The following is a 72,089-nucleotide window of genomic DNA, read 5'->3' on the forward strand; positions in this document are numbered from 1 at the left end:
AGAATTTGAGGATGAATTATTTGACATCTGGGTAAAGTACATGATAACAATAACACCATTATAGGATTTTATTAATAATGGTTAAAAGTTTCCTTATATAAAATAGTTGAATCTTAACAACTTGCAAGATCAAAGAAGCAATTATAGTGGTTAGGGTTTGTTTTCAAGGCGCAACATTTAAATACGACTTCATCAGATGAAGAAGAGAGAGAACATTTTCGAATACAGTAAGTAAAGTAATCCTTTAGTTGAGCCTTCTTATACATTCTTTATAGTTAGCAATTATCCATTTTCATTTCAAATATGTTTTGAACATCAAAGGCCTATTTCTGACTGCATTTCCTTTTTCTCTTCTAGGTATTTTCATTTACATGGTTCATGAGAGCCCAATCCCAACCCACTTGGATGAATGCATTTTAATTTTATGAATATTATGAACTCTTTTTAAATATTTGTATATTTGAGGTTCCATAGAGAAATCCCATGAGCTCATAACTATTAGGATCTCAAACTTTGAGTTTAAAGCATGATATTTCAAGTGTGTGTCTCCTTTGATCCTTATGAGTTTAAATTGAATAATCATTTTAAGCTCTCTACAAATGAGGTCCATTTTCTTTCATCTAGATCAAACTCATGGTGTGCTTTATTTTTTGTTACCTTGAAACGATTTTTCTTGCAACTTTTACTCTACTCTTTAAAGTCTCATATTGTAAATACTATTGTTGACACCATCTCCATTAAGAAGAGTAGGTTTATTTTCATATATTGCCTTGTATCGGTATATATATTTATTTTTGAGAAAGAGGAGCATCACTTCTTTAAAAACATAGAAGGAGATCTCCCTATTGTGTTATCATCGAGACTTTGAACAATCCTAGTGATTAATGAGAGTACACATATATTTTTTGTTGTGATTAGAAGCCTTTGGCTTGCAAAAAGATACAAAAATCCAAAGAGAATTTCTGAACATACTATCCTTAAGTAGCATAGAGAAACCACATGAGTTAAATTGAAAGAAAACATACCTAAACTAGCTTAATTTTGGAGTAGCTACTAATGGTAAGGGATTTTTATAGGCTTCTCCACGGGGTCATCCAATCCTTCAAATGAATTCTATTCATCATTGCAAAAATGGGGGCTAATTGAAGCTGAAGCTATGAGGAGTTAGGTGTCAAAGAAAAATCTAGAGGAGCCATATGTTTAACGATAAGTGGTAGGCATTGGTCCTAAGATGTGGCTTTGATAGTAGCTTCCAACACATCCAATTGTTGTTTTTGTTGGCAAATAATTTCCATAGTGACATCATACTTTAATTGGATGCTAGCCTCCTATTTACTAGTTGCTTCCTTGTGTTGATGAAAGGAGATTAACGAGGTCATGAGGGCAGCTTCAAGTCTCAAAAGCATGAGATAGAGTTCCAAAATTTCATGAAGGTCCATGGAAACTAAGTTTGTGAACATATATGTTGGATAGAATGAGCAAGGATAGGTAGGATTGGATTTAAGAGACCAGGAGCACATGCCTATCAAGTTAGAAGATGTGATAAGGGTCAACTCAACAATTCCACTAAGATCCCAAGCAAAGAGTGATGCCACAATAAATAGAACCTTAGAGTGAAAGGGAAAGCACGACTGAACATGATTATGAATGAACATTGAGAGAGGAAAGAAATACGAGCTTACTAGACAAAGATCACTAGACCCTTGAGATAGAGAGCCCAAATGCCAATCGGGGATGAGAATGATAAAAAATGAGGGGCATTATGACTTGTCCCAACATTCCATTGTAAATGATCCTCAAGGCATTCATTATCCATTGTGTGGAGAAGATGAGTCATGTAACAAGTAACTGCTTATCTTATCCTCAACATCCTCACAATGTGCGCAAATTACTTGATGTAAGGCTTCATTTATTGTGATGATTCTACCATGCGAGGAGTAGAGGATATGTGTCAATGGTTCTTGTCCATAACCCCAAGAGGTGGAATATATAGCCCCATTTTTTCCATGTGAGACTTAGGAGGTGTAGGAGAGGCACCTATGCGATCAAGGAATGGCTTGATCATACTGATAATTATTGATATAAAGAATCCTCTCTTAGTGTTTAGAAGCCTTATTTCCCTTTTCATCTACAATTACATTAAGTTCTCGGAGTATGTGAAACCACTCCATTACTTCAAACTTTTGACATAGATATTGAATGGTGGCAATGATGACCATGCGACAAATATCTAAGAGAAAATCCTAATACCATATGTTTAATGATCCGAAATCTCCCAACAATTTAATATTCTTAATCTATAAACTAGAAGTTACTCAAATAACATAAAGGCATAAACTTCTACCCTATTCTTTAACAAGATGCTGAAACTCTATACATAAGTTGATTCAATAGGGTTTTTTAAGTCTAAAAATTACCCCTACATTTATTTCTTAATATGATTTTTTTTTAACAAATATATTAACTTATAAAAAAACTATAAAAATATTAATTAATTAAACAAACAAACAAACCAAAATCTCATACATTATTGGTGGTGCCACTATTCCATAAAATGTTTATTGCAATAACATTTTTTTTTTCAAGATATGCCATTATTAGTGGAGATAGAAAAGTAAAATTTATATACTATTTTTTATTTTTCCCCAATAAATGTATTTTATTTTTCTCCCAATGTTATAAATGTATTGTATCGAGACTAGACTATTATAATGTAGTGCATTTAATTTATATTATTTAATAAAATAATTTTAATTTATATTATTTAATAAAATAATTTTAATTAAACCAATAGTTTATACTTAATATTTTTAATTAATTATTTAATAAAATTTTAATTATTATAATATTTAATTATTTTTAAATTATAATTATAATGATTTTCAAAATATATTTTTTATAGTTAAATTTGTTATAATTTCCCCTCGATCGGGGTGACAGAGTGGGTAATCAAACTAATTATGGTTGTCAGAAGCCAGGAGGCGAAAGGACTGTCTACCACAGCCCACACGATTATACCGCAGGGTGTGGTGGAGTCCTGCATGTATGCAGCAACATCAAAAGGGAGAAGTGGTGGTTTGTACATAGGTAAGAGAGGAGGTGGTAAGGACGGCGACGTAAGGTGGATGAGACGACAGGTAGGTAAGGTAGAGTATAAGAGGGAGCGTAGTGAAGAGAGGTTGGCTAGAATGCAAGGTTGCAGGAGAACGAGAGCGGAGGGTCGGCCATACTCGCATTCAGCAAGCAGGCATAGTAACCATGGGTATGTTAATCGTTTTTTTTTTTTTTTTTTTTTTTCTGTAAATCGTGAAGGAAAGTTCAGTATGAGGGGTGGGGGAAGGAACTTGTGCAAGGTAGGGAAGGAAATTCCACGGGGAGAGGTTATGCTGCGCAGAGAGAGCAAAAGCAGTGAGGAAGAGTGGCCTTGTAGCTTCGCATCGATACTGGCCAGGGTTGAGGGTATAGAAGTTAATAGGGAGTGGCGCATTTTTCTCAGGGCTAAAGCTTGCGCGGCTAGTAAGGAGTTTATTCGGGTGGAATGGAGGACTGAGGGTCCAGAGAAGTTCCTCATGCCGAATTTCTAGGTAGATAGGGGGACTTATGGTAGCAGAGAAGAGCAAGCCTGGGAAGGGAAGTTGGGTAGGAAGCTAAGCAAGGAATGGGTGACATGCAGAGGAGGTAGCGCTGAGAGGGGAGGGAGTGGCGATGGCAAGCAAGGTAGGGGGAGGGAGGGGAGTCCTAGCGCGAAGTTCCCTTCATTCTCTCTCACGGGGTTGCACAGGGAATGGGGTAGCCTGAGGGACCTCAACGCAGGAGGAAGGGACAGGGGAGGAGAGATAGAGACTATGGGTCTGAACGAGAGGCAGGTCAGGGTGAGCAGGGAGAAGGTGAAGACCACTCCCGGTTCACTTTAAGGCTGGGGAGAAACAGAGTGTAGGCTGAAAGGTGGCAGTACCGGAGAACAGAAACCCCACGAGGTAATTGGTATTTGGATGGGTAATGGTTGTTTTATCCTGACATTGAATTGTGGTCATTGTGAATAGGTAGTAGACACCAGCGACATGGCGCGTCTAGCCAGAGGAAGAGGTCGTAGAGGACGAGGTAAATCTGGTCCTTGTCCAAAGGACTTGGGAACCTCGGAATAGAAGAAAGACAGGAAACCCATGGACGAGATTGTCAGGGAGGTAGCAAAAGCTTATAAGGAAGGAACGAATGCTGGGATCCGAAATATTATAGAAGAAATGGAGGATAGAATTCTGGAAGAGGACTCCGAGGAAGAAATGGTGGAATGGAAAGACCACATCTCAGATCCTAGGAACACCAAAGGGAGACTATCCCAATTCAAACAGACCCTGCATCTGTACTGGCTCATGAAAAGACTGGTAGGAAAAGCAATGGAACAAGTGTCCATGGGGATGGCTTTGATAGTTAGAGACATGCCAGACTATAAAAAGGACCTGCAAACAATCTAGTTCCAACTCTGCAAGAAAGACATAAGACTGGACCATATACAACGACACATTCCATGTATTATTGAAATGACACAAGCACCTGGAGATTCAGCTGAAGATCCAGCAACAGTGGAGTTAGAACTGGAAGACCTCAAAGAATAGATGAGTTCAATGACCTTAGGATTTAGTTTTTAGCAGTTAGCTTTCTTTTTCATGCATGCTTATGGGATCTAAGACTATAGACTGGTTTTTAAATAGTTATGTATATATTACTTGGGAAGAAAGACTGATAACTTATCGTTTTTGGATGGCTTACAATATGCACAGGTGGCCAACAGACTTGGTTTCCCAATGGGCAAGTTGAGGCCACCTATTAAGTGTATGTGGTTTCAGTTTGCTTTTATATAAATAGAAAACGAGGCTCTACCTTACCTTACACAATTTTTATTTTTTTTGTTATAATTTAATAAAATTATAATATAAATTTTATCATTTTACTAGTAAGGATTTGAATTTAGGTAGAAAAGATATCAACCATTCTACTCAACCATTTAAGATAATCTCAATTAACATGTAAATAATTACATTTAAATTATATTTTAAGTATAATTTTTAAAAGTATTCATTCAACATAATTATGATAATTGATTTAGAATGTAATTTTTTTTTAAAGGAAACATATTAAGGTTTATATTAAAAAATAGGTCTGGGACTTGACCCATAACCGTTACATTTCTTTAGAGTTGCCAATATCCCTTGTAGGTTTGAGATTGAGCACACTGGTTTAATCCAAATTCTCAAACAAGTGCTCCATAATACAAACAATGTATTCCCTTTCCAGGTAAAGATTTTAAAAAATACTCCCAAAATCCAAATACATTTACATTCCATTTCTTATTGCTTGTTGATTTGACTTTGAGTGACTTCTCGTTTTCCTTGGCAAAATGTTTTTGGCCTTGTTCCCAACTTGGATCCAACATGTGTTTTCTCCCAAATCCAAGGAGTCACCCTTTTGTGAGTGATCTTTGTTGCCTGCAACATGTCATTTTTTAAAGGTTCTTCCTCATCTACTTGATCAACCCAAGAAGTTTCTTTTCCAGTCTTGTTTCGAGAGAATTCCAAGGAGGATCCAATATTCACAAGGGTTTGTTGAACATGGGCCTCCTATGTCTGAATCCAGTGGATCCTCTTTGACATGCACTTCTTCTTGACTATCTTTTACTTCCTCCTTATCTTGGATATCTTCTTCCTTGTATACTGTATAATGTTCTCTTTGAACACATTCCCACCATTTGGGCCTCTGGCTACTTTTCTGGACTCGATTATTCTGTATTTTCTTGGGGCAATTTTTGGTTACATGCCTTGTTTCATAACACACTTGACATCAGAATGAAACATTTTCGTAATCAAACTTTTGAACCCATACATAATCTGGAGTTCTTAGGTTTATCTCAGTAGGAAAACCTTTATTAAAATCAATCTCCATGCATATTCAAGCATAAGTGGGGTTAAGAAAATGCTCAGTTTTTGAATTACGACAATGAAATTTCCCTATTGCATTTCCAATAGAAGTTAATGAAGAGAGATTCTAAAGATGCAAGGGAAGGTTTGAGAGCCTTACCTAAACTAGAGCGGAGGAGATTGATGTTGAAACCATATCAAAAGAAGGAGAGTAGGGCTGCATGAAGAGACCAACACTACCCCAGAACCAGGGCCCAGATTCACAAATAATCTTCTTATCCTCAAGATTATCAAAGATTAAAACAAAAAAACCTCTAGCCAGAGGGGTAAATATTCAAATGTTGAGACAACAGAGGTTTCCACGAATCAGAAATCCACTTATGAAGATCAATCACCCAAGCGAAAACCTATATCTGAAAAATATTATGCACTTCTCAAGGCTTCATTCCCCAAGGAAACATTAAAAGCAAGAGCTTCTTGAACTATTGGAAGAACAAATCCAAATTTCAACATGGCATTGTAAGAAACCTTGGCTTGAGCTACGTGAGAAGAAGAACTTGCAGAACTAGGTGCCATTCCATCAAGAGTGGTTGTCTTCTCCATTAAATCACAAGAAATCACCATTATTCTGAGGGTTGTGAGATCCGCACAACAATAGGTCGGGAGGAATTCTGCACAACAAAGGAGGGGGTGACCGGCTAAGGCGAAACCCTTACTGCTACGAGAGCCTTTAGAGCTCGACCCATTAAGACGGTCTTAGTATTAGATTTAGAATGTAAATACCTTGCATCATTAAATATTTATAACTAAATTTAATGATAATATTGATTTAAAATATATTTAGAAATAATAATTTTCAATTAATTTTTTATTAATAAAAAATATAAATAAATAATAATAATATTTAAAAATTTATATTTAATAAATAAATTTTTTAAAAATTAAAATTGAATAAATATAAAATTAAATTCCCAACCTATAATTTTGTACCATAAACTTTTATTTTTAATAAAATTAAATCAAAATTAAAATACATATAATAATAATATTTTTATTTACTTATTTATTTTTATATTAAAAAAATATAAACTTGTTTTAAAGAAATTTGACACTGAATATAAAAAAATATTCTTATAAATTTGAATTTAATACAATTATCTATAAATAAGTTAAACAAATAAGTTAAATTTTAAATTTTAAGGAAACACCACAATTGTGTAACAAAAACTTTCCTATATAATAAGTCCACTATTTGACCTAACCCAATTAGGTAACTAATAAAAATGTTAAAAACATAAATAACCACACAATCTTATCTATAAATACTTTAAACAAATAAGTCAAATTTTAAATTTTAAGGAAACACCACTATTGTGTAACAAAAACTTTCCTATATAATAAGTCCACTATTTGACCTTACCCAATTAGGTAAGGAATAAAAATGTTAAAAACATAAATAACCACACAATCTTATCTATAAATACTTTAAACAAATAAGTCAAATTTAAATATTAACGAAAAAATGTTAAAAATATAAATAATTACACAAGCTTATCTATAAATACATTAAACAAATAAGTCAAATTTTAAATCTTAAGGAAACCCAATTGATTAACAAAACTTCCCTATGCAATAAGTCCACTTATGTTAAAAATACAAATAACCACACAAGTTTATCTACAAATACATTAAACAAATAAATCAAATTTTAAATCTTAACGAAACCCCATTATTAATTAACAAAAACTTTTTTATATCATAAAGCTATTATTTAACTTAACCTAATAAATTAATTAATAAAATGTTAAAACACAAATAACCACATAAATAACTTCAGAGTTGTCTTTAGTGAAACTTTTTGGAATATTTTCAGGTGGATTTTTCCGTTTAATTTCTCTAAAATCAGGCAAGAATTTATTGAAATTACAAATTTGATATACGCAAATAACACAAATCAAAATTTCACCACAATTTTTTCTACCCGATTCTGACACCAAAAACAACTCCAATAACTTAGCCCAATAAATGGACTAATAAAATTGTTAAAAACATAACTTACCATTGATTACCTCCCTTCCCCGTAAATATGACATGACATAACATTATACACAGTGATGTGTGGTGAGGCGGTTGGGTGAGGGTTCAAATGACATTGAGTAGATTCCCCTATGACATGACATAACATTATACACAGTGATGTGTGGTGAGGCGGTTGGGTGAGGGTTCAAATGACATTGAGTAGATTCCCCTTATTCGGAATTGAATTTGGTGTTATAGTGGGCAGCTAAGAGAATTGATCCCGGGTCTTCGTTAGATTAGCTCTGGCCGTGACCAATTCACCACAACGAGAATTAATCCTGGGTCTTCCTTAGATTAGATCTGACATTACTCATTCACCAGATGATTAAAAAAATAAATATCACAGAGCAATATGACCAATGTTTTCTCTAGTAAATACGATTTCGTTACGATTTCCTCTCTAAGTCTGCGAGTTACCGATTCACTACATAATTAAAAAATAAAAAATATGCCGTATGACCATTATTTTCCCAGTAAATACAACATCCTCTCCCATAACAACTGTTTTCCCCAGTAAATACGACTTCCTCTCAATAACAACAGGACCACGGTTTTCCCCCGTAAATACGACTTCCTCTCCAATAACAACAGGACCTCTGTGCATTAATTTCCAAGCAAAATCGCAAACACTTTGGAAGAAACTGCCAAACTCAACTACCTCACCATGTATCTATGCATCGATTGTCAAGCTAGATCTCACCATGTATCTATGCATCGATTGTCAAGCTAGATTCCAAAAGCTATGGAAGAAACAGCCAAACTGTTAAGTACATCACCATGTATCACCTCACCTTAATACTGTGATTCTATTTTTGTGAACTTAATCATTCTATTTGAGGTTCTCTAACGATTTTATAATTTTGCAATTTTGTCACAGGTTTATCAAAAATTTTGTTAAGTATAAAAGTTTGAAATTTGAGAATTGTAATTAGAATATCTGAGAATTTCTGCCAATTTTTTTAAAAATCTTCCAAAAATTTGAACAAAATTATAACCTCGTTAAACTATACAGCATTCTATGTTGTCAGCTAAACATCCTCGTTAAACTATACCGCATTCTATGTTGTCAGCCAAACATCCAAGTGGATTGTTCCCACAGTTTAAGACTTTTGACCCCAAATGTACTTTTCAAATCTGATTCTCATCTGGAAAACTGTGGACTGTTGAATGAAAAAACATTCACAATCCATTGAAGTGGGGGCAGTAGCTTATTTAAGAGTAATAGGAAGTGGGGACAGTAGATTTGTTAAAAGAAGTGTTCGCTGTTGACAGTTGGATTGAAAACATTCCAAATTCATTGAATTGGGGGGCAGCAAATTGTTGATAGAAGTACCTGGTCCGGGAAGCGTACGTTTCATTTTGCGATCCAGTTTCTCTTTTTATATTTGCGCAAAGGGGTAACATGTCGCTGCCTTCATAGGTCCAAGGCCTACTATGGGCACTGTTATTGTAACTGGGATGAAAGCTGTGTTTCTTTTATTCTAATCAGTTTCTGCTACTGTTATATATTATATTGATCATGAGTTTCTGCCACTGTTATATATTATATTGATACTCGGGGAATCGAGGAAAGCCATCCATTACTCCGATCTCGGATTGACTTTGTTAAGTTGAAGCAGAGTACCAGATTTTGTTTGGACGAGCTCAAAGCAAAGGAGGAAGTGGGCTCCCTCTTGCCCCCTTCTAGCCAACGAGCAATGATGGTGAGTATCGGTCTTTTTCAATGAGAATGCTTGACTCTGAAATCAGACTAGAGAGAAGCAGCACGTCATCATGGTGCTTCTGTGAAGTTACAGGTGGGTTTGGGCTTCTGGGAGGCCTGTGGGGGATAATTATGAGACGAGTGTTAATTTTTGTATTTGTCATTAACTTAATGGAGCAAGTGGGCTCTGGAATAACAAGCAAGGCATGCTCCAGGCTGTGTATTTTAGTTGGGTATTTTTGAATGTATGTAACGGTCAAAATTCTCAGTTGAGGTGGGTATTAATCAATCTCTGCAGTTGTCATTAATGGAATGCCTCAACTAGGCTCTGGAATTAGAAGCGAAAAAGATTCTGGGTGTTTTGTTCTTCAGGCGGGTTTTGTTGAATTTCTATGAGTATAATTAGAAAATTATCGACTGAGGTGAGTGGGTATTAATCTCTGTAGTCGTCATTGACAGACAATCAGAAGGGAGGGATTCTAGCCCTAGGTATATCTTGGGCTGTTTTTTCAGGTGGGTATTGTTGAATCTCAGAAGCTCTATTATCAGAAAATTGTCAACTGTGCTCTGGAAAAAGCACACGCTTGGATTTCTCGGGCTTTTGGGCAGTGGAGTCGGTATGGCCATATTCAGTTCTATGGATTCTTCTCTTCAAGGATCTTTAGCACCGGGCACCAAGCTTCCAGCCATGGATGAGGGTGTTCTTTCTGAAATAATGGAGTTGGACTCCTTTGCAGACCCAGTGGCAGGAGTGTCATGGATGGAAGATTGTGCGGAGATGGAATTTGCAGAATTGTCTCCCAGGTCCTCGGCTTCCCTCTTGAATTTACCATTTTTTTCGTTTTCCCCGTTTTCCTCTGGTTCTTCTGTTGCAGATGACCTTGAACCTATCCGAGATCAGAATCCTGAGAACAAAGTCAAAGAGGGGCAGAAGAGCACAGTAAAGGAGGAACAGGCCTTTGAACCACAGCCAATGATGGGGCCATGGATATACAATGAAATTAGCGGGGCTGATGCTTCTTCCTCTCATCAAGGCCAGTTTCTCAGATTGGACGATGGTCAGCATAGAAACACAAGCTCTAACCCAAGCCTGATGAGAGGACCAGACTGTGGACGAGGTCGGAAACCAGAGATGCCAGAAAACTCTTTTGTGCTGTCTTGTAATGCCCCAAAGGAACCCTCCACTGCAGAACTGGTCTCGGTAATTGGGGCTAGCGAATTTGCAAAGAGAAAGTCGGAATTAGCAGTTGATGTAAGTTGGAAAAATTTGAATAACTCTGATGAGTCGTCTCTTCTCAAGGAAAGGATGATGCGGGCACTGAGGTGTATAAAGGAGTCTACCGGACAGACTCTCCTGGCACAGGTTTGGGTACCAATTAAGAGTGGAAATAAGTATGTGCTTACTACCTCTGGGCAGCCCTTTGTCCTGGATCCTCGCAGTGATAAGATCACGCACTTTAGGACTGTATCCTTGGATTATTATTTCTCTGCCGAGGAGGATTCTGATGTGTGGCTTGGACTTCCAGGCCGAGTTTTCGTGAAGAAATTTCCTGAATGGACACCAGATGTGCAGTATTATAGCAGCAACGAATACCCGCGTATATTCCATGCCCGAAACTACAATATCCGTGGTTCTCTTGCTCTTCCTGTGTTTGAGTCAGAAAATCTGTCTTGTGTTGGTGTTGTGGAGCTCGTCATGGCCACCCAGAAGGTCCATTATGCAGCCGAGTTTGAACAAGTTTGCAAAGCACTTCAGGTATGCCCTTTAACTTTGAATTTCTATGTGTAAGAACAATCTTTCATTTCCATCATTTTCTTGCATGTTTCTTCAAGCAGGCCTTACTTCAGGTATGCCCTTTAACTTTGAATTTCTATGTGTAAGAACAATCTTTCATTTCCATCATTTTCTTGCATGTTTCTTCAAGCAGGCCTTTTGTCATGCATGTATGCTAGTAGCCAGTAGCTTGGTCCGTATGAACTTAACTTTGTAGTTTTTAAAACTTATGGAACACAAGCAGCATGTACCTTAGATCCAATTTATGGTTACATGGAATAATGTCTATAGAGTGCAAAAAAGATTCAAATATTAGTGGACACTACATTGTTACAACTGTAGTCTTGAAGTGGACATGCTATGGATGAATGATTCATGATGGTGTAGACAACGAATTATATTTTAGAATTTATGAATGATATTTCGAAGAATGGTGTCTCAGGCTGTTAATTTGAGGAGTTCCGAAGTTTTTGAGTGCCCAAAGGTGCAGGTAAAGAGCCTGTGAATGCTCTACTATAATTTTATTGAGTCTGGTTTTACCTCACAAAAGATTCCTCTCCTAGAAAATGGTTTCCTCTGATAATATATGTTTAATTTTTCTTTAACAGATACCTATTGAAAACCGTCAAGCTGTTCTACCTGAGATTTTAGAGGTATTGAAGGCAGTTTGTGAGACACACAACTTACCGTTAGCTCAGACCTGGGTGCCATGCAGACATCGTAGCATTGTTGCTGGTGGCAGGAGCAGTAAGGGAAGCTGTATGGATAATGATTTGCATTCTGGTGGGCAAGTTTGCATGTCTGCAATACGCGAGGCATTCTATATGACTGATTCTAACATGCGGGGATTTCAAGAGGCATGCTCTGAGCAACATCTTTTAAAAGGGCAAGGTGTTCCTGGAAGGGCATATGCGTCCAATCAACCATATTTTTCAGGCGATGTATTAACTTTCAGTAAGACGGAGTATCCATTGGTGCACTATGCACGCATGTTTGGCTTGAAGGCTGCTGTTGGCATTCGCTTAAGGAGTATCTACTCTGGGACCAATGACTACATCTTGGAGTTCTTTCTGCCTGTTGATTGCAAAGACATTAGAGAGCAACATTTGATGCTGGATTCCTTATCGACCACTATGCAGAGTGTATGCCAGAGTTTACGTACGGTATCAGACACGGAGCTACAGGACGAAAAGTTTCTAGACATTACAGAAGGGTTTGCAAATGGAAGAGTCAATCCCCAAGTTGAGATTCTGAGTGGAGAGTGTCCAAATATTTCAAATGAATTTCAAGAGGTGGGAACTTATCCAAGGATAGGCCATATTCAAGGCCTAGAATGGAAACAACAAGGTCCAATGCAGCAAACTCTGCAACTTTCTGATGGAGGTGATAGAAGTCAAAGACAAATAATGCAACAACCTGTAGCAATATCATCTTCTGCTATCAATTGTCAGAAACAACAGCTGTCTCATGATAAATTGGCTGTATTTGACCAAAAGCAGCATCAGACCAATTCTGCACAAATTGATAATAACAATGTTGCAGTTCAATCACTGGGAGAAGGTGCTTCTTCCTTTCCTGGTCAGGAGAATATGAATACAAGGAGGGGACTGGAAAAGAGGCGAGGTAAAGTAGAGAAAAGTATCAGTTTGCCAGTTCTTCAGCGGTATTTTGCAGGAAGCCTGAAAGATGCTGCAAAAAGTATTGGTGGTAAGTATCTTTTACGATGGCCATTGGATCAAACATGAAATTGCACTTATGAAATGGCATTTATTGTTGACTTTGTGCCACACATTGCTTTTTACATTTGTGAAAGATTTACTTGAAAACTGAATAACATTACAAGAGGGGGAACATAACCAAATAGAAGAAATAGTGGTTTGATCATGTGCTAGAGGATGCAGTGGTCTTGTAATCAAATGGCTACCACTACAACAAAAATAGAAAACGAACAATAGTAATAGAAAATAACCTAACAAACAATGGGACACATGCATGCCCGAGGGTGGATTGCACTTGCAAATCCGAGTGATAGAGGAAGGCTTCAATAAACACTAGTAACTAGTTGATTGTATTGATATAATGATATTGAACACATAATAGAGGGTGAAACCCCTATTTATAACAGTAATAGTGCAGAAATCCTACCAAAACACTACCTTTTCTATTTTTTTGAAGGAAAACCTTGTAGAGAAGCCCAAGAGATGTTTTCCCAAACTCGTAGATGGCATTCCTAATAGACCTGTTGGCATGTACTAGTTTGCCTCACCCAGGGGGATTCAAACTAGGCACTTGCAAACATGAAACTAGCCAAATGCCCAAAATCCTGGCAACAATTGATGAAACTAATCCAAAAGATACTTTCCCACATTAGTGGATGGCATCCCTAGTAAACCTATCGACATAGACTAGTGTGCCTTGCCTAGGGGAATTTAAACTAGGCACTTCCCTGCACAAAACTAGCCAAATGCCCATCATCTTGGCAACAATTGTTTGAGCTAAACCCCTTGGGTCAACAAAACACCAACTTAAGATTTAAAGCCACTAGTAAAGTCATTAGGCCCTAATGATGATGATGCTGTTTACTGCCCCCCTAAGACAAATAACTTAAATAAGGTCTCTTAGACAAATAAATTTAATTATACTAAATATCCTTAGAATGCCATTTCTATGTTTAAACTTGGTGGAAATGAAAGTACAAAGATGATTATGGTTTTCTTAAGTAAGGAGTAATTAAGTTATGAAAATGGCTAAAATTATATCTTGTATATTAAGGGTAGGGCAAGTTAATAGGAAATCATGTTCATCCTCAACCTCCTTTATATCACGATTTTTAAAATTTTTTCATCCCAATGTGTTTTTGGGTTAGTCCAATGACCAATTTCTCAGTGAATGTCATGAGCAATGGTTTCGATTTTGGCAATATTCATTTTGTTATTTTAAGCTCAAAATGCTTGAAAAATAGTTTTTGATCCATCAGAGTATGATCTATAAAATCTTTGTACTTGTAGTCTTTCACTTTACTCTTATTAATGATTTCCTTGTCATTCGGATTCCATGTCTTAGTTTTAAAATTTATAGGGATGTAAGATTTAATTGTCAATATATTACTAGTTTGATTGCTTTCTTTTATGTCCCATTAGTTAAACGAAAGCCTTAAAATCTTTAGCCCAACCTCTTTTAATCCTATGGTGGTTATTGCTCATACTAGAAGCACTAACATGGAGCCTATCTTTGCTCAACTTGAGCAATCTGTGCTTTTAATATAAATATCAAATCATGTTTTCAGATTCCACTTATGCAGATCCAACTTCAATCAACAGAAAGAGATAAGAAGTATTGCATTTAATTTTAAAATTATAGTTTATGAAGTCGTTTTGGATTTGCCCAATTTTATTCCAATTTTGATGAGAGTTGCTGCAAGCCCAAACTTCATAATCGCAAAGAATCATTTGGATAACTAAAGTGTTGGAAATGAATATTTTCGTTTACCCTATCTTAGAGTATAACATTTCTACATGTGTATTCAAGATTGTAATAAGCATTCCAACCACCAATGATTCTCTTCTTGACACTGTGGTTCTAGTTCAAATGGCAGTTGAAATTAGTGCCGAAGTGCTTGTAAGATTGCACCTTTTCAAGTGCACTATCATGATACAAAATTGAAGGATAAATTCTTTTCATAGAATTAATTATATGATCATATCATCATCTGAAATATTTTAACCAAGGGAAGGATTCCTTATCACCTTAACAAGGGTCTCGCCAATTTTCACAATCTTTGATGCTTTTTTCCAAAAAGTCTTGTCAAAAACTTTATTTTTGGTGTCTTTTCCATCTTCTCTATGAGCCCACAGAGATATATTCCAATCATCACTAGAAAGCAATTTCTGCAAGTTCTGTGTTTGGGAAATGAGAGATTGCAATGCGAGGAAGTGAGTTGTAAATCTCATAATGGCAGGCCTAACAAATTCCTTGCACTCAATGTTGTTCCTCATTGGTTTCAATACCCATGCGTGGTTGTAGATGTATTTTGTGATATACTTGGCATGCTCTATAGTGTTCTTTACCTATTCCACTTTGCCTGTGTCCTCAAGCAAGCATGAGGTCTATCCAACATGCAGCATATGGGGTCCACAATATGGTACCATGTTTGGATTCTAGCACCTTTCCAGCAAGAACATAGTTTGAACTTAACAACATTTTGCTCTCTCACAGTCCTAACCATTTCATCCAAAAACTCAAATAAGAGGTTTGCATCTTTCAACTTATTTGATGCATCAACTGATTTCAAAAACATGGTTCCTTGAAGGCAAGAGACAAGGAAATTTATAATAGTATGGTTTTTTCCATCAGTCAATCCATCCGAAATAATGGAACAACCTGTTTTGATCTATGACTCTAAACTGCTTCGAATATTCATCTATGGAAAAAATCTCTTTTTGCAAAAGAGATCCCTTCAAGTCATGCATAGTAGGGCCTTTGAAGCCTTTTCTTGTAGCAATAACGGATTCCCACATAGCTTGGTAATAAGGTGAGTGGGTGGCTTTGAAAGGGATATCTGCATCATACCAACATCTAGTAATGTATTCAGAAGCAACTTCTTTGCATAGCTTCTTCCAATGGGTATCTACAGTGGGTTGAGTTAGATTTGCTTGAGATAGAGAGGCACTAGTAGAGGCAGAACTGGGGAAGGTGTGAAATAGCTCTTAATGTTCATATTTTTAGGTTGACTGTGAGACTCAGGAGGGGGAGGAATGTAACGGAAGAGGTCATGGACATTGGTGGAAGGGATAGAGGGAGAGTCTTTAAGTTCAAAATCACTAGGAGAGTCTTTGAGTTCAAAACCACCACTACATGTTCTCATCAGTAAAAGTTGCCTCTTCCTTGCAACATCTTTTATTGCCTTTTCCCGAGCCTTCTCCTCTTCAAAAATTTCAAATTGTTTAAGCATTTCTGCTGTAATATGGGCAATCACTTCCTTTGGTGCACCACATGGGATTACTTAGTCTCTTACATGAGCCAAGTGTTGTTTCAACATATGAATACCCCCCTCGATTGAGTGCTGGCAATTATTGCAAATCATCTGGTTCTCAATAACATGGCAATGGGTCCATCCAGCGTCTTTGGCTCTTGGGGCCATGGATGATGGAATTTAAATAGAAAGAAATTTGCAAATTGAAGAAAAAACATGCAACAAATTACAATGCAAACCCTATCTTAAATTTAAGAACAAAGAGGGGCAGGTTTTAATTGAAAGAGAAAAAAGAAAACAAACAGGGACATCATTCAGATTTGTAATTTCAGAAGAGGGAAAACATACCCGGGGATGAAAAGATGGGCCTAAGCTGTAGCCTCCTCCAAAAAATGCCAGTTCCACCAGACAATTCCAAACCAGCTCCAAGATGCCAAACCAACTCCAAGCTTGCTGCTGCTAGACTATTGCTGAAAAAATCAGTGCTGTAGCAGAACTTAGGAAGGTCACATATGCTCAAAAAATCTCACAATGAGATTTGTGAGGAAAATAGGAGGGGGAGGGTTCTCTTTAGAGCAAAGTGTGAGGGTTTAGGGAGGGATTTTCCCTTTATTATATAAAAACCAGCCTATAAGCCCATTTCAAGTCTGTGTGACCTAACTTTCTCAGTCAGTTCAAGATGGGACCAATTGGTTTGGGATGATTTGTACTGGTTTGGTACCAAACTGGTACAAGTCAGCCGACTGGTCCAAGATATTGGCTGGTTGATACCTGGCCCTGTCCAACCAACCGGTTTGACTGGTTCTGGTTCAGATCGGGCTGGGTTTTAGAACTATGATCATTGCAGGAAGTTTTGAATAGTTCATGTTGTGGTTTGAGAAAAAAATGAGTTTGACATGAATGACATTCAAGCGGCAATTGCTAATGAAGACTTCCTTGAACAAGGGAAGTAAACCTTGAAGATTTTGAAGAGATTTTAAAGTTTAGAAGGAACAATGGTCTTGATTTAAATTCCTTTATAGTTGCATAGGTAACCAACATTTTGATGAAAGCCTTGGTAGACAGCAATTTTGAGATGCTAAGAGAGTATCTTGGTGTGATGGAAAATGCTTGTCTCACAAGGAGGGAGTGCTAGTTAACTTGTTGCTCGAAGAGCATTTGACTCATGTTGCGAGTGGGCACATTAGTGGGAGAGTCTTACTAGGGTGTTTTTCTTCATAGTCCACTTTTCATCTATTTCCTCACTTGGATGAGGAGGGCACAATTGTTGCATAAAAATGTGGAGTGAATGCATTGGCACTTGTGGGTGCATAAGAAATTAGAATATGTGGAGTGGATGACTTGGCACTTGTGGTTGCATAAGAATATGTGGAGTGGATGAGTTGGCACTTGTGGGCAAGTGCCTACATACTTGGAAGTTGGCACATGTGGAATGCTCCACTTGTTGACCAATTCTCCATTTGTGGACCTAGGCTAAAGTTAGGGTTTTACCTTGTAATTCAGTTTTTTCTTACTTTATAAAATGAAGGAGAAGCACATCACTTTAGTACATTATTAGCTTAGTTGATGAGAGCTAGAGAAGAGTAATGTCAGAGATGTAATTGCCAGGGTTTTTGGTTTTGGTTTATGAGTTTGAGAGAAGTTGTTGGTTTTGCATTATAAGGTTGGGAGAAACTGATTTGCTGGTTTGGATTTTGCATGTCCAGTGCGGGAGAAGTTGATTCATTGTAATGTAATAATCTTCATGTATAATAGGGATATATGTGTTTGCTGCCCCAATTTTGCATGCAGATTTGATTTCTAGGTGTTCTATATGTTGATTTATTACATTGATGTAATTAATAGTTAGGCTGATGCTGTGCTGATTTAACATGCTTTAATTATATTTTCAGATTTGATTGATGTTGGGCTAGTGCTGAGCAAATGTATTTTTCAGATCTAATCTTTTGTAAGATCTAACCCTGGCAGCTTCTGAAATGATTTAACTTACTATGTGTAGTGTCTACACTCTTGGAGTTTTCCTACAACAATTTTGTTGTTGCAGATTTGAATTCTTGACAGAGGTTTCTAGTGAAATCAGATTCAACACTGGGGCTGAAACTTTTATGAGGCAGATCAATGGCCTTAAGAGGTGAAAATTCTAACAATCCAGTGTACTCAACCGAGTGATTGTCAGAAGGGAGACTGAGGGTTCTTCTGTTTCCACTAGTGGAGGGGGTTTGGCTTGTGGAACAGAAGTATTATTTGGTTCTTCAGGAAGGGTATCCTTTGTAAGCTCATATTTAGGGTTAGTTGGTATAGGTATTTGATCATAAAATGTTTTTGAGTATTACAAAAATGAATTGTAAACCTTGGTTGAGAGCATTTATGATAGAGAATATTAATAGTGGGGGATTAAAATTTTGGGTGGTGGCCAAGGGCTTGGATCTATAGCATTTCATATTTCCCCTCTTCCTTGACCCTCCTATCATATGTGTAACCCCTTTTAGTATAACCAGGTATTTTTCTCTTAATAGCTTCAACATGACTTTATGTTCTTTAAGATATAATAATGGCTGTTTCAAAAGAGTCAGGCTAAAACGTTTTTACCCTATTCTAGATTTCTATGTTTTGAAATATAGATGTCTTGCACTAGATCCACTGATATTTTGTCCTTAGACTCGACGACTTGGAAATTCTCAATGTATTTTTCAAACATAAAGTCCTTCTGGAAAAAATGCATGCCTTGAACATCACAAGGACCATCTCAGTTATGGCCTGCTATCTGAATCAATGCATCTGCAAAATCGCTAAAATCCCCTCTTGGGTTCTTATTTTAGCAATCCATCTCTCACCCAAGTATAAATCTCCTTAACTGAAATAGTAGTGCCACATTCAACTTATCCTCTTGGTAAGACATTGTTTCACCTTGAATGCCAGCTTGACCTTGTTTAGCCATGTATGCACTTCAACTTCCGCACACCAAAGTGACAAGTCTTATTATGGGATCCTTATTTGAAGGTTGACACCTGGTCTGTGATGGTTCTGTGTTCCCGATGATCTTGTAGAAGTGTTGTGTTTTAGTCCAAAAGAGTTTAGCTCCTCATCTTCCTTCTCAAAGCCCTCGTGATTATGGAATGAAGACTACTGTTATCACCCCAAGAAACTCTCATAGGTTGTATCTTGGAGATGCTCGGGAACATTACAAACTCAACAAAAATGTTGGAAATGGGTGGATGAATGGAAGGAATGATGCATATTCAAGCCAGATAACCATTTCTACTATGCTTAACCCCAGACATGGGTGAACACCTCCAGACTACAAGGCTTTAGACCACCAATTACTCACAGTTTGAGGATTAGGTGAACATGGAGAATATTGACGACACCAGCAAATGCACAAGACCATGTGATGGCCGACTGCAACCAGTAAAGAGGTCTGCAAATCTATTTCCTAATGCACAGACAGGATGACAGCTCTCTGGCACTAAGTAAACAGAAACCTGCATAGCACATTCAATGATACATACTAGATTCTAACACAGAGGTGGGATGACAACCCCTATAATGCTAAACATCAAGAGCACATGAAAAATACATAACAGGCACAACCTAGAACAGAGTAGAAATGGAAAGTGATCAATTAACAGCAAAAGAAGCTTGTATTAGCTTAAAATGAAGACCAGACGCTGCAGGTATCACAGTAGTTACAGTCTCCAGAAGTTGAACCCTACATCAAAACTACCACCATCAACCCTCATCACACCTGTCTTCTGGGTATATATGGAGTTTGTTTACAAAATGTTCTGTTATGTTATGCATGGAGGGGTCATAATGGACCACCAACCACCTTAACTCTCTGATGGCGTCTTTGGTACAGTTTGCCTGCTACAATGAATGAATTTGATGTTCTCTGATGCTCTGCTGTCCTTCTCGGGCAGGTGGAGTGTAATATGGAAAAAATTCCATAACTGATAATTGCTATAATCTGCTCGAGGCATGTCCTTTCCTTCTTCGGCCATATTGTCCCTTGAATGCGGTGGTTGAAGAGTGACTGTGCTGGGTACAGGTAGTTGGCCACCTTCGTCCTTGTATGCGCAGAGCAGTTAAGGAACGTGGACTTCATGGCGGGTAGAAGATATGGTCAAAAGAGCGAGATTGGCCATCGGATGAAACCGGTGGACGATGGGTACAGCTTGGCGGGAGGTATCGGGAAGAAACGGGCAGAGTGATTATGAGCCGTCGGATCTCGCAGATGGACGGCGGAGATCGGTTTACAGGGGATATCGGGAGGAAGCGGGAACAACAAACGTGAGCCGTTGGATCGCGGGCGGGCAGATCCGACGGCAATCGGACGACAAAGGTGCACGGACGATAGCGAGCGGGGAACGAGCGAGTAGGCGGTAAGCGGTATTCCCCGCACCGCTTACGGGGTCGGGCGGTATTCGTACAGACCTGTGCGATCCCATTCATCGGTTGATGCGTGGCAGATGGGACAAGCGGAAAACCGCTTTCCTCGCGGGTTAAAGCGTGGGTAAGTTTCGGCAGCGGGGAAAGCGAATGACGTTGGATCGTGCTGCTGGAACGATCAGACGGCGAGAAGAGGTAACGGGTTAACGAGCGGGGAAGACGACGGAGACCGTTAGATCGAGGCGCGGCAATCAACGGCTATGGTTAAGGCGGAGTGTTATATGGGCGCGGGTTCATAGGTTAAGCGCCCGGGGCTTAAGGAAAAGGGTTTATGCTGAGTTTTGTAGGAGAACAGGGAAAGCGGGGAATGAAGAGGTTTTAAGAAGAAAAACAGAGATAGCGGGGCTTATGCGAGCGTAAGCAGAGTGAAGGAGAGTGAGAAAAGGTGGCTGACGCGAGTCCCCTTTTTAAGCACAAACAACACCGCCAGACCCGAATTTGACCTTCAAACGTTGAAGCTTGTAGCAGAGCTAACACTAGCTCCTTCTAGGGATGAGATCCTCCTTGTGAGGTCTCAAGAACTGCAGACCAATGCCTTCATACAAAACAAGCTTAAAAACATTGCCTAGTATTCCATTGGGCATGGAGTCTAATTAAGTCTATGCTAAAACCTGTAAAAGAAAATGCTTACAATCATTAAGGCTTGAGAACCTTAAATGACATAAATCTTCAAAAACTGGCCATCTGCTGGGCCATCAAAATTGTTTCTCCTCCTCTCGGTTGGTTCATCATAGATCTGCAAAATTGGGTTTATTTGATCCTCTACCTCAAAGAGTTTAGGACATTTGACCTTATTTGGTAGATATGGATCAAATTTCATCCCCATCCTCGGATGTTTTTCATGGGAGCCTTTGTACACCTGCGGAATAACAATGGTTGCTGTGTATTTCTCTGTGTCATTTGTGGTCTGCACAACTAATATGAATGATGAACCAATGTATTCTTGTGCTGGGGACACAGAGACATCATCTGCTCCTGCATCTTTCTTAGAACAGTCCTCATCCAAAGAGGAGTCCCACAACTGTACACCTTCTTCCTCTGTCATCTGACCAGCTGCCTTTTTAGTCTGTGTGGAGGCCACCTGGGCAGGCATCAGAATATCAAGACTGAGATGATCAGTATCAGCCTTGGGCATTGAGTTATGGCCTACCTCAGTGCCTAGTGGGCAACTATGAGGGATTGTCACTGGAACAGTCAGAGAAGCATAAGATGATGGGGAGCTTTCTTCTCCCTTTTTGATCACTGGTCTGGGGATAATAGCAATCTGGTCAATTTGCATATCTGCATAGTCATGTGAAGATGAGTTGGTTTCGAGCTCAGACTCTTCGAGGATGAAGGGATCTGCTGCTACTTGCTTCTGCTGATGAGCTTGTTGTTCTGCAGGTACAACAAACTGATGAGCAATGCCTTTGGATAATGCTTCTTCATAGGCAGCTCTGGTTAGGAAAGGGGCACTGCCCTTATCTTCCAAACCATGTACCTCATCCTCTTCTTCAAAACGCTCTTCTTCCATGACTATACTCTGAAAAAGGGTCTTCACCCTTTTGTCTTCGTTTGCATCTTTGTTTCTTTGCAAAATCTGCAACTGTTCCTTTGCTCCTCTATATAGATCTGGACTTGGAAGAGAAAAGGCACAAGGAGCTCCTGCTACCTCAGAATACTGCTCAGCTTCTAGTCTGGAAACTTCAGAGGCCAATGCCTCTATCATCCTGGCCAATATATCGATCTTAAGATTTGAGGATGATGAGGACTCACCTCCCCGTCTTCTCTTTTCAGCATCACCTTCGAGTTTTTCTGCAGCAATGATGTTTGCTTCTACTTCAAAGGCTGCATCTTGCATATCAGCCAAAGAAGCACATCTTCTTTCTCTTAACAATAGGCAGAATTGAGAATCGAAGGCATTGGCATAAGTAATCATAGCAGAAGTAGGGGTAGGCTTTATTTCACATGGTATTCTGCTGTACATATGGTTGAATCTCTTGTTGAAATCAGATAGCAGCTCACCATCTTCTCTCTGCAAGTTCCCAAATTCAGTATAATAAAAGAGCAGATCTTTCTTATTCCCCAGTGCTTTAGGAACACATCATCTAGGGCCTCAATGTCTGCAATAGACCTAGGGGGTAATTCTCTGAACCATTTTCTAGCCTCCCCATCTAGGCTTTGGACAAAAACCCTCATCCACACATCCTCTTCATTGATATCCAGGTTATCAACATAGCTATAAAAGGACTCAAGGTGCTCTTCAGCTGTTACTCCTTCTGTACCAGTAAACTTAGGCATATATTCTTGATAATCTCCTGCAGGCATGGCATTCAAAGGGACAGGCAAGACCAAGGGTCCATACCTAGCAACAACGATTCTTTCTATCTTTGTAAGAGCTTGCTGACCTGCCATGACTGGGGTATATGAAAGGATACTGGGAGATTGAGTGTTATGAAGCAATGAAATGGATGACAAAAACAGAGGAATATGATGGACTGTATGGGAGGCCTTCTTTGGATTGAAATCCGAAAGGGAAATGAATGACTAAGGAACTTTATGAATCTCTGAAGGTGACTTTCACTAGCAGAGATACATGGGATTTCTAGGACTTACCTGGTCCTGATGCTCCTTTCTACGATGCTCTCTTCTGCTTAACGATCTTCTCATGATCAGGCACTGGGTCAGCTGGCGATTTCTAAGGATTTCTCTGAGCATACCTCACAAACTGAGCCAAAACTGCAATGTGGAGTCGCCAAAGGATGGACTTCCTCCAGTAGAGTCGCCAGATAGATAATTACAACCAGAATTGTGCCCAGACCTTGTCTATCATCAAAATCTGGAATTGTGTCGTCTCTCAGGGAAGCTGAGCTTCAATCTCCTCTCTCGGTAACGACGCCAATTAATGTTATCACCCCAAGAAACTCTCCTAGGTTGTATCTCGGAGATGCTCGGGAACATTACAAACTTAACAAAAATTTTGGAAATGGGTGGATGAATGGAAGGAATGATGCATATTCAAGCCAGATAACCACTTCTACTATGCTTAACCCCAGACATGGGCGAACACCCCCAGACTACAAGGCTTTAGACCACCAATTACTCACAGTTTGAGGATTAGGTGAACATGGAGAATACTGACTACACCAGCAGATGCACAAGACCATGTGATGGCCGGCTGCAACCAGTAAAGAGGTCTGCAAATCTATTTCCTAATGCACAGACAGGATGACAGCTCTCTGGCACTAAGTAAACAGAAATCTGCATAGCACATTCAATAATACATACTAGATTCTATCATAGAGGTGGGATGACAACCCCTCTAATGCTAAACATCAAGAGCACATGAAAAATACATAACAGACACAGCCTAGAACAGAGTAGAAATGGAAAGTGAGCAATTAACAACAAAAGAAGCTTGTATTAGCTTAAAATGAAGACCAGATGCTGTAGGTATCACAGTAGTTACAGTCTCGAGAAGTTGAACCTTACATCAAAAATACCACCATCAACGCTCATCACACCTGTCTTCTGGGTATATAATAATATATGGACTTTGTTTACAAAATGTTCTGCTATGTTATGTGTGGAGGGGTCATAATGGACCACCAACCACCTTAACTCTCGGATGGCGTCTTTGGTGCAGTCTGCTTGCTACAATGAATGAATTTGATGTTCTCTGATGCTCTACTGTCCTTCTCGGGCAGGTGGAGTGTAATATGGAAGAAATTCCATAACTGATAATTGCTATAATCTGCTCGAGGCATGTCCTTTCCTTCTTCGGCCATATTGTCCCTTGAATGCGGTGGTTGAAGAGTGACTGTGCTGGGTATAGGTAGCTGACCATCTTCGTCCTTGTATGCGCAGAACAGTTAAGGAATGTGGACTTCATGGCGCGTAGAAAATATGGTCAGAAGAGCGAGATTGGTCGTCAGATGAAACCGGTGGACGATGGGAATAGCTTGGCGGGAGGTATTGGGAAGAAACGGGCGGAGTGATTATGAGCTGTCGGATCTCGTAGATGGACGACAGAGATCAGTTTACAGGGGATATCGGGAGGAAGCGGGAACAACAAACGTGAGCCGTCGGATTGCGGCGGGCAGATCCGACAGCAATCGGACGACAAAGGTGCACAGACGATAGCGAGCAGGGAACGGGCGAGTAGGCGGTAAGCGGTATTCCCCGCACTGCTTACGGAGTCGGGCGGTATTCGTACAGACCCGCGCGATCCCATTCATCGGTTGATGCGTGGCCGATGGGACAGGCGGAAAACCGCTTTCCCCGCGAGTTAAAGCGTGGGTAAGTTTCGGCAGCAAGGAAAGCGAATGACGTTGGATTGTGCGGCTGGAACGATTGGACGACGAGAAGAAGTAACGGGTTAACGAGCGGGAAAGACGGTGGAGACCGTTAGATCGAGGCGCAGCAATCAACGGCTACGGTTAAGGCGGAGGGTTATATGGGCGTGGGTTCGTAGGTGCTTAAGGAAAAGGGTTTATGCTGAGTTTTGTAGGAGAACAGGGAAAGCAGGGAATGAAGAGGTTTTAAGAAGAAAAATAGAGATAGCGGGGCTTATGTGAGCGTAAGCAGAGTGAAGGAGAGTGAGAAAAGGTGGCTGACGCGAGTCCCCTTTTTAAGCACAAACAACACCGCCAGACCCGAATTTGACCTTCAAACGTTGAAGCTTGTAGCAGAGCTAACAACTACTATCCATGATCCATTGGTCCTTTGCTTAGAGCTTGCAGTCCCACTTTCTCCTTGATTTCTTTTGCAAAATTTTTTAAGCTTCATTAACTCTGTCTTAGTTACATACTGAAGTTTATCCTTGGGTATTTTTTCTTTTTTTTTAAGCTTCATTAACTCTCTCTTAGTTACATACTGAGGTTTATCCTTTGGGTATTTTTTCTTTTTTTTTGGTAGAGGAAAAAATAAGAAAATACATAGTGAGAGTGAAAATTGATTAAACTTTTGATACCAAATTGCAATGATCCTATAAACAGATGGAACTACCATTGCAATAGAAATAGAAAAGGAACAATATCAATAAAAAACAATAAAAAAACAAATAGGGCTTGTACACACCCAAGGGTGGATTGCCCCAGCAAATCCGAACAATGGAGGAAAATTCTCCAATAAAATACAATGGTATGAGAGGAGGGGAATTCCTCTTTATAACTTTAATGATGCAAATTCCCTTAAAACAACCCTAACTTAAGACTTCAGTCACTAAGAAAGTCATCAGGCCCTTATTATATAAAAGTGTCATTTTTACAAATAGACATTATCACAAAGCCCTAGGGGGTATCTCAGTTGTATCGACCCCTTCCACTAAGGCATAATCCCTGAGGAGGTCACAGGATCCATACTAACTGACTCTTGTTGGGTTACCGACCATCATTGTTGCTGGCAGTTAGTACCCCTTTCCATGCACGAACCCAGGGAAGAGGAGGGAAATTCAAGGAAGGCAGGGGTAATTATTTTTCCAAAAAAATATAGAACATTATTACAAATTCATGCACAAGGTAACTCATGTATATAGAGTCTAATACCTACTAAAGAAGATGTGCTTAGGTGCACAATAGAGGAGATATTTATTCTTTCATGGTTATTGTGAGAGAGTACATCAAGTGGTTAATGAGGAAATATCAACATTTGCGTGTTTTGAGATTCCAGCTGCAGAGAAAATTGTTAACTGTATGCTAGATGTACCCAACATGGTTGAAACTTTGAAAGATAAGGCCATCAAATGAAATTTCTGTTGTAGATGTTTACTGTGGCCATTCTACAGTCAAATCTGAAATTGGACTCTACAAAACCTTTAAATATAACACGTTAGATTGATTTTTTGATTTCTCTTTGAGCCTTGAAAATTCTGGTCCTCTCCATGCTTTTCCTTCTATCCATACTTCATAACATCTAATGGCTGACTATCTTCCTTTCCATTTGCATTTTCTGCCAGTTGTTTCAAGAATGTGATTGGCCTTTGGGGTTTGAGTATTTCTATGAACGTATGAAGCTCCTTTTGGGGTTGGAGTATATCTATGAATATATGAAGCTCCTTTGTGTAATAATAGGTTTTATTCTTTTCTCTCTTTTTCGTAGTGCTAGCCTTGACTTCCCTTCACTAGTTTTTCCTTTCATTGGTTGGTTGTATTTGCTTCTTTACTAGGCATTGATATCAATGAATTCTGAGATGTTTTTCAGTTTGAATTTTGAACTGGGCCATGGATGATGAGACTCAAAGACTTGCTTTACCCTTGGTTTTTGTCATTGTGTGGACATAGTGAAATTTTTTCTATTGTCTCTTGCAGTTTATTTTATTCTGCTTGTGAATACGGAGCATAATACCTGAGTTCTCCGCTTGCTGTGTTTTATTGTTCCTAATAATCTTTTTAGTTCTTCTCATTTCGTATGGTATCTAGTGACTTGAATTTCTGAACTTTGGGGTTTGAGGTGAAGTTTTCTTTAATGATTGTCATGTATCTGCTATTGCACTCAAATTGTAATGTTGATTTAATACCTGCATCACCTTCTTGGGTATTAAGACTTGTTCATTATCTGTAACAAATAACATATACTCACTACTAACAGGGCCTTGGTCACTTGTGAGGTTGATGGAATGCTGATTTTGTACACCAGGGATTAATTTTTGCTTGTGGTTTGGCTTGTCTGTATGACATGTTAAAAATGCATTAGGTCATGTGCAAGTCCCAGATGAATCTGGCAGAATAGATACCCTTCAGACAGATAAGCCAGAGAAAGTCCATGTTATGTAGGGCAGCTACTGGAGGTGTGTTTCTGGTAGCACTTCCAAAAAATGAAAAATAACATATACCTACTGATGCCGACTGGGCATCCTTTCTCCCCCTAAGCTTGGTGGCCTCACTCATTCAGATTGATCTAACTTGCTCATTCACAGGTCTTAGATCTTTGGTGCGAGATCTTTTTAAATCCCCCTTGACCGAACCGGTCTCGTTTCAACACAACGCTGTTCATGGAACTAGTAGTTGCATAGCCCCCATGTAACACTAGGTGGGTGGAAGTGTTCATGGAACTAGTAGTTGCATAACCCCCATGTAACACTAGATGTTGTGAAGATAAAGGAAAACCTCATGCATCTGGAAACCTTCTAGTGGGCAGGGATGGCATCTCTACTCCATGAATACAATCACCCTCAGGATCACCCGATGTTCAACTTCCAAGCACTCTAAAGTTGTGGCTCCATCGTCCACATTAACCTCCTTTGGGATGTTGTCGAAAGTCTGTTAATTTTTGGTATGTTCTATGCTTCAGAGCAATTTGCTTCAATTTCTTTATTAGCCCAATATCAATATCCAGTTTAGCAATCACATCAGCATGATAGTAAAATGTAGATAAAACCAGTGTTCCACAGGGACGCGTCCCCCAGGGTCGGGTGCGCGCACCCCTCGCACCCCACGCACTCGGGACGGGGAGTCTCTTGGGGGTGCGTTTCCCCACGCACCCTTTTTGGGGAGTCTCGGGGAGACGCAAGGGGGTGCGTTTCCCCAATGTGGGAGTCTAGACTCCCCAAGACTCCCCAAAAAGGGTGCTTCTGGGCGTCCCCCTTCAGTGTGGGAGTCTAGACTCCCCAAAAAGGGTGCGCCTGGGCGTCCCCCTTTAAATTTGTCTAATAAGATTTAAAAATTAAAAATTAAAAATCAAAAATTCAAAAATCAAAACCATTAATTTTTTTTTAACTAAAATTAAAACTAAATAACTAAAACTTAAAAGTCTAAAAAAAAAATTAAAATTAAAACTAAATAACTAAAACTTAAAAGCCTAAACCTTAAAGTTAAAAGCTCATTTCATTTCAACCCAAAGTCATTTCCATTTCACTCTTAACTATTTTTGAGTTTGAACTTTGAAACTTTGAGTTATATAAATTTAGTGTTCAAACTTTGAAAATATACTAGTATGTTTTGCTTTCAATTTAGATTCTAGAATGATGAATGATGAATTTAGTTTTTAAATCAATGTAGATTGTAGAATGATGAACCATTGAATAATGAATGATATCAATCAATGTATTTGAATATTTTATTATTGATTTTTATTTTTGTTTTTCGAATCTCATGGTATGTATGAATAATAATTAATTCAATAATGAGACTTGTCACTTGAGTATGTCATATGAATGATGTATGTATCAAAATGAATGATGAGGATGGATCAATGATTCAAATTTCAATTGTCTATTTAATATTTTTATGCTTTCATTATTGAACAGTGAACAATGAATATGAACTTGAATTTTATATATATATATACCTCGACGACTCCCCGCACCCCCAAAATTTCCCTAAAATTTGAGGGTACTCCCACACGTCCCCCTTGTGCGTCTCCCCGCACCGGAGTCTTGGTGGAACATTGGATAAAACATAAACATAAACAATAGAAGACAAGCAAAGACAAGAGGACACAAGATGTGGCACCAACGAGGGACAAACCCCAATGTGGGGAAACCCTTGATCAATTCTTTTTATATTCTTCAATAGTTCAGTAGAGAGAGAGATAGTACACATTACAAATCTGATAACTTATGACTGCAGCAGAAAATCCCTAACTAGAAAAGTCAACGTTGGTTAAAGAAGGCAAAATTCTTCCTCTAAACAGCACGGTCAAACCCAGTCAACTTCAGCCTTCAACAACAAACCCAAACAGTCCAAAACAATTCGAAAATTTCCAGTCAAATCTGATCAACAGAAGTCAACCCTAGGACAGTCAACGCTGGTCAACGCAGGGGTCAAACAACCTTGGAATTCATGCCCAGAATCTGCGGCCTGCCAAGGAGAAAGTCCTCACCCAAATCCACAGTCAACACTGGTCAACACAGCCCTAGAAAGCCTCCCTGCAGCTCGGTCAACGTAGTCAACTTCTTCCTTCCCATGTGTGAGAGATCGCTGCCCTAATTTGTATACCCAATCAAGTGAGGAGAGAGAGATGAGTGAAGATGAGATAATGAAATAATGACTTGAGGTCTCCTCCTTTTGTATGCAACATTAACGATGAACTGGGGGTAAAGCTACCTGATTTGCTCGTTGGTCGACCTTGACAATTTGTCAATAATACAAATAAATTCATATCTTTATTTTTACATGTCGGAATTGAATGATCTTTAGATCAATCCTACACCTCTCGGAGAGGGGAATCCAAGAAAAATATCAGCGATCATAAATAAGATGACCCAAGTGGCGTTTGGCCCTAGTTGCCAATTTTAACACTCCCTCTCAAATAGGGAGAACTCCATTTGCTAAGCCATCTGCCTGTCGGTACTATCTCTGCCATCAATGCACTGCTTTGCTTTGCTGAACTATGAAGAAGAAGAAGTGATTGAGAATGTATCATACCATTCTCTACTGATCTGAAGTCAATCCCAAATAAAAGAGTGTCCCATACCACTCTTACTGACCCGAAGTTAGTTCCAATGGACCCAGATCCATATCGGTCATCCTAACATAGGGAATACAGTAGTACACGATGCATCCATTGGTAGTACTATGGTCCCTATCCTCATTTCCCTACTCATTGGCCAGATGAGAGGTACTTCCCATGAGTCCTAGATTGCATGGGTAGGATGTCTCAGTAGGAGAAGGATGAACCACTTATCTTGCCTACATGTCGCCACAGGGTATCACAAGGGAAGGCTGAACCACTCACCCTGTACACATCAAACCACTAGGGGAAGGTTGAACCACTCACCCTTTGGTTGCTCATCGCTCCAAGAAGTACCCCAAGCCCCCGGAGCTCCAAGAGTTCAATGTCGATATCATACAGGACCCTTAGAAGAGGGTCTCTCCACGACTCCAAGTCATTCTCAGAAGGCTAAAAACTTGACCTTCACCAGGGGCTTTGTTAGAATATCAGTGACTTGCTCATCAGTGCCAATGTAATGGAGCCTTATTGCTCCTCGTTGTACCATATCTTGGATAAAATGGTACCTGATATCTATGTGCTTGTAGCGATCATGAAATACGAGATTCTCTGATAATCAGATCCCACTCTAGTTGTCACAGAGGATCACGATGGTATCCAGCACATGTCCAAACAGCTCACTGAAGAGCTTCCTCAACCAGACAACTTCACAGGGGGCTATACTAGCAGCTATATATTCGGTCTCAATGGTGCTCAAGGCAACCGATTTCTGCTTCTTGCTCATCTAGGATATTGAAGTAGAACCCAAAGAAAAACAACATCTAGAAGTGCTCTTGTGATCCACCACATTGCCAACCCAATCAACATCAGAATAACCATGCAGCCTCATTTCTCCAACAGTGTATCTCAGACCATGAGTGATTGTGCCCCAAAGATATCTCAGAAGATTCTTCGCACCAATCCAATGTGTATGATGAGGCTCAACCATATTTTGGCTCAACGTATTAACTGCAAAACATATGTTTGGATGGGAGTTTACCAAGAACATTAGCGCTCCTATGAGTTGACGATACTCAGAAGCATTTCCCAATTCTGGTCCGGCAGCACTACCACATAACTTCTTGAAGTTAAGTTCCATCGGGGTAGTCACAGGCTTGCAGTCCACCATCCCAAATCTTTTCAATATCTTCACAACATATTTTCCTTGAGATAGGAAAATTTTTCCCGGCTTTTGCTAGACCTCCAACCCTAAGAAGTAATGCATCAGTCCTAGGTCCTTCATCTCAAATTCAGAAGCCAACTCCCTCTTACATTTGTGAATGAGAGGGTATGCACCTGTCAGAAAGAGGTCATCCACATAAAGTAACAGTATGAGAGGTTTATCATTTTCAACCTTAAATTAAAGGTTCGGATCGGCTTCACTTCTAATGAATCTTAGCTTCATCAGATAGCTATCAATCCTCTCATACCAAGCCCGGGGTGCTTGCGTCAAACCATAGAGAGATTTCTTCAACCTGCATACATGAGATTCCCGATCATGAACCTCAAACCCCTCGGGTTGTTCCACATAGATTTCCTCTTTTATCGAACCATGCAAGAAAGCGGTCTTGATATCCATTTGATGTAGGTTCCATCCTTACGAGGCAGCAAGGGTTATGATCGAGCGAATGGTGGTGTATCAATCAACAGGTGCAAATATCTCATCATAATCTACACCTTCCTTTTGAGAAAAGCCTCTAGCAACAAATCGAGCCTTGAAATTTTCTGCACTTCCATCAGTTCCATGCTTGATTTTGTAGAGCCACTTAGAGGAGACAACCGATTAGTCGCGGGGTCTAGGAACCACATTCCAGACATCATTCTTCATAATAGACTCATATTCTTCATTCATAGCATCTTTCCACACTTGTTGCTTCACGACTTCTTCAAATGATGAAGGCTCATTATTAATGATAATGCTCATGACGGTCAAGTATCCTTGATACCTGTTCGGCTTCTTGCTTTCACAGAAAGTTCCCCTTGGTGCAATATGTCTCTTGACATCTTCGAGAGTCTCCCTAAGCCATGAGGGTCTCCTCTTAGAGGAGGAGGGCTCTTGGGGAGGAGGATCAATAGGATCCATAGGTTCATCAACATCAGAGATCGTTTCGTCCTCTTTTTCACCCTGTTTTCCAGTGTCAGCTTCTTTGTCAAGGAAAGGTTGTTGATTTTGCTGAGGGTCATATCTTCCTTGAAGGTGACATCATGAATTATCTCAACTTCCCTTTGACCAACCACATAAACTCTATAGCCCTTAGAATTTTCGCTATAACCCACAAATATTTCTTTCTTCCCTGATGCACCCAATTTGCTTCTTTTTTCTTTCGGTACTTGAAAATATATGGGACTTCCAAAATTTCTAAAATGAGAGACATCAGGTTTCTTACTAGTGAATATTTCTTCAGGAGTCTTGGAGTCCAATGCTTGATGAGGGCATCGATTTTGAATATACACGACGGTATTTGCAGCTCCGACCCAGAGGAACTTCGGAAGCCCTTGATTATGAAGCATGGCACGAACAACTTCTACAGTAGTACGATTCTTCCTTTCAGCCACACCATTTTGCTTGGGAGTGTATGGTGTTGTAGTCTCCCTCTTAATGCTAGTTTCTCTGCAATAATCATGGAATTCATTTGATTCATACTCAGTCCCATTATCAGTCCTCAATATATTGATTCTCTTCTCGGATGGATTTTCGATCATGGCTTTGAAGTGACGGAACCTGGTGAACACTTCATCCTTATTTTTCAAGAAGTAGATCCAAGTCTTGCGAGAATAATCATCTGTAAAGGTGAGATAATATAAGTATCCTCCCAAAGAGTTTACGGGCATCATACTAGATATGTCAGAGTGGATCAATTGCAATATATCTGTGGTCTTGTTATTACTTGAGGGGAATGATTCCCTTGTAAGTTTTCCTTCGGCACATCCCAGACATACATCTTCATGCTCTACTTTGAACTCGGGCATACCTGTCACCATCTGTGTCACATTGGGTAGAGCCTTATAATGAAGATGGGCAAACCTCTAGTGCCATAGTTCATATTGTAGAGATGTGTCGCAAGACATCGCTCCCAATGGACTTCCTCCAACTTGATACAAAGTGTCAACCCCGAACCCAAGAGTAAAAGCATTTTTAAAACTCCTTTTCCAAACATGTACCTCTCCATCGATGAATGCCACCTTGTATCCTTTGTTTTCCATTGCCAAAATGGACACCAGGTTCTTCTTGAGATCGGGTACATATAGAACTTCTTGTAAATGAGTCGTGTTACCTTGATCCAATTGAAGGGTAACATTTCCTACTCCCTTCACGGGATAGGTGGCATCGTCTCCAAGAATAATCTCCAAGTTTGTCTCCTTCTCTATCAGACTAGAGAGAGCTTCTTTGTATCCGATGAGGCACCACTATCAATTAGCCAATTCCCCAAAGTGTCCGGAGGATAGGTAGTGGAGAGGGCCAATATAAGATAATATTCCTTTTGCTTATTGTTAACAACATTGATTCTTCATACCTGGAGTTCCTTGCTTTCTTGGAGGGTTGACCATTTCCTTGATGTCCTACATTCCTTTTTCCTTTGCCATTGAACTTGCCATTCCTTTGATTGTTGTTGTTGAAGTTTCCTCTAGAATGATTGTGATCATCATCATGCGATGTGTCCTTTCTATTTGGACACTCTCTTGCATAGTGGCCAAACTTATTGCAAACAAAGCACCTTCCTTCCTTCCACCCTTAGATCTAGGCTTTCCATTGAAATGACCTTTAGTCCTTGCATTATTTCTCCTTTCCACATGCGCGGAGAAAGTAGTGGGGTTGCTTCTATTAGAGGGCATCTCTTGCTCCACCATTCTTGTCTCTTCTTGAATGCATCTTGACATCAATTCTTCAAACCATGGAATTCAATCATTGTTGAGAATAGTGGTTCTAAATATATACCACTCGGGTGGGAGTCCTCCAAGGGTAGTGATAGTAAGTTCCCTGTCAGGAATGACCTCTCCAATCGAAAGAAGATCATTCTTGATCTCAGTGATCCTTAAAGAGTAGGATTGAATATCTTTGTCCTTGCCCTTCTTAATATCCTTCAACTTATTTTTGAGAAATAAAATTTGATTTGCATCACCAACCTTGAATATGTTGACCAACCTGTTGTAGATCTCCTTAGAGGTGTTCAAATCGGAGATGTAGTCCACTAGATGCTTGTCAATGGAATCTATGATAATCTTCTTCGTTTTGACTTCAACCTTATTGTACTTGGTCTTCGTAGCAGCCGGTGCATTTGAAGGAGGCTCAGGGATTTTACCCTTCACATAATCCAACACTTCTTGTTCTTCCAAGGTCAGATCGAGAGACATTTTCCATCCATGATAGTCAGACTTTTCATGGAGCTTGTCTTCAGCCGGGAAGTGGGATGAGGAACCCATTGAGCCTTTTATCATTGTCCAACTATCTTCGGTGATTTCTCTTTCACTCTTGCTTGGGCTTTGTCTTCACCTTAGCTCTGATACCATGTTGATTTTTGGTATGTTCTATGCTTAAGAGAAATTTACTTCAATTTCTTTATTATCCCAATATCAATATCCAGTTTAGCAATCACATCAGCATGATAGTAAAATGCAGATAGAACATAAACATAAACAGTAGAAGACAAGCCAAGACAAGAGGACACAAGATGTGGCACCAGCTAGGGACAAACCCCAATGTGGGGAAACCTTTGATCAATTATTCTTATATTCTTCAATAGTTCAGATAGTACAAATTACAAATCTGATAATTTATGACCACAGCAGAAAATCCCTAACCAGAAAAGTCAATGTTGGTCAAATAGGGCATAGTTCTTCCTCTAAACAGCTTGGCCAAACCCAATCAACTTCGGCCTTAAACAACAAACCAAAATAGTATGAAAATTTCCAGTCAAATCTGGTAAACGGAAGTCAACCCTGCGGCCAGCCCTAGGACAGTCAACACTGGTCAATGCAGGGGTTAAACAACCTCGAAATTCGTGCCCAAAATCTGCGGCTTGCCAAGGAGAAAGTCCTCACCCAAATCCGTAGTCAATGCTGGTCAACGCAGCCTTAGAAAGCCTCCCTGTAGCTCGATGAACGCTGGTCAACACAGTCAACTCATTCTTCCTCTGCACGTGTGAGAGATGGCTACCCTAATCTGCGTACCCAATCAAGTGAGGAGAGAGAGATGAGTGAAGATGAGATAATGAAATAATGACTTGAGGTCTCCTCCTTTTATATGCAACGTTGAGGATGAATTGGGGGTAAAACTCCCTGATTTGCTTCTTGGCCGACCTTGACAATTTGTCAATAATACAAATAAATTCATATCTTTATTTTTACATGTCGGAATTGGATGATCTTTAGATCAATCTTATACCTCTCGGAGAGAGGAATCCAAGAAAAATATCAACTGTCATAAATAAGATGACCCAAGTGGAGTTTGACCCTAGTTGCCAATTTTAACAAAGTCACATATGTTCTATTGTTTTTTGCTACTTCACAAAAAGGGGACAACAAGATGAAGTTATAGTATGCATGAACCAAGCTTTTTGCTCAGTCTACATTCAAGTTGTTTGTCTAAATGTTGTCAAAGATGCTATAGGGGCTCCAACACCTTTGTGGTGAAGTGTTAACAACTTGTGAAAGCACTATCACCACCAATTTATGCTGATGTGTGGTAGAGGAGCCATCCACGTTCCACCATTCGATAAGATAAGATAATTATATTTATGTCCAACTAATGACCACAAAGTAGGTCAAAGGGACTATTGAGTACACTGATGTCCATACAATACGGGAGAACCAAACATTTCCTATAAAAATTACAATGCATGATATAATTCAACCTATTTTGACTTTGAGATGCATGCAAATTGCCAAAGACTTCATGTTCACTAATGTATTTGCTCAATTGGATTCTTACTTGAGCACTCATTAGGAACTAACAACAATGTTACCAACTTAATGAGAATTTTACCAAGTTCTTGTTTTTTTGGTGTTTGCATCAAATCATGATTTTAATGTGTGATTTGGAAAAGTAGTGATATAGCATCACTATTTTTTCATTTTAAGGTTAAAATTTCAACATATTTTAACTATGGCATTAAAAACCAAATATCATGATTGCAAAAGACATAAACCTGGAAATGCAAAAGCGGTGATGCAACATCACCTTTTTTTTGGTCTTTTCAGGGTTAAAATTCAAACAATTTTCAATTATGGCATTAAAGGCCAAATATCATGACTATGGAACACATGAAAAACACGTAGAAACACAAAAGTGGTGATGCAACATCACTCTATTTTTTAGGGTTAAAATTCAAACATTTTTCGACTAACTACAAAATACCTACAACTCAATACTTAAAGTTTGTTTGTTTGTTTTAAATACTTGCTTTTTTAATGTTTTTCAAATTTTATTTTATTTTTGGGGTAAAAATACCATATTAATTGACATTATAACCTTGATGATTGATACCATCAAAAATAAAAAAACATAAAATCTAAAACTGACATTGTATAATTATTAAATTTTTTTTTTAATAATTTACATTAGAGGAAAAAATTGCAAATATTTTTTTGAGGGAAGAAATTACTTTAAAAAAATAAAAAAAATCACCTTTTTACTCTTAAAAAATGATTGAAAAACACTTAAAAAAAAGATTAAGAGGAAAAGCATTTTTTTTTGAGAATAAGCACTAAAATAAAAAATAAAAGAAAACATACCCTTAATTTTAAATAATACACATTAAAAAAAAATAATTTTATTATTATTATCCATTTTTAAGGTCACGACCAAGCTAGACACCAAATTTGTAAATGAGACCCCCTTGTTTGTGGGACAAGGGACCCACCTCCGTGCAACGATTTGACTGCTAAGTCTATGAAGGCATACATACTCTACCCCCTCTAGTTTTGAACCTGTGACCTCTTAGGAAGAAACACATGCTCTTAACCATTAGGCTCAGTCAAGCTGTATATTAGGCCCACTCAAGCTGTATTATTATTATTATTTATTAAAATTTATTGATAAAAAAATTAAAATGATTAATTATAATTTTGACTATAAAATTATAAAGTTAAATTAAACTATAAAATTATTGTGGTTTACAAGTTCATGATATTTTTCATAGTGTTTGTTGTGTTGAAGCCTATTTAAAGACTTGAGGAAATCCATTATGGAATGTAAGAGTACTAGGTGAGATCCCATCTTAACTCTAAATTTCGGGGGCTTGGTAGATGAGATTTAAAATGAATCTAGACTGTTAAAAAATAAAAAATAAGATTATATATTAGATTTAAAAAAATTATAAAAAAATAATTAAAATAATCTCAGATGGGATGCTTTTGTAATTCATGATATAAACCAAGATCTTCAGGAAAAATCACATAAAAAACTTAGGGTCGACGCGTTTTGAACCTTTATCTAGGTTCATCATCAAGATCAAGACCAGAATGAGGAGCAAGATCAAGAGACCCTTAATTTATATGAGAGATGCAACGATAAATTTCCAACGGTCAAAAAAGAAAAATAAATGAAAAGATACGTTAAAGGATAAAAAACAATTTATTAATTAGTTATTTTTGAATTTAATTTTAATTTATTTAATATCTATTTTTATTATTCAGAAATTATTAACAATTCCTAATATTTTATTATATAATTTACTAAGATTCAATTACCCTATCAATTGAAATCATATTAAAAATAAATATTAAAATTATATTAAAAATAAATAATGATGGATTAAAAATTATATTTATCTAATAAGAAAGGGTAAATTATATAATAATAATATGGTTAGATTTGAGACTTTTGTGATTCATATTGTAGATAAATGTCTTTTGGATTAATCACATCATTAGGATTAGGTCGACCTTTCGAACCAACCAATGTGGTTCATTCTCCAAGGGCTAGTTTTCAACTACTAACTTTGGGCAATGATGCATCCTTACTATTTATTCATGAAGATTGTATGATTTTTTCACCTTGTCCTGAGGGTGAACCACATTGGTTGGTTCGAAACGTTGACCTAATCCTAATGACGTGATTAATTCGAAAGACGTTTATCAACAATAATATTATTAATAATACAAACCTATAAATTCAATATCAAAATAAATTAAAAATAAATAAAAGAAAAGAGACCTAGAACAGAACACAAACCAACCAGGAAATGGGGAAATAAAGGAGAAAAACCCAGGGGTTAAGAACAAAGAGAAGGGACCCACGAACTGCTTAACTTCCACCCATCGTCCCTATTAAGAGTCTTACTTCTCTTTTCAATCTTGATGGCTTATCTTAATTTTCAGAGATGGAAATGATCAAACCTAGCGAGGACCTTAGAATCCTCTAAGCGAAAAAACAAATTAAAAAGCACATTAGGAAAAAAAGTGTTGTGTTATTATTAATAAATAAAAAACATATGTCTTTTTCCGGCCAACGTCTCATTGGTTAGTTAATAAAGTGTTTGGGGCAGGGCTTTTGGATGACCCTTGGTGAATTTCGATGTAGGAGGGAAAGTCTCTTACATGGGACTTTGGTTTTTTGTTAGTGTAGAATTTTGGTTCTCGGTGCGGTGAGAGTCCTATGGAGCGTGCATGCATGGGGTCCTCAGGATGCCTTGATGGTTTTCGTTGCATCATCTTCTCAACATTCTCAGATTTGGCCCCTGTTGAGTCTGGCGTGTCAGCGTATATGTTGTTAGGGAATTGTTGTGGTTTTGATTCTTGTTTTTCTATTCTCTTAGTTAGATGAAGAACCGACTGCGTGCAACTGAGGCTTAAGATGCAGTAGCCCAATACCATTCAACGTCCTCTCCTAATACCAGAGAGGAAAGTCACTAGTTGAAAACTCATGTGGCTCAAGACCGTCAAGCTTATTAGATACAAAGTTCATTATAGAGGTTTTTAATTGGTTACCATAACTTGGTCACACCATGGGATGAAAGAAGCAATACATGCACTTAGTCACTGTACATTATCCACTGAAGACTCTGCTCGGTCGAGTCTTGAAGGAGAAGAGAGAAGACATGAATGACATTATCTCGTTCCTAAATGATATGAGCAAGATTCAGTGTCATCAACAATACTCTTCGGAGAGATTGAATGCTTGCATTGCACACTTGGAAAGTCACCTCCAATGTGACCCTAAACCCTCTAAACCTATAGGAACAAGTGCTAGGGACCCTACTCTCGTGACTTCATTTGATTCTTATGCTCATCTATCATCTTCTATTCATTTTGTGGTAAATGGTTTGTGGTAGGTCATTGTTTTGTTCAACAATAATTTTCTTTGATGTCACTTTATCTATTTTAGTACTAGCCAAGATATCTGGTTTCTATTGTGATAGATTGAACAATAATTTTCTTTGATATCACTTTATCTATTTTAATGCTAGCCAGGATATCTGGTTTCTATTGTGATAGATTGAAGTCATATTCTCTGTTTCCGTAAACTTATTGTCTATCATGATATCCTTGTAGTGTAATTTGCAATCTGAAAAAATACAAAATCAATTTAAAAATAAAATGTAAACTTATCGTCTATCATGATATCTATATCTTTGTAATGTAATTTGCAATTCGAACAAAATACAAAATCAATTTAAAAATAAAATTAAAATAATTAAAAAAACCAATTAAAATTAAAAAAAAATACAAATTAAAAGTTAGATTTAAAAATTGAATTAAAACGATAAACCAAACATATGAAAACCACCAAACAAATTAAAAAACAAAATAATAAAAGTACGTGTTGCAAACAATGCATGTGGGATTTACAGATTTTTAGAACACGCTTTTGTTTTGTTTTTAAAAAAAGGTTTATTTCCTTTTGTTTAAATCAAATTAAAAAACACACAAGGAAAAAGAGTGTTTTGTCTTATTATCAATTAAAAAAAATATTCTAAAACAGAATTATTAATAAAAAATTGGAAAAAATAATAATCAAACATAGAAATTTTCAAAAAATAATTTTTAAAAAATAATTAAAACCATAAAAAAAAAGTCCATGTGGAGTTTGCCGACAGTGTAAAACTTCAACAATTTAGAATAGTTTTTTTAAGAAGATTATAGGTTTAATTTTTGGTCTGGCGAGTTATCAAAATCATATGGGTATCATAGCTGGTTTGGTCTATACTTTCCCTTAACATAACTGGATTTTTTCCCATGGAATTTTGAACTAGTGACCTGTACATCACTGAGTGAGTTAACAGTACATCCCATCACCCTCTATTCTATGCCCCACATAGAATAGAGGGATCAAAATCACATGGGGACCATACTTGGCCTGGTCCATTGAATTTCGAACCAATAACTTTCACATCACCGAGTGACTTAACAGTATACCATCACCTTCTATTCTATGTTTTTTTTTTTTCCATTTTTTTTAAATAAATATGTTTTATTTTTAAAATATTAAATATTTTTTATTTATATATTTTTATTTATTTATTTTTTTAAACAATTATTTATTTATTTATTTTAAATTTGAATTTTAATATATATTTTATTTATCTTTTAAATAAAAGAAATATATAATGATGTTTTTTTATTTTAAATAAATATGTTTTATTTTTTAAATATTTTAATTTTTTTAATATATATATTTTTAATTTTAAATATTTTTTATTATATATGTTTTTATTTAATTTTTTTTGTTTATTTTAATTTTTAATTAATTAATTTATTTTTAAAATTTGTTTTGTTTTTTTTTTTTTTTAAATTTTAATATATATTTTATTGTTTTTTTAAAATGAAATATATATTGATGTTTTTTTAAATTTTTAAAAGAAATATTTATTGATTTTTTTTGGATGGCCTAAAGGGATTTGAACTTTGAATCTTATTGTTTACATAATATTTCATAATACGACAATCGTCAATTGAGCTCTCTTATAAGCTTAATTTTTTTTGTTTTTAATATATATGTATTTTTAGACTTTATTTATTTTAATATTATTTTTTATATAGATTTTTTAGTTTTTTTTTGTTTTTGTTTGCTAGATTATGCGAATCCTTAAATGACTAGCATGCCTAACCCATGTTTTGAGTAGCTGCGACCTAGAGACATCTAAGCTATCAAAATCACTTGAGGATCGTACTTGGCTTGGCCCCACCAGCGCTTATCATGACTGGTGTTTTCCCACAGAGTTTCGAATTGATGACCTTTAACAAAATACTTGTGTCACCGTCTATTCTACGCCCTATGGGCATATAGATTTTTTAATTATTATTATTATTTTTAAACCATTTTTTAAAATTCATTGCATTTTAGCTTGTTTTTTTTGTTTTTAAAATTACATTTATTTTTTTAGTTCTAGTCAATTTATTCATTTATTTTTTTTAATTTGTTCCGAAAAAATATTCATATTTTTGATTAAAAGTTAAAAGATTTTACATTGCATCTATGTTTTTTTCAAAGAAACAGGTATGAGAATTTTATTAAAAAAGAGAGCTGAGATCCGATCCAAAACTGTTACATTTCTTCAATAAGGCCAATATTCCTTGCTAGTTTGAGATTGAGCACAAAGGCTCAATCCAAACCCTCAAATGATTATCCCATGAAGCAAAATTTTTTGGCTCTTCTTAATTGAAAATTTTCCAAAAAACTGCTAAAATCAACATACATTTATAATGTACACTCCATTACCCGCTACTTTAATTTAGACCGACTTCTGGTTTTTCTTGGCGAAATATTTTTCTTTTTTCCCCACTTTAATCCAATCTACAATTTCTGCTGCGTTTAGTGAATCCTTTGATGCATGAACCTTGTTATTTTCCATATCTTCCTTATCTGCATTATCTGCCCAAGAAATGGCTTTTTCTAGTGATTTTACTTGGGGATTTAGGGGGATGTTCATCTTTCATTGGAATTCTTTCTTGCATTGCCGCTGAATTTGAAGGGTCCCCATGCGCTTCTTCTCCACTGATTGTTGATTGCTTAGAAGAATCCTCTTTATCAGTATTTTCTTCTTGAATTTCCTTTGCTTCTCCTTCATCCTAAGATTCTTTTGCCTTATATACCATGTAATGCTTGTACTGAGCTCCCTCCCACCATGTAGATCTCTGGTTATTTTTCCAGGAATCGTTGTTCTACAAACGATTTGGGCAGTTTTTGAGTACTTGCCTAGTATCATAGCACACTCTTTTGAGTCCACACATAATTTGGAGTGGACATATTAATTTCAGTAGAAAAACCCTTGCTGAAATCCATCTCCACACAAATTCGTGCATAAGTAGTTTTATAATACATTTTTCCTGCCGAACTACAATAATAAAACTTCTCTAATGCATTTCCAATAAAGGACGACATTGAGAGATATCCATTTTTTTTTAAATAAAGGTGTTTTTCATGATTTTGTGTACATTCATGATAATTTTATAAGTCACAATTAAAAAACATTGCAATTTTAGTACCCTAATGAAAATTTGTCAAGTTGTCTTAGGTTGAGATTTTAAAAGAGTTATACTTTTAGCCTTTAAAAAAATAAATTGCTCTTAGTAGAATTACTCTTTGATTTAGGCATTTATTTTTAAAGTTTTTTAATCATGATATTTGTTTTATAATGCCATGGGTTGAAAAATGTGAAAATTTTAAGATTTTGTGCACTCGTGATATTTGGTTTTAATTCCATAGTTGAAAAATGTGAAAATTTTGAGGTTTTTCAGAATTATGCTATTTGATCTTTAATACTTGGTTGAAAATTATTGGAATTTTAAGGTTCTCCATGATCATGATTTTTTTTTTTAATGCCATGAATGAAAAATGTTGGAATGTTAACCCTAAAAGGGGTGATACAACATCATTGCTTTTCGATTTCAAGGTATTTTTTCATGTTTTTGTGCAAAAATAAGGATTTTCTAGGCTAGAGTTCTCGTTTTGAGGTTACAACTTTCATTAAGTTAATATTATTGTTCAACTTGTCTAATGCAAATATGTATCCATGTCCCCATTTTGGACTTCTGGATCTATGTGTGGTTTTCTCCTAACCCCACCTCCAAGTGTTGGTTGGCCCAAACAAGATAGAGAATAATATTTTAGTGTAACAGATGCTAGGGTATCAATTGGAACATTAAGATTATCCCACATTTTGACAACAAGCTTATGGCTACGATCATATAAGATGGCATTTCTCAACTCAACAATATCTTTGATCTGGCCTAGCGTGCTATCCATATACTCATACACCTCCCCAATCACCGACTAATCTGTATTTGCAAATCGAATCATATTGTAAATGGGTTTGGTGAACAACAAAATATACCAAACCTATTGCTAAAACTGACCATCGACCATTGTGTCCACCTCTTGGAATTCATGTTTGTCATATGTGGATGTAACTTTATCTTTCAAATCCTGCAATAAATCACTTGGGAACATACTGGCCAATGCCTCTTTTACCTTCAAAAGGCACCTAAAGGTGACGTAATAGCTAGCAAATTTGGTTTTTGCAACTTTAGTAACTCCAAGTTGGAGTGATTACTAAAAATGAAGTGGGCCATGGCATGGTTGGTAATAAATTTTATCCTTGTCTTCCCTCTCTTGTATAAAGCACCATTCCATCTATAATCATGGTCCTTCATTTTAATGATATTATACAGTGTTGATAATATCAAAATATTGGATATGTTTAAAAAATTGAAAAATTGATTTTTTTTTATTTTATTTTATTTTATTTTTTTTTTTTTTTTTAATGTTTGTCGATATTTCCCGATATTGTCGATAAGATGTTTCCAGGGCCCTCGCCGATACCAATATTATCAACACTGATATTATGCATTAAAAGGTTCATTGTGTGAACCAAACACTCTATCCAAAATATATTGGGGTACCTATCCTCAATGATTGCTCTTGTTTTCTTATAATTATCAACATTATGAGTGAGGATTTGAATGTCATTGTAGGGCCTAATCTCTTGAATGGTTTTCATTAAGGATTTTGCAATATTAACACTGGTCTTGTGGCGATCTAAGTTGTCACGGGATGAAACAAAGACCGCACCACTAGTAGACATGCCAAGAATATTTATTAATGGCTCGCCTTTAACATTTGTCCAACCATCAGATATAGTTGATACCCATAATGAGTCCAAGCACTTGTAAGTTTTCCTAGAGCATTATGAATTTTTTCTCTTTCCCTATCAAGTCCCAAGGTTCTAGCTTTGTCATACTCGAGGCTCTTAGATCACACCATTGATGGCTTGTACCATTTCAACCCGATAAGGTAAGTGAAGAACATTGAATGGTACACCACATTCATAGAAATCAAATATTGTTATATGCCTTGAATGTGAAGGTAAGAATCCACTTGGATGGGGGGATGGGGATCGACTATTGAACATTCTTTGTGAACTCTCATGTTCAACCCTTGATTTTTTTGGATTTGTTTCATGTTGCTTGTTCCTTTTGATATTTGATTTTGTCTTTGGTTGGCACTTCATCGCATAGTAATTCTTTCTCACATAGGTTTAGGAACTTGTGTAAATTTTATGACAATGGGGGCATATAAATTTTGTGGTTGCACTCCCTTTCCCTCCCCTAAGCCTTGTCACATACTTCCACAAGGGTGTTGAGATCTCTTTGGATTTTTGAACATTTACATCATCACTATTATTTTCATATCATCACCCTATTCCATTTCTTCCTCCTCTCCACGGTATGTCCTATCTGCTTCTATTTCTTCCTCATTATCATGGGTATTTTGATGAACTTCAAATCCCAACACCACCATCGCAATAAAAAATGGAATCAAAAGGATATACCACATTGACATAACCATCATGCTTGTTGAATCATGTTGTTGATAATAACGTGCTTCCTACAGTAGAATGATGGAGGAGAAAAGGGTAAGAGTAGGAGAAGAGAACATTCAAGTACTGAATAATGTAATGTATTAGTTTACTTTTGTTTTTTTAAAACAAGATCTGAGAATAGCTATTATCTTAAAAGACACTGAGCTAAAGCTCAATTTAAATACATGATTTACATAAGCAAGTTGAAACCAATGGACATGGTTGGAATGAAATATTTTTTAACGACCATTTACAAAATTTTGACCTTGAAGCTTTTGAACAAAATGCTACAATATCTATAATATTCCACTTGTACATTCGCCAATATTGACCTAACAAAAACCAAAATTTACAAAGAATCCACCCCTTTTTCCCCTGTTAAGGAAAGGGGACATACCCATTTTACCCCTGTCACCAAAGTTCACCTTGATTTAGCCTTGACCTCAAACTAGCCATGTGATCAACCTTCAGGCTGTTTGATTTGAGAACATGTAGACATTTCTTCTTGGGGATTGATTCGTAAACTGTTGTGGATATTCCGCTCGACAATTCATCACGACAGATCTGATAAAACTATATTTAAAAATTCAAAATCTACACTATTAGAGTTTTATTTCTCTTTAGATTTATGGATATGTAGATTACTATTAATTGTGTATGCATGCAAATTAAAACTATGCAGAAAATAGAGAACGGTGAAATAAAAACTCACAAACCACGATTTGACACAAGATATGACCTAAGAAACCCTTTTGGTGTTGAGAAATCTATAGGGCAATGATTAGAGTGATTTCTCTTTTCTTGATAACTGCTTGTGATCTCTTTTTACTTTTTCTTACTTATTAGCTTCTTTACTTTTTACTATGTTTGTATATCATCAAACAACTACCAAAACAAAAAGAATAATAACACAAAATGTACGCTGCAAGCCAGGGCCAAAACCTCTCCACTTGAGAGGAAAACTAGCAAATCTCTTCTCTTCTTATAGATTCTTCAATTGACGAATTCCAAGACCTCTAGACCAAGACCAACACCCTCCAAGACCAAGTCCAACCCTTCTGGATGATGTGCTTCCTTTGTCCAAGTCAAACCCAGTTAAATCTCTTACAGCAGCACAACTTCGACCCCCAGCGTCAGAATTTCGTCCTCTACTGCATGTCTGAAATTTTTGGCCCTCCTAGCAGTAACTGCTGTCACACGTGTGAGCTTATTATGTCCTCCCAAAAATTCTTCAAACATTCGCTTGGATTTCTCTTTCTTTTGGTGCTTGAGGATGGCCTAACGTGACCTTCGTTGACCTTCTTTCTCTTCTTCAAGATCGAACCTGCAGATGAAAACCCTAGACCAGCAGTGGAAACCCTAGCCTTCCTTTGCACGTGTGAGAGAGAAATAGCCCAGAAACAAGTCTTCTTTGTCCTCTTCTTTCTTCATTGCCTTCTTCCTCTTCCTCCTTCGCTTCAATGAGTGATTGATGAATGTCTTCCAAGGAGGTCGAGTTTCCTCCTTTATATAGGCCTTGTAAGGTGGATGCGGCTCCTCAAATTAGGCCGACTTCCCAGTTGCTAGTCTGACTTGGTCTCGAAGTGTATTTTGACACTTTTAACGAAAAAAATAATTTTCTTTACAAGTTACAATGTGCCCGATGGGGTCTTCAACTTATGATAATGACTCTTTTGACTTCTTGACCTAGGACAAATCCTAGAAGCACTCAATGGGTGCTTGACCTCTAAAATAAAAGACCTTGAGCATGAAACCCATGCTCCAAAAATAATAATAATAATTTTTATTTTATTTTACAATATACAAGAATCAAAAGTACATTTCATATTTATGAAGACCGAACCTAGTTACACATTTTTCAACATTTGGGAAAAAAACCTAGTTGGAAAGTGAGGCTGCTCTGCCCTCTTTCTCTGAATAGAAAATGGCTACAAGTACAAAGAAGTATGCCCCGTGGCCCATGGCCTATTACACTGTACAATGCACAAATCTTCTCTATGTGCTCTATCTCCTATCCCTCTTGGTTATTTTTGCTCATCTATGGAACAAATGCACTTGAAAAGAATGAAACCCCTTTTTCCTCTTATTGGCCTAGTTATAACACAACTCGATAGCCTACTAGTGGTTAGGTTTGACTACCTCAACTCTTAACTAGAGTTACAATATGGACTTTTCTAGAGTCTTTTTCATCATAATCATGTGGCTAGCGCATTTTTAATGAATAATGGGGGTTGATGTGACATCCTCTCGAATTATGGTGGTAAAAACAGGAAGGTCAACCTTTGAGTGCCATAATTTTTGCATATGGACTACGATTGACGTGACTCTTGCACTGTTGGAAAAGTCTGTGTGTGTAGAATATGAAAAAGGGTGCGACGTTAATGCGACAGAGTTTTACCCCCATAAAGCTTCGTTTGATGCCTCAAAATGCTCTCGGAAGGTTTCAACCCCAATTTGCCACACTGGGTCCCACTGGTAAAAAATGTTTTTGTGCGCTAATTCCTCTTATTTTTCCACTCTGAAAGCATCAAGATGGAGGACAAACAATATAATGCTCCATTTCGAATCAGGATAGACTGATTCAATTGATAAATCCACTTGAAAATCTGACTTAACTTTGTATATAAGGGGAGAGATCTTGAATATAAATGATGAATTGTATTCAAGAAATAATAAAAAACAATCACCTCGTGTATTCCCAAATTCACAATTTGCCTCAAACCTTGATATAAGACATAGGATTTAGCAACATTGTTGGAAGTGTGATCTAACCTTAAGCATACCTATGTTCTTCTTAATTCTCAAAGCAAAAATTACCACCCAGCACCCTCTCATGCCACTCCCATAATATACTAGTTTACAACACATGAAAATTTAAACAAAAAAAAACAAGAATAGGCTTTAGAACCTACCTTTATAGCTCTCCAATGGTGGTCGAATATAACTGTGGAAGCCTTCAATCTCCCTTCCAAACTCTCACAAATGACAACCTTCAAATCCCTTCCAAGCTCTTCAATCAATCTCCCTATAACAGTCTTCAATCTCCTCAAAAGCCAGCAATAGTCCCCGACAAAACCCTCCCAGCAAAAATGAATGAAATGAGAAATAAGATGAAGAAAAAAACAGAAGGTATTTTAATTCTAAAATACCGTAGCCACACTTTTTAGATCCATTTGGAACCTTGACTTAGTTCCTAAACACCCTTATTAAAAAAAATAATAACAAAAATACCGAGTGCCCCTCATCACAGGGAGCACTTGTGAAGTATTTTTGTTTTTATTTTCAGGCTTTTGACATATTTTTTTTTTTTTTTTTTATACCACATGGTGAATCGGTAACTGCCTGGCCTAATCTAGGAGAGACCCAGGATCAAACCTCACTGCTGCCACTATAACACCAAGAGCATAACCAATCACCTGCAAATCAGTTATGCTAAGTTCCTATGATTTTAGCAAGAGCAGACTCAACGGGAAAGGGGAGTCCGCCCCTCTAGCTGCCACCACAGCAGGCTAATGTACTCAATGAGATTTGAACTTCGGTCCGCCCAGGCTTCGCCCATGTGACTTACCGTCAAACCACACATCACTGTACATTCAGGCTTTTGACATATTACGGGACCGTTCTGCGATTGCTCAGGGACCGCCCCAGGAGTGACATTCCCTAAGCTCTCCCGAAATGGGCAGGGAGCAATTTTTTTAAATGGAGCATGCTCCCGATGAAAACTTCTAGAAGGGAGCGTTAAGGAACCCTGTTCCGAAGCACCCAACACTCCCTTCGGGAACATGGTTTGGGAGCGAAGCACTTGTGGGGTAGGAGGAAGGAGGAGGGAGAGTGCCCCCACAGCATAGGTATTTGGTTAATTTCAGTTTTTTTTTTTTTTTGGTGGGGTTAATTTCAGTTTTTCCAAGTCAAACATCTGAGCCACTTTTGAGTTGTTCAATGCCTACATAAATTGATTAATCATTAGCCCTGTTTAAGATATGAAAGTTAGGATCGTGAAACAGAAGATACAATTTTTGATAATTCCAAAGCTTTAAACACCGTTTTAAAAATGTGCATACTTGAAAGTTAATGTCTACTACGAGTCAAGTTTTGGCTTGGCCATTGCATGTTGGGAGAAAAAATGTTTTACATTCTATATTATATTTTTGCATCGTTTTTCTCAGTAACTAGGGATATGCTATTGCTTATTTAAAGTGGAGAAAATTAGCATTCTTGTTGTAAAACATTTGCATTTGTGCAATGTTAGCAGATCTTCGTTACAAAATTTAACCTTTAATGAGATTCTTGGTAGGTATTAGTTCTACTGCCAAAGAGTTTGTCCAATTCCTCTGTGACCTTTAGTCTTATGGCAATAAGTGAGGCATTGTCCCCTCTGTTAGTTGCAATTTTCTTCCGTTTAATACCAGAGATTTGTTGCATCTGTAGCTCACCTATAGTATAGCAGAAACAGGTGGATGTTGTTGATCTGATTCTGTAATTGTTTAAAATTAAATTAGCCACCCTCTTTGTTGCATGGTCGGAGAATAGTGATGGCACCCTTTTATGATTTATCCCAATTTGATGTCGCGAGTAAACTATGGCTTCCCTTTTTGATATGAGCTATTCCAAATTTTCAAGTTCCAAGGGCAAAAAGGAGGCGAATGGGATGCATGAATTGGCAAGGTGGGCAATGGCAAGCTGGAATTTGCTTAGACATTTATGCAGAGAACCCGACAATTGGGAACCGGTGTCTTACTAAGCTGGGGAAAAAATCTGATTATAGTTGTCTCAGGTCTTTATATGTACGATTTTGTGGGAATGTCAGGGTTTTGTAACTGTTTATAGCGTAAATGGAAACGTCCCTTTCTGACTTTTGAGCATTGCGTCCGGGTTTTAACCTGCATCAATGTGGCATTAAGCTCATATTATTGCTCGATGTATAAGTGTTATCTTTCAACATCTTGGCTTTAAGAAAATATGTGCTGAACCTGAATGCATTGTTTTCAGTTTTGCTGAGATGTTATTGTGTTGTTGCAGTGTGTCCAACTACATTGAAAAGAATCTGTAGGCAGCATGGAATCTCCAGGTGGCCTTCACGCAAGATCAGCAAGGTGCACCGTTCCCTAAGGAGATTGCAAGGGGTAATTGAATCAGTACAGGGTGTAGAGGGGGCATTTAGAATTGGCCCCTTTGAAAGTGGTGCATTCTCTTCAACTTCTATACCAAATTTATGGACTGCTAGTGCTGATATAAAAGGTGAAACTAGTCATATGGCTAATGTAGCTCCAACTCGTAGCCATGAAGAAACTTTCACTGATAAAACTCCTCATGGACTGTATTGTTCCGTGCCCGAGAAATTACCAATTTCTCAAAATTTATCAGTAGCTGGTTTAGCTATGAGCCTGCCTTCAGTATTAGTGTGTAAGGAGAAAGCGGGGGATCATGTTCATCCTGAAGCGTTTACACATGGAGGGCGTGCAGTCTCTGTTGAAGGCCAATTTTCACAGGAGGAAGAACGTCATATAAGCAATGCACAAGTTACAGCTAAGAGCTTTGTTGGGTCAAAGGGATTTGGATCACCCACATGCATCTCTGTGACATCTAAATCTTCAGAGTGTAGCCAAAGCTCAAGTTCAAATCATCCTTGGTCAACTGAAGCTGAACCAAATGATCCAGTCACATATGCATGTGTCAGTCCACAAATATTTAGAGAGAATGGACAGGTTTATGGTCATAAAGAACCAGGTTCTTTTCCTGTTCTAAAAAGGGCATACAGTGAACAAGTCCTGAGTGACAGAGGTGTGGGATTATCTATTAGATCTTCTAGCTTTAAATGTTTGGATATGGCCCTACGCAGTTCTCAAAATGCAGGTGTCAACCGGAAATCTCTTCAAGAAGATAGCCTATCAAGCTCCCTAAATCAAGGTTTGATTGCAAAAAACAGAAGTGATCAAGGATCAGAAAATATATTTCCAGCAGGTAGATTGCAAACTGGTAGAATCATTCAAGATGACAGCATGCTAACGACGGTGAAAGCAACATATAAAGATGATACTATTCGTTTCAAATTGACTCCACATATGGCATTTCGAGAACTCTGTGAGGAGGTGGTAAAACGATTCCAGTTGGAGACAATTCCAATTAATCTGAGGTATTTAGATGATGATCTTGAGTGGGTTTTGCTAACTTGTGATGCAGATTTGTTTGAGTGCATTGACATCTTGAAATCGTCAGGCGGACGTATAATTAAGCTTCAAGTCCAGGAAGTATGTCCAAACATTGGAAGCTCCTGCGGGAGCTCTGGGGGATGGTGAATCATGAGGTCACGGCATTCTGCTGTCAAATCTTCAAAGATTTGAGCCTAATGGTTCAATTTTGTTTCACATTGTACACTTCTTTCATGGTTAGTCTTACTGCTTGTGGGAAGCACTTCTTGTATTTGACATGGCAGTCAATGCCTGACCACAGTCCAAACATGTATCAACATCTATAATACAGGAACAACTGTACGTTTCAGTTTTGGCTTCCTGCTGGATAGAATAATTAAAGCAGTTGCTTAAGCTGTGTGATTATTTATACTATGGACAAGATGTTTAGCCGGATTTTATTCGGGAAGTCGTGGATATTTTCCTAAACAGGGCTGCATATTCTGGCCAGAGTTGGAACCTTTGGGGTTAATTAATAGATTTATACTCTTTATTTGTGGCTATCATTTCAATAGCTTAACCCGACATGCATTTTATCTAAACATGGATTGTATAATTGAACTTGATAAGCATAGTCTACCTCCATTCTTGCTTCTCTTAGTATTACGTCCTGCAATGAAATGAAGCAGATACAAAAGGGTAAAAAGTAAAACTACTATTTCAAGAAAGATATATGAAGACTTCTTTGACTCTGTACTATTCTCTTCACATCAAACTAGACTCCTTTTGGTAGCTTTATCGGGGATTCTTCTTTGAAACATACGAAATTGTTTTGGTTTGAATTCATGTCTGAGTCAGGAATCAAAATGTCAATCAGTTTTTTCAATCCTTCCAACTCTACCTGAACATGGTTTAGCAGTGTCTGCAGATTTGCATTCTCAGTTGGAATCTTGCACTATGAATGGGGCTGTATGTGCCCTGAATAGCCATCTTTTGGATATGTCATATCAGTAACCCAAAATTTGTTACACAACAAACTTGTAGAGCAATTCCAGATGTTATTTTCATCACAACAATAGTTGTAGGATTGCTTCAAATATTTGATCCGTCTTCTTCCTTTGCTGCCTTCTTGAATTCTATTTCCACAAGGTCTTATTCATTCTATTAACTCAGAAGGAACCTCCAAGTTTTGTTGTGCAGGTTCTGGTTCGTGTGATGCTGTAGAGGCAACAAGGGACATACATTTGGCAACGTAATTTCAACATATCCAAAATCTGCTCTCACTGGCCTTCTTTAGGATCAATTGGAGTAATAACACCTTGTCAATGTTCCTTGAGTCCACTATTATTGCCCATCTTACTAAGTTAGTTGGAGCCAGTACCTTTAGTGTGTTTCTCAAAATCAGGAGAATGCAACTTACGAATAGGGTTTCCCATGATTTTGTTCAAGTTTATCTATCAGTGATTTGGGTTTTATTCGTGGCTTTCGTTGGTCTGAATGGTCCTAGTCCCTCTCTCTGCAACCTCTTGAATCTATTCCTATTCTCATGCATTTTCAAGTTTATTCTCTCTGAGATTCCTACTTGCAATATTTTTGATTTGGTCCATTTAGTCCACAATGACCCAAGGCTTTTCACTTCTCGTTATCCTCGTGGCTATTCCTTCAACCCAACATTTTGTTTCTTGATTGATAAGCAAGATTCCCCCTTTTGTTCAACCACAACGTGGTGCAGGGCTCCTCTCCTTCACAACTTTGAATTTTGTGCATATAACTCTCAATTGAAATCTAAGGTCAAGTGGCACAGGGCTGAATTGGAGTAGCTGAGGCATGTTCAAGTCATTCAAAGTTGAGGATGGACCAAGAAATGACCATCATCTTCAGCGCCTTATCAGCTTATGGAACAAAGATAATCTAGAAAGTGAAAATAAAATGTTGAAATATAAATTTGCAAATTTAGTCTTTATGTACTAGTTGAAAGAGGCTACATTCAATTAAGGGTAGTTGAATCAAGAGCAGGAGCAAATGACACAAGAGCATTCCAAAGAAGATCAACGTCAAGTGAATTTGGACTTAAAATTGTAACACTTATGTCTTTTAGATGTTTTCTAAAACAATTTTACTTCAGGATGCTTATGTGTTAAAATTGGCAACTAGGGCCAAACTCTGTGTGGGTCATCTTATTTATGGCAGCTGATATTTTTTTTGGATCCCTCTCATCGAGAGGTGTAGGATTGATCTAAAGATCATTCGATTCCGATGAGTATTCATGGAGTTATGAATTTATTTGCGTTATAAGACAATTCGTCAAGGTCGGCCATCAACCAAATAAACCCTACATGTGCTCAACATTTTAGTATAAATAGAGGTGGCTTTCAAGTCATTTCAACACACTTGGGATCTCTTCCTCTCTCTACTTGTCTTTGGGTTTTAGTAGGAGGAGATATCCTAAGGAATAATGTTGCCTTGATCTAGAAGGCAAAAAGCCGAAATTGCCGGAATTGTCAGAAAAGTCGGAAAATCCGGAATTGCCAGAAAAGCCAGAAACGCTGGAATTGCCGAAAAAGCCGGAACTGCCAGAAAAGCCAGAAAAGCCAAAAAAAGCTGGAAATGCCGAAATTGCCAGAAAAGTCGGAACTGCAGGAAAAGCCGGGATTGCCAGAACTGCCGGGACTGCCAGAACTGCCGGGACTGGCGGAACTAACAACCGGAACTGCCAGAATTGCTGAAACAGCCGGAGCATTTGTCTCCGAATGAGAGAAGCATGAAAGGGACAACTAACTAACATTGGGACAGTTGTATGGTACTTAGCAGCAAATACACCAAGCATGCAATGTTACAGCTAGCATGCAAGGGACAACTAACATGCAACAACAAGCATGCTAGGGACAACAAGCAAACAAGGGACAACAAGCAAGCAAGGTGCAACCAACACATAGGTCAAGATGGCAACATGGTGCAGCAATGGCACATAATGCAGTATAATGATGAGTACAATTATGATTAATGAAGCGTGATGAGATGCAACATAGTGATGATGGGTGCAGCATGATGACGAAATGTAACACAACAATAGGTGAAGGAGTCACCTTGGAGAATTAGTTGAAGCAACATGTCTTCAACTGATCTCATGTATCATCTTCTTAGAGATGATCTATGCTCTTATCTAGATAAGTCAAAGTGTTGACTTTTGTTGTAAACATACTATTTCTCTCTCTCTCTGCTGAACTATTGAAGAACATATAAGAAGAATTGATCAAGGGTTTCCCCACATTGGGGTTTGTCCCTGGCTAGCGCCACGTCTTGTGTCCTCTTGTCTTGGCTTGTCTTCTACGATTTATGTTTATGTTCTATCTGCAGTTTACTTTAATGTTGATGTGATTGCTAATCTGGAAAAGATATTGAACTAACTGTGAAAATTGAAATAAATTGCTCTAAGCATAGAATATACCTAAAATTAACATGGTATCGGAGCTGAGGTGAAGACAATGCCCAAGAAAGAGTGAAAGAGAAATCACCAAAGACAGTTGGGAAAGGACAAAAGGATCAGTGGATTCCTCATCCCTCTTCAAATTCACCAAGGGTGAAGTCGAAGCAGAGAATATTATTAGAATGGCGCAACGGAATATGGCCTACCTAAAAATCACTTCAATGGGAAGTCTGGATCTAAGGGTGGAAGGAAAGGTAGATGCCTTGGTTGTAATAAGTTCGCCATTATGCGAAGGAGTGTCCGAATGGTAGAGACACATCTCTTGATGAAGATAACAATCATTCCAGGGACATCTTCAATGATCAAAGGAATGACAAGTAATGCATGTCATCAAGGAAATGGCCGACTCTTCAAAGAAAGCAAGGAACCCCAGGTATGAAGAATCAAATGTTGTTTTTGATTAGATAAAGAAGCGTTATCTTGTATTGGACCTCTCCTTCAAATTATGTGGGAATCTGGCTTATTGATGGTAGTGCTTCAAGGCACTTTATCGGATAGAAGGGTGCACTCTCTAATTTGGTAGAGATGGAAACAATCGTGGGATTATACTTGGAGCCGATGCCACCTATCCCGGAAAGGGTGTAGGGAATGTTACCCCCCAATTGAATGACGGTAACTCGATTCATTTACAAAATCTCTTTTATGTACATGATCGCAAGAAGAACCTAGTGTCCATTTCAGCAATGGAAGTCAAAGGTTATGATGTGGCACTCATCGATGGAAAGGTACGTGTTTGAAAATAGAATTTTCAAAGATGTTTTTGAGTTTAGGGTTGTATCAAGTTGCAGGAACTCCACTGGGGACCATGTCCATTGACACATAGCACCGGAGGTTTGTGAGTCAGATGGTGATAGAGATGTCTGAATTCAAAAGGAGCATGAAAGTACATGTCTGAGATGTACCGAAGGAAAATCTTACGAGGGGACCATTCCCCTCATGTAGCAGGTCCACAAGTTTGGAGCAACTCGAGGGGTTTGAGATTGATGATCAGGAATCTCATGTATGCAAGTGGAAGAAATCCCTCTATGGCTTGAAACAAAACTCCCCGGGCGTAGTATGAGAGGATTGATAGCTGTCAGATGAAGCTGAGATTCACGAAGAGTGAAGCCGATCCAAACCATTGTTTGAAGGTTGTGGATGATAGACCTCTCATATCGGCACCTTATGAGGACGAACTATTTTTGACAGGTGCAGACCCTCTCATTTGCAGAAGTAAGAGGGAGTTGGATTCCAGATGTGGAATGATAAACTGCAAGCCTGTGACTACCTCAAGGATCTTAACTTTCAGAAGTTATATGGTAGTGATGTTGGACCAGATCTGGGAAATGCCTTTGAGTTTCATAAACTCATTCGCGTTGATGTTCTTGGTGAACTTCCGTCCGGACATATGTTTTGCAGTTAGCATGGTGAGCTCATATTTGGTTGAGCCTCACTGGATTGGTGCCAAGAATCTTTTGAGATATCTTCAGGGTACAATCTCTCATGGATTGAGATACACTGCCGGAAATATGAAACTACATGATTATTCGAATGCTGACTGGGCAGGCAGTGTGGAGGATCACTAGGGCACTTCTCAGTGCTGGTTCTCTTTGGATTCTGCTATAAGCACCGTCGAGACCGAATACATAGCTACGAGTACGATCTCGTGTGAAGCTGCATGGTTGCAGAAGCTCTTAAGTGAGCTATTTGTACACATGATGAATACTACTGTGATTCTCTATGACAACTAGAGGGGGGATTCGATTATTGAGGAATCTCGTATTCGATGATTACTCCAGCATATAGACATCAGATTCTGCCTTATCTGCGATATGGTAAGTCGATGAGCAAGGAGGATCCATTGCATTGAGACTGATGTACAGGTCACAGACATTTTGTCAAAGCCCCGGGGAAAGGTCAAATCTGTGACTTTCCTGAACGACTTGGAGTCATTGAGAGACCTTCTTATAAGGGTCCTGCATGTTGCATGCATTGAGATCTGGTAGCTCTAGGGCGCTTGGGGTACTTACTGGAGCAACATACGACCACATGGCGACTCACCCTCCCATGGTGGTGCGTTATGAACAGGATGATTAGTTCTTCTGTGGGTTGGGATGATTAGTTCTCCTGTGGGCCAGGATGATTTGTTCTCCGTGGCGACTATGGAACAGGATGATTAGTTCTCCTATGGGCCAGGATGATTTGTTCTCCGTGGCGACTGTGGAACAGGATGATTAGTTCTCCTGTGGGCCAGGATGATTAGTTCTCCGTGGCATCCACTGATATGATGATTGGTTCTCCTGTGAACAGGATGATTAGTTCTCCTGTCGAGGCATCCTACCCATGCAGTCTGGGACTCATGGGAAGTACCTCTCATCTGATCAATGAGCAGGGAAATGAGGATAGGGACCATAGTAGTACTATCGATGGACACATCGTTGTATCTACCGTACTCCCTATGCCAGGATAACTTCCATTGATCTGGGATCAGTATGAGTGGTTTGAGACACTCTCTTGTGACATTGATCTGGGATCAGTATGAGTGGTTTTTAGACACTCTTGTGATATTGATCTGGGATCAATAAAACTGGCTTCAGGTTAGTAAGAGTGATGTGACACATTCTCTTCAGATGAAACTGACTTCGGGTCAATAAAGAATGGTATGAGACATTCTCAATCAATTCTTCTTCTTCATGGTTTAACAGAGCAGAGAAAAGTAGAGCAGAGCAGAGCTCAGCGGATCAAAGCAGAGCTCAGTAGAGCACAGCAGTGCAGGGCACTGATGGCAGAGATAGTATAGTCAGACATATGGATCAACAGATGGAGTTCTCCCTAGTTGAGAGGGAGTATTAAAATTGGAAACTAGGGCCAAACTCCATGTGGGTCATCTTATTTATGGTAGTTGATATTTTTCTTGGATCCCTCTCATCGAGAGGTGTAGTATTGATCTAAAGATCATCTGATTCCGATAAGTATTCAAAGTCGGTTAGCAACCAAATAAACCCCACATGTGCTCAACGTTTTAGTATAAATAGAGGTGGCCTTCAAGTCATTTCAACACACTTGGGATCTCTTCCTCTCTCTACTTGTCTTTGGGTTTTAGTAGGAGGAGAGATCCTAAGGAATAACGTTGCCCTAATCCAAAGGGCAAAACGCCGGAACTGTTGGAAAAGCCAGAATTACCAGAAAAGACGGAACTGCCAGAAACGCCGGAACTGCCGGAAAAGATGGAACTACCGGAAAAGCCGAAAAAGCCGGAACTGCCGGAACTGCCGGAAATGCCGGAATTGCTGGGACTGTCGGAACTGCCGGGAACAACCGGAATTGTCGGGAACAACCGTAACTGTCGGGAACAACCGGAACTGCCAGAACTGTTGGGAACTGTCGAAACAGCGAGAGCATCTGTCTCCGAAGGAGAGCAGCATGCAAGGGACAACTAACTAACATTGGGACAGTTGTATGGTACTTAGCAGCAAATACACCAAGCATGCAATGTTATAGTTAGCATGCAAGGGACAACTAGCATGCAACAAGAAGCAAGCAAGGTGCAACCAACACATAGGTTAGGATGGCAACATGGTGCAACAATGGCACATAATGCAGTGCAGTGATGGGTACAGTGATGATTAATGAAGCGTGATGAGATGCAACATAGTGATGATGGGTGCAGCATGGTGCAACGCGGTGAGGTGCAGCATGATGACGAAATGCAACACAACGATAGGTGAAGGAGTCACTTTGGAGAATTAGTTGAAGCAGCATGTCTTCAACTGATCTCATGTATCATCTTCTTAGAGATGATCTATGCTCTTATCTAGATAAGTCAAAGTGTTGACTTCTTTGTAAACGTACTATCTCTCTCTATGTTGAACTATTCTCCCTGGTTTCCCCACATTGGGGTTTGTCCCTGGCTAGCGCCACATCTTGTGTCCTCTTGTCTTGGCTTGTATTCTGCGATTTATGTTTATGTTCTATCTGCAGTTTACTTTAATGCTGATGCGATTGCTAATCTGGAAAAGATATTGAGCTAACTGTGAAAATTGAAATAAATTGCTCTAAGCATACAACGTACCTAAAATTAACATTATGCAAGGATTTACACTAGCTATTTTTCAAGAAGCTTTGTGCACCCGTTTTGTTTTGTTTTTTCTGCCATAGTCTAACGATTATGTTTTTTTGCCCGGAAAGTTATGGAAATTCCAGTTATATTTTGAAAAAATTCGGCAGGGATTTTTGTAAATCCAAGTAAAAGCTATTAAAATTCATAATTTTAGGTGCCTTTGAAGATTTTGATGGTGCTGAATCCATTTCCACCATCTAAAACATGATTCAAACACCGCTTCTACAAGATTTTTTGAATTTTTTTCCCTGGATTCCGGCCATTTTTGACCTTCCGAGCAATTCCTCTGTCTCCATAGACGACTCCGTTTTTTTATTATTGTTTTTTACAAGAAAGGCACACTGGTTCAATCAAATTTTGTATCAAAGTATTATGAACGTATGTACTTATTTGCCACCCTTTTATACATTTTTTATTAATATAAATCCCAACCATTTCCATAAAACAAGAATAATTTCTTCAAAAAAGCTATAGTAGGATTATGATGGGAAATTTAAAACACTATTCTTTAGGACGCATTGGATTGTTTTTTTTCATTTGTTTTTATCTTGCTTAAGACTAGGATTCCTCTTATAGACTGTTATTATGGATTTTGGATTTCGAATTTTGTTTTTTGTTTTTTGTTTTCTTCTCCTACATGTTTTTGTTGTTTGTATTGGAAATGTAATCCTTAGGGATTATATAAATTTGTATTATTCACTTGAGAGGAAAATGAAAAGTTTTAAGAGAATATAAAGAGTTCAAAAGACTTTTTAGAAGATGAAACCAAAGGTCATAAACTTATGTTTTTATGTATATCATATGAATAAGAAATACATCTCATTGTCCTCCAGTCTCGTGAGTTTAATAATGGTATCAAAGCAAGTGTATTCTTGCATTGTTTGATTGTTTGAGCCATTGGTTTTGTCACACTTAATGTTGAAAATGTACCAAGCAATGTCTTATGGCTTGTGCCTTAGCGAATGAAGACCTCAAATTGTCCTCATGAGTTAAACTTCAGTTAGGATGAGTTATTTCCAGTTTACTGGAATAATCATCAAGTTAGCATGTGTAGAGTTGGAGCTTCAGTTATGTGGAGCCTTCATTAGTTTGACTATAGAACGAGGTGGCGGTTAGCAGTTCAGTTAGAGCGAGTTAGTCGTTAGTTCTGATTGAAGGAAGAGCGAGTTAGTCTCTAGTGTTGATTTGAGAGAGTACGAGTTAACAACTTTAGTGATGATTGGAAGGAGAATGAGTAACACTCTTAGTTAACTCACAATTAGAACTCGAGTAATAAATTTGGAAATGGGCCTCTGTGCATGTTCAAATTGGGCTTATAAAGGATGAAGGCACAAGAAATAATCATTGTTTTGTGCACAAGGTTGTGAGACAAAGCAACTCATGAGTTTTTAAGAAGAGTCTTGATTGTGGAGAGCACAAAGAATTTGTTTCCTAAGAAATAGGAGGAACAAGTGCGCAAGTATTTAGGAGCTGGTTGAGCATATGAAAAAGGAGTTGGGGTCCTAAGAAATAGGGGTTGAAGTGCACTAAGACTCTAGGGCACAAGTGCGCTAGTAAAATAGGGCCTGAAGTGCACTAGGAAATAAGAGATCAACACAAGGAATAAGGCTGCCAAGTGCACTAGGAAGGAGGAGCATAATTGAAGCAAGATAGCAGGGCTTACGGAGCAAGTCAAGGAGGCAACAAAGGATTGGTTGCAAGCTAGAGGGCTGAGATCAAGCAATGATCTAAGCCAATCGAGATTAACCATATCAGCTGAGATTTGCAAGATAAGCATAATGTTTTCTCATATATTGCTTTGTAATAGATTCAATTGCTCCAAGACAATTAATAAAATATCAAGTCACGCAAGCAAGTTTTCCATGTTGGTTTTCCCAAGAATGCAATGTGAAAATTTCTGAATCTAACAAACAAAAAATCTTACTGCAGTAAACTGATTTGCATTACCTGCTTGTATTCTTCATTTTAACAAGTTATTTTCAGAAATATTCAAAAAATATTAATGCAAATACACTACAACCTACACCAATATACAGATCAAGTACTGAAAAATAATGAGACAACCATACAAAGGACACTTATTTTTGGACTAAATTTCCCTAGAAAAACCCATTGTGGGAAAATCAGTGCTATAACTATGAGGGTTTTATTATTAGGCATATTTCTGAAGACAATTAGAGTGCCAAATCTGGCTCACCCAACAAAGAATAAACCCGACAGAAGTACATCTATCCGAAGAAAGATATTTTGGCGGATCCAACAACTGGATGAACAAACCCCACAGGTGACTGCGCTATTCCCATTGCTGTGCAGTGATGGTTGCTCCCAGTGCTGCCCTGCGACTGCGTCACCTCCTCTAGGAGCTGCATCACCCTCCCGGTGAGCCTTCCCGACCCAGGAATTGATTCGCTGAATTGCTGGCTGATCTGCCTCACAGAAATCCCAGCCTGCTTGTAAGTGACTACGTCAGCCCTCCAGCCTTTGCGTTACCCTTTTTGGAGCTGCGTTTTCTCTCCCTAGTGCTGCTCTGACTCTCAGCTATGTATTCTTGACCTTGGGCAAAGGTCCCTCTACGGAACTGCCCCTCTCTGCACTAGAAACTTACTCCGAAATTCTTAGCAAACCACACCCTAGAATTTCAAACTAGCTCAAGTGCTCCTCTCCATGTGTGTGTTCTCCAACTGACCCCAAGCCTTCCTTTATAATTTTCCTGTTAAGTAATCAATGGTTAAGATTAAATTAGATTTGATTCTCATCTCTTAGAAGCTTCTCACCCATATTTTCATTAATACCCATTAATATTTTATTTTTCCTATGTTTAGACTCAGGAACCCCATTAAAAATATTAATTATTTTAATAAAATAAAATCCGAGTGGAATTTCACCAAACGATTTCTGGGTCTTGGAGATATCATGTGTTCTAGCCCCTCCACAAAATTTTGAAGCTAGAGCACATCCGATGCTACCAAAAAATTAACACTCCCTCTTAGCGAGGAATGTGCTCTAGCAATACCTCCTAGTGGAAGTATCACACTTATCCACGACATCCGTCCTCTGTGCTGCTAATGCTCGGCCTGTTGCCCCTCATCCACTACGCTGCCGATGCTCGAACTGCTACCCCTCATCAACTGCGTTGTTGCTATCTGTACTTCTGCCCATGATGCTACATCTGTCACTGCAACATTTGTACTGCAACTCCCTCTCAATATGCTGCATCATGCTGCCCATAGCGCTGCCACTGCTAACTACTGCATTGCAACTCAGTTGTTGAGAAGTAAGCAACTCAAAAGCCACCCAAACGCTGACATGCTGGTTAGTCTGGATGCCCCTTGACACTGAAGCTACCTCTGCTGCTAATGTGTGCTAGCCCTCTGATGCTACTGTGTTGTTGTTGTATCTGCTCTATGCCTTCTGCACTACTGCAACACTCCACTGCGCTGCTTTAGACTTTGGCACTCTAGCTCTGCCACTGTTGCTCCATCACCCCTCGCACCAACTAAATCCCGTCATTCTACTACTATCATTAAGGGCTCCTGTAGCTGTATGATCCAAAAGTTTGGGCACCTCAAGGATCCTACCCTTGTGTAGTCCTCCTGACTATGGCTCAATATCGCCCCACCCCTTCTCTAGAGGTGCATGAGAACTCATGGCACAATCATCATTGTCCTCCTTGTCAGCTTGCACTGGAGCATCCTTTGAGTCAAACATCTCTTTTTTGCCCTTCTTTTGAGGGCATTGCGTGGTGAAATGACCCATTTCTCCACACCTGAAGCATCTGACTTTGGATATGTCCTTCTTCTTTTGTTTCTGCTGCCCTTGCTGTCCTGCTGATGCGAGAGCCGCATCCTCCTCTTCCTCCTTGATTCTGACCCCTTTGTTGCTGCTTCCCGCTTTGGTCAACTGTCTGATCTCTTCCTGTTGAAGAACTTCCCACATTTCCTCCCCACTGAAAAGAGAAGCCCTACCCAAGATGCTTTGGACAAAGGTTTCCCAGTCTCCAGTGACCTCATTCAGGGTAGTCTTGACCATAAATTCAGGATCTGGTGTAGCCCTTACGGAATTTAGTTGGTCACGGATCCTTTACAACATGAGAAGGAAGGGATCGATTTCTTCTCCCTTCTGCATCTGAAACTGTCTCAGCTAACTCTCAAGAAATATTTTTCGCTGAACAGAATTTCCCTTGTACAATGTGGTCAAGGTCTCCCACATTTCCCTTGTCATGTCCTTCTCAGCGATATGTGGGATCACATGATCCTTGACCCCGTCCAAGATCATGCACTTTGTTTTTGCCCAAGCCTCCTCGTACTTCTTGGGAGGATCATCATCAACCAGAACAATAACTGTCCTCAAGGCATAATCCTTGATGCGTTTTTATCCAAAAGTGTCAGGATCCTGACCTTCTAGATGATGAAGTTGGATGCTCCATCCGACTTGTCTTGATCCCCCAGTTCGTTAACGACCATCTTTGCTCAAATGAATGCCGAAATGGTTCTATTCTCCCTCTTTCGCTGTTTCCCTAACAAAACTCGGATTTGGATTTCTTTGGCGCTAGAAATCCTCTAAGGAACAGACTCCCTCTGAATTTCGATTTCCTTCACAGAAATCCTTTTGCTAACCACTGTCGAACCGCTCCTCTTTGATCTCTCTTTGCTGTTGCTTAGCACTGGATCTAGATTTCTTGGCAAGAAATCTTCTGAGGAATCGATTCCCTCCACTTTGCTTCTACCCCACCAGGTACTGTTCTACACCAACATAATCAACACCCCACCAGCAACTCCAGATGAAATCTGCGCTACACCTCTAGCCACGACAACCGAAAAAACGAGACTCAACAGTCTTTGTGCTGGCTTAGTAATCACTGTGCTGCCCTATGCAGCAACAACATTACCCAATCAATTTGATGCAGGCTCTGCGTGAGCTTTCCTTGGTGACTACATCACCCCTCCTCTGCTCTCTCGGCTAGAAATTGCGTCTCTCGAGACAATTGTCTTCACACCTATTCTCCTTTGTCCTTTTGCCAATGGTTTCAGTCCTCATTGATTTGCAATCCCTCTGATACCATGTGAAAATTTCTGAATCTAACAAACCGGAAATCCTACTGCACTAAATTGATTTGCATTACCTACTTGTATTCTTCATTTTAACAAGTTATTGTAAAAAATATTCAGAAAATATTAATGCAAATATACTGCAGCGTGCACTAATATACAGATCAAGTACTGAAAAATAATGAGACAACCATACAAAGGACACACTTATTTTTGGACTAAACGTCCTTGGAAAAACCTAGTGTGGGAAAACCGGTGCAACAGATATGAGGGTTTTATTATTAAGCATATTTATGAATACAATTAGGGTGCCAAATCCATCTCACCCAATAGAAAATAAACCCGACAGAAGTACCTCTATTCGGAGACAAATATTTTGGAAGATCCAGCAACTGGATGAACAAACCCCACAGGTGACTGCGCTATCCCCAGTGCTGTGCAATGATGGCTTCTCCCAGCTCTAAGCTGGGATTGTGTCACCCTCTCGGTGAGCCTTCCCGGCTCAGGAATCGATTTGCTGAACTGCTGCCCGATCTGCGTCAGCCCTCCAACCTTTGCGTCACCCTTTCTGGGGTTGCACTATCTCTCCCTGGTGCTCCTCTTCCTCTTTGCTATGTATTTTCGACCTTGGAAGGAAGTCCCTCTGCCGAACTACCCTTCTTTGTGCTAGAAACTTTGAAATTCTTATCAAACCACACCCTAGAATTTCAAACTAGCTCAACCAATGCTCTCTCTATGTGTGTTCTCCAACTGACCTCAAGCCTTCCTTTATACTTTTCCTAGTGAGAAATCAATGGCCATGATATAATTTCTAATCAACGACTAAGATTAAAGTAGACTTGATTCTCGTCTCTTAGAAGCTTCTCACCCATATATTCATTAATACCCATTAATATTTTAATTTTCCTAAGTTTAGACTTAGGAACCCCATTAAAAATATCAATTATTTTAATAAAATACAATTCGGGTGGAATTTCACCAAATGATTTCTGAGTCTTGGATATCTCATGTGTTCTATCCCCTCCACATTTAGAGCTAGAGCACATCCGATGCTACCCAAAAATCAACATACAAGTGTGTCAATATTTGTGTAATGTGTTTTTATCTCTATGCATTTTTTTATTCCGTTGCTTATAAGTTGTAAAGAGACTTTGTATCTTGGTGAAAATAAACTAGATTTCATTTTTCAATTATTCATCTAAGTAGTTGTAGAGTTTTCATGGAAATTTAACATGGTATAAGAGCGGAGATCAATATAAATACTAACCCCATATTGACCAATTAGTAGACAAAGCATATCAAGTAGAAGTCTTGTGCTAGAGTTTGAAGAGTAGAGCAGTTCTTGGGATAGAAGCATGATGTTTGAAAGACTAAGGTCATATCACAGTTAGAGGGAGCCTTGAATTTTTGCACATGGAAGGAGTGGATATTAGTGGTGTTGGAAGATAGTAGCAAATAGTCCCACCTACAGATGCACAACAGTTGGCCCGACATAACAAGAATGACCACAAGGCAAGGAGGATCATCCTTAAGGGGATCAAAGACCATATGATCCCTCATCTCCATGAGAAGAAGACAAGATATGAGATGTTTAAATCCATCTTAGATTTGTATTAGGGTTCCAATGATGCTAGGAAGCTTTATCTCAAGGAGATGTTAAGAAGAATCTGGATGAGAAAAGGAGAGCCCATCATCACATATATTTCAAAATTCACTCGGGTTCGAGATGAGCTAGGTGGTGTGAGTGAGATAGTAGCAGAAAAAGACACTGTGATTCTTCCGCTTCTGGGACTCCATAAGTCTTAATATAGTTTCCAAGATGCAATAAGTGGTAGAGAGAATATTCCCAGTTGGGAAAGGTTATGGAGTGACTGTGTTCAAGAAGAAATTCAAAGAGGAACACGAGCTAGTATAGAAGCTCCAACAAAGGATGAGGAGAAATTTTCCCTGGCAAGCAAAGGTAGCAGAGCCAAGAGAAAGAAGGGCCACAGAGAGGCCGAGTCTAGTCAGAAGGGCGAGAAGAAGAAGAAGGATTTGAGCAAGATCAAGTGCTTCCATTGCCATGAGTTTGAACACTATGCCACTAAGTGTTTTAATTGGAAGGAGTCTATAAGGGATCATGTAGAGGTAGCAGAGCCAAGGGAAAGAAGGGCCAAGGAGAAATCGAGTCTAATTAGAAGGACAAGAAGAATAAGAAGGATCTGAGCAAGATCAAGTGCTTCCATTTCCATGAGTTCGAACATTATGCCACTAAGTGTTTTAATTGGATGAAGGAGTCTAGTAGGGATCTTGTAGCTGCATCAACTAAGGTAGATGTATTTTTTACTCAGTGTTGGAACTCTTGACACCACATATCTCCACAATGGTATGATATTGTCCACTTTGGGCCTAAGCCCTCATGGATTTGCTTTTGGACTTACCCCAAAAGGCCTCATACCAATGGAGATATTTGTCCATCCTTATATACCCATGATCCTCCCCACTTCTAGTCAATGTGGGACTATTTGGTCGTATACCCAACAATCCTCCCCTCGAACAAAGGACCATCGAGCCTCCCCTCAAACGATTATCCATCCGTCCACTCTCTACCAACCAGGATTCTCCGCTCCAATGCGTTGGAAGCACACGCCTTACATGGAAGCACCACCTGCCTCGAGAGCTTGCTCTTCCTAGGTCAACTCCTCTTCACCGTGTTGGGACCAGGACACGTCCATGAAGAATCCAGAGCACACCGCCTGTCTAACCGAGCTCATCCACGGATCCCATCGTCATATTACCGAGGCCCACCACCTTCGTTCGACATTCCGAGAATTCATCCACTTGGCTAACTTCGGGCATGGCTCCGATACCACTTGTTGGAACTCTTGACACCACATATCTCCACAATGGTATGATATTGTCCACTTTGGGCCTAAGCCCTCATGGATTTACTTTTGGACTTACCCCAAAAGGCCTCATACCAATGGAGATATTTGTCCATCCTTATATACCCATGATCCTCCCCACTTCTAGTCAATGTGGGACTATTTGGTCGTATACCCAACACTCAGGTTGAGAAATATTTCTCACTGATAGCTTGCATGGAAAGCTCAACAGACAACAATGTATGGTATATTGATTTAGGAGCATCCTTCCACATGACTAGGAACAAGGAATATTTCATCCACCTGAAGGAGAAGGACATGCAGTTTTAGATTGAGCTAGGAGATGATGGCAAGTACTAAACTAGGGGAGTTGGTACTATCATTTTTGAGAGGGAGTCAGGTAGCTCTCTCCATCTTAGAGATGTCCTCTATGTTCTAGGCCTGAAGCAGAATCTTGTTTCAGTAGCTACCCTTGAGGACAAGGGTTATGATGTCATCTTCAATAGAGGTATGACTTACCTCAGGCACTTAGCTTCTGGATGAAAGAAGTAGATTGGTGTAAGGAATATGAATATTTATTTGTTGTAGGTTGAGAGAGGCACAACCTTGAGCAGCAAGGCAGATTTTTCTTAGAGTAGAGAAGTGATGGTTGAGGAAAGAAGGGCTCTGAGAGAGCCCTTAGAGCAACAACAAGTTAGAGTACCTGAGAAGAAGCTACTCAATACGGAGCCTCAACTAATATCTTAGCTTGAGTCTCAACTAGTTGGCAGTTGGACCGACCAGTAGGATGATGAGGAGCAAAGCCCAGGGTGAGTGGAGGAAACCACTCAGCCAATGACTTCATGTAACACCCTCCTCCCACATTTACCTTAGTTAACTGGTCTGCTAGGGTAAACATGTGATGAGAGGCAACTATGGTGTAATTCAACTCCCCATGTGCAGTTAAGGAAGTTGAACCGACAAAACCAAACGAATCTGACCTTCCACATATGCTACATACCCTTCGTGAGCCAAACAACCCTTCTAGGTGACCAACCCCTGAGGCAACTTGAAATTTCACTGATCTGGACCCCCAACCACTCCCATGACAAGCCATGCATGTGACTGAGGCCTTCCAGTTTCTCCCACAACAAAGGCATGCCAACGACTGTGGATTTTTTCAACTAGTTCTGAGCCAACGACCCCAGATTCTGTGCCACTTTTTCAGGGCCAGGACTCAGGCCACTGCCTAGAACTTCATGAAACTTCCATAAATGATAAATAACATTGAAACAAAGGTACTAATGCAAAAACTTGATCAATGACTTGACTGGACCCCTACTATCCATGATATGCATTTCGTCAAACATGTCACAAATATGTAATTTATAGGTCTTAATAACATATCTGAGCATAGGGGTCTCATACTTATCTTAGATTTGTAAAGAGGCATTGTTTCTGTTATCACCCCAAGAAAATCTCCTAGGTTGTAGCTCGGAGATGCTCAGGAACATTACAAATTCAACTTATTGTTGCAAATGAATGAATGGAAGAGATGATGCTTGTTCAAGCCAGATAAATACTACTTTGCTTGACTCCAAACATGCGTGGACACCCCTAGACTACAAGGCTTTAGACCACCAATTACTCACACTTTAAGGAATGGGTGAATATGGAGAATATTGACCAAACCAGCAGATGCACAAGACCATGTGATGGTCGGCTGCAACCGGTAAAGAAGTCTATAAATCTAATTCCCCAATACACAGACATGATGACAGCTCTCTGGCATTAGGTGAAAAGAAACCTAAATAACTCATTCACTGATACATACAAGACTTTAACACAGAGGTAGGATGAAAACTACCCTAATGCTAAACATCAAGAGTTCAGAAATGCAGCATATCAAGCACAGCTTGGAACAAAAAAAGAATGGAAAGTGAGCAATTAACAGCAAAAGAAGCTTGTATTAGCTAAAAATGAAGACGAGATGCTGCAAGTATCAAAGCAGTTACAGTCTCCAGAAGTTGAACCTTACATCAAAACATCAACCATCAACCCTGATTACCTCTTCTTTGTGGGTATATATAGAGTTTTATTACAGAGGCACTTGGTCATTCTAAGTATGGAGGGGTCATAATTGACCACCAACCGCTTTAACTGCCTGATAGAGTTTGAGTGCGATTGCTTGCTATAGTGGATAAATTTGATCTTCTCGGGTGCTCTGCTGTCCTCTCAGGTGGCTGGAGTATTGTATGGGATGAAGTCCCATACCTGTTAAATGCGGTTATCTACTCGAGCTCTGTCCTTTTCCTTCTTGGCCATACTGTCTGTTGAATGTAGTTATTGAGGAGGAATTGCACCTGGTACTAGCAGACTGGTCACTTTTGTCCTTCGAGAGCACGGAACAGTTAAGAGACGTGGACTGCACAACAGGTGGATGAGTAGGAGGAAGGATAAGGGTCGGTCGTTGGATCAGGAGGATAGACGGTGGAGATGGCTTGGCGAGGGATATCGGGAGAAGTGGGAGCGAAATGAGTGTGGGCCATTGGATCTTGGCGGAGCTGATCGGACGGCGGAGGGATGATCGGGCGAGTCGCTTTATCGGGCGTGACAGGAGTCATCGGATCAGGTTTTTGGATCTTGGGCCTTTACGCATGGTGACGTGCGATTGCGATCAGATCACATCGGCGGAAGCAGAGGGGCGCGACTTTTATACACACATGGATGCGATTTGCGATCAGATCACATCGCAATATCGCATTGGTGGAAGCCAAGGGGCGCGGCCTTTATACATACATGGATGCGATTTGTGATAGCGATTAAACCCGAACCTGATAAAGGAATTAATCGTTTTTGGGACTGATGAAGGGAGAATGAGCAGTGCAAGGGAAGGAGAAGATGACCGTTGTGAGCTTCTTTTTAGCAGAACCAAGTGGACCAAGATCATCTCTGACTTTAGAAAATCATCGTCATACAACAGAGCTAACACTGGCTCCTTCTGGGGATGAGATCCTCCCTGTGAGGTCTCAAGAACTGCAGACCGTTGCCTTCCCTGTGAAAACCAAATTAGCAAAATTTCCTAGTGTTCCATTGGGCATGGAGTCTAATTGAGTCTACACTAAAACTGATAAAATAACATATTTACAGACTTAAGACTAAAGGCCTTAAATGACATAAACTTTCAGAAAACGCCCATTAATTGGGCCATCAAAAACTACCTCCCCTTCCATACTTCGCAGTATGAAAGTATTGTTCCCTTGGATCTGAGAAATGATAAAAGGCCCTGTCCATAGAGCATCGAACTTCCCATGGTTGCCTTTCTTCTCTTTGAGTGCATCCCACTTAAGAACCAAGTCTCCAACCTGAAAATTATTTGTTTTTGTCCTCCTGTCAAAAGCTTCCTTGATCTTCTTTTGATGTGCTACAGACTTCTCAACCAGTTGTTCTCTGATTTGATGTACCTCTACTAAATCAATGATCCTTTTTGCCATGTCTTCTTCCTCATTCTGCTCTTCTTGCAAGAACTTTGCCACAGGGAGGGTTAACTGAATTGGGAATACGGCCTCAGTGCCATATACCAGCTTGAATGGAGAATTCCTTGTGGATTTCTTGGTGGTTACTCTGTCAGCCCATAGTGCATACTTGAGCTTAGAATCCCAATTCTTTTTGTTGTCTTCCAATAGTTTCTTAATTATCCTTATCAGGCTCTTGTTGGAAGATTCTGCTAGACCATTTCCTTGAGGGTAGTATGAGGTGGAATGAACTAGCTTAATGCCCATTGAGTCGCACATGTCCACCAATTCTTTTTCCCTGAAGGCTGTTGCATTGTTTGTGACTAATTTATGTGGACAACCAAATCTGGTGAAGATATTCTCTATCAAGAACCTCATAACCACATGATGATCATCTTTTCTAGTAGGGATGGCTTCAATCCATTTAGTGAAATAATCAGTGGCAACTAAGATCCATCTGTGCTGGCCACTGGAATGTGGATTGATTTCTCCAATGAAATCCAGGCCCCACTGCTGGAAAGGGACACTAGCATGTATGGGTTTTAAGGGCAAGGACTTTAATTGCTGCTTCCTCTCAAATCTTTGGCACCTGTCACATGATTTAACAAAGGAAAAGACATCAATAGACAAGGTGGGCCAATAGTACCCAGCTTTGAGGATTTTGTGGGCTGCAGTTTTCCAATAATGATGCCCTCCACATAGGCTGGAATGAAACTGTTGCATCACTTCCATGGATTGTTCTTTGTCCAAACACCTCAAAAGAATTCCAGAGGGGTCCCTCCAGTAGAGCAAATTTTCATGAATGTAATATTTAGCTACCTTGAGCTTAATAGTTCTGGCTTAGCTTGAATTAAAGCCCGGAGGAACTTCTAGCTTCAGCAAGAATTGAGCTATTGCAAAGTACCAATCGCAAGAAGCTAGATTTTATGCCAATGACTGATTCTTCCCTGGTTCAGCTGTTTCTTCTGCCCGACCCTTCTCTGAAATTATGTTTATGTGATTTATGTCCAGCGTTCTGTAATTTTCTTCAGCCATTAATCTGGAAAGACCCTGACCTCTGACAAGTTTGGTGGGCTTCAGTTCTATATTAAATTCAATAAGCTTTGCAATCCATTTAGCCCTTCTTCCATCAGCATCAGGTTGCATTAGAACATATTTTATTGAAGCAGAGGGTACATATGCAATTATCTTGGAATGCAGAATGTAAATTCTGAAAGCTTTCAAAGATTTTATAAGAGCATATGCTTGTTTTTCAATGATATCATACTTCAACTCAGCATCCCTTAATGTTTTGTTGAAAAATTCCACGGGATGCTCTGAACCTTCCTCATCTGCTTGCAATAAAGCTGCTGCAAGGGTGTCATTAGAGGCAAATGAAAATATATGGAACTCCTTGTTGTAATCTGGGCTGACTAAAGTAGGAGCTTCCATAATAGCTTTCTTAATGGATTCAAAAGATCTTCTTGCTAAATCAGTCCACTTGACTTCTGACCCATTTTTCAACATGGAGGTAATGTGTTTTACAAGTTCTGCAAAATTAGGAATAAACCTCCTTACAAAATTAATTTTGCCCAGAAAGGAGTGGATATCCTTTTTTGATCTTGGGATAGACAATGTCTGTAGTGCTCTTACTCTTTCTGGGTCAATCCGGACACCTGCAGCAGAAACAACATGTCCTAACAACCTGCCTTCTTCTAAAGCAAATTGTGACTTTTTAGGATTGACTGAAATCCCAAACCTTCTGCACTTCAGGAACACTTTCTTCAAATGCTGCAAATGTTCTTGATGGCTGTTGGAGTACACTGTTATATCATCAAGGTAGACAAGGACAAATTTATCCTTCTCTCCTACAAATGATATATCCGTAGCTCT

At 38.8% G+C, this 72,089-nt stretch overlaps 1 protein-coding gene across 2 annotated transcripts; it reads left to right on the forward strand.

Annotated features, from left to right (window-relative positions):
- The first annotated feature begins 9,132 nt into the window (after positions 1-9,132).
- On the forward strand, positions 9,133-51,791 carry LOC149237653 (protein NLP6-like). 2 transcript variants are annotated; one of them, XM_089372739.1, is made up of 4 exons: positions 9,142-11,449; positions 11,910-11,957; positions 12,076-13,174; positions 50,117-51,791. In XM_089372739.1, the coding sequence occupies exons 1-4, from the start codon at positions 10,313-10,315 to the stop codon at positions 51,391-51,393; spliced, it is 3,561 nt and encodes a 1,186-aa protein (XP_089228865.1). In that variant the 5' UTR covers positions 9,142-10,312; the 3' UTR covers positions 51,394-51,791. The 2 variants fall into 2 exon arrangements, with proteins under 2 accessions (XP_089228866.1, XP_089228865.1); XM_089372740.1 differs by lacking the exon at positions 11,910-11,957 and having other exon boundaries at positions 9,133-11,449.
- The last annotated feature ends 20,298 nt before the right edge of the window (positions 51,792-72,089 follow it).

This window comes from Pinus tabuliformis, chromosome 8 (genome assembly GCF_031772625.1).
Source record: "Pinus tabuliformis cultivar Carrire ecotype Pingquan chromosome 8, CPIR1, whole genome shotgun sequence".
In the NCBI taxonomy this organism is placed as follows: Eukaryota; Viridiplantae; Streptophyta; class Pinopsida; order Pinales; family Pinaceae; genus Pinus; species Pinus tabuliformis.

Excerpts from the sequence above, each read along its gene's own strand:
- LOC149237653 (XM_089372739.1), top strand. The coding sequence starts at position 10,313 with ATGGCCATATTCAGTTCTATGGATTCTTCTCTTCAAGGATCTTTAGCA. Across the intron at positions 11,958-12,075 it reads TTGAGTGCCCAAAGGTGCAG|ATACCTATTGAAAACCGTCA; the intron begins GTAAAGAGCCTG and ends TTTCTTTAACAG. Across the intron at positions 13,175-50,116 it reads TGCTGCAAAAAGTATTGGTG|TGTGTCCAACTACATTGAAA; the intron begins GTAAGTATCTTT and ends GTGTTGTTGCAG.